Raw genomic sequence first — 72,089 nt, 5'->3', positions numbered from 1 at the left:
TCGTGTAGGGTGTAAGTTGATGGTCTAGTTTCATTTTTCTGCAAGTGACTGTCCATTTTTCCCAGCACCATTTATTAAAGAGGCTGTCTTTACTCCACTGTATGCTCTTGCCACCTTTGTCAAATATTAATTGAGCATATTGCCTTGGGTCCATTTCTTGGTTCTCTATTCTGTTCCACTGGTCTATATGCCTGTTCTTGTGCCAGTACCTGGCTGTTTTCATTACAGGGGCTTTGTAGTATAACCTGAAATCTGGTATTGAGATCCCTCCAAGTTTGTTCTTCTTTTTCAAGATTGCTGTGGCTAGTCGATGCCTTTTTTGGTTGCATATGAACTTTTGAAATAATTGTTCTAATTCTGTGAAGTATGCCATTGGTATTTTGATGGGGATTGCCTTGAATGTACAGATTGCTTTGGGTAGTATGGACATTTTAATGATGTTAATTCTCCCAATCCATGAACAGGGTATGTGCTTCCACTTTTTTATATTTTCCTCTATTTCTTTTTTCAGTGACCTGTAGTTTTCTGCGAATAAGTCCTTTATTTCTTTGGTTAAGTTTATTCCTAGGTATCTTAATTTTTTTTGCCACAATGGTAAATGGGATTGTTTTCTTACTTTCTCTTTCTGTGGGTTCATCATTGGTGTATAAGAATGCCATCGATTTCTTGACGTTAATTTTGTATCCTGCTACTTTGCCAAATTCATTTATTATATCTAGAAAAATTTTGATGGAGTCTTTGGGGTTTTCTATGTATAGTATCATGTCATTTGCAAATAATGACAATTTCACTTCCTCCTTTCCAATTTGGATCCCTTTTATTTTTTCTTCCTGTCTGATTGCTGTGGCTAAGACTTCCAGTACTATGTTAAATAACAGTGGTGAAAGTGGGCATCCTTGCCTTGTTACTGTTCTTAAGGAAAATGCTTTTAGTTTTTGTCCATTGAGTATGATGTTGGCTGTAGGTCTTTCATATATGGCCTTTGTTATGTCTAGATATGATCCCTCTATTCCCACACTGCTGAGCGTTTTTATCAGAAATGGATGCTGGATTTTGTCGAAGGCTTTTTCGGAATCTATTGATATGATCATGTGATTTTTATTCTTCATTTTATTTATGTGGTGTATCACATTTATTGATTTGCCAATATTTTACCAGCCTTGCATCCCTGGGATGAATTCCACTTGGTTATGATGGATAATTTTTTTGGTGTATTGCTGGATCCAATTTGCTTGTATTTTGATCAGGATTTTGGCATCTATGTTCATCAGGGATATTGTTTCTCCTTTGTTTCTATTTCCTTAGGTGATGTGTCAGTAAAAATTCTGCTGCAAATGATGTCTGAAATTTTGTTGCCTACAGTCTCTTCTTGGATTTCTATGGATTCATGAGTCACATTTAAGTCTTTTATCCATTTTGAGTTTTCTTTCTTTGTTGTGTCTTTTTCTGGTTTTGGAATTAGAATTATGCTGGCTTCATAAAACGAGTTTGAAAGTCTTCCTTCTTCTTGAATTTTTTGAATTAGTTTGAGGAGAATGGGTGTTAGTTCTTTTTTGAATGTTCGGTAAAACTCCCCCATTAAGCCATCTGGGCCTGGGCTTTTTTTTTGCTGGGAGAGTCTTTATTACAACTTCAATTTCGTCTGTTGTTATTGGTCTGTTCAAGTTTTCTATCTCTTCCTGATCCAGTTTTGGGAGACTATGTGTTTCTAGAAATTTGTCCATTTTGCTTAGATTGTCAAATTTGTTGCCATATAATTGTTCATAGTAGTTGTTAACGATCTTTTGTATTTCTGTGGTGTCAGTTGTTACCTCTCCTCTTTCATTTCTGATTTTGTGTATTTGGGTTCTCTCTCTTTGTTTCTTGGTGAGTCTAGCTAAGGGTCCTTCAATTTTGTTTATCGTTTCGAAAAACCAGGTCTTTGTTTTATTGATTCTTTGAATAGTTTTTTTGGTCTCTATGTCGTTTATTTTGCTCTGATCTTTACTGTTTCCGTTCTTCTACTTGCTCTGGGGTTTCCTTTTTGTTTGCTCTCTAGTTCTTTAAGTTGTGAGGTTAGTCTGTTAAAGATTTTTCTTGTTTCTTGAGGTAGGCTTGTAGTGCTATGAACTTCCCTCTCAGACTGCTTTCGCTGCATCCCATAGATTTTGTGTTGTTGTGTATTCATTTTCATGTGAAGCTCAGTGACCCATTCATTGTTTAATAACATGCTATTTAGCTTCCATGTATTCAAATGTCTTTGCATGTTGTTGTTGCAATTGATTTCTAGTTTCATGTCATTGTGATCTGAGAAGATGCTTGATATGATTTCAATCTTCTTGAACTTGTAGAGACTTAGTTTGTGCCCTAACACGTGGTCTATCTCTAGAATGTCCCATGTGCACTTGAGAAGAATGTGAATTCTGTAGTTTTGGGTTGTAATTCTCTGTAGATATCTTTTAAATCCATTTGGTCTAGTGCTTCATTTAGAGTTTCTGTTTCCTTGCTAATTTTTTGTCTAGAGGATCTATGAAGTGATGTCAGCGGGGTGTTGAAGTCCCCTGCTATGATTGTATGATTTCTCGTTTGAAATCCTCCAGAAGTTTTTAAATATATTTTGGTGCTCCTATCTTGGGTGCATATATGTTTATCAAGGTTATATCTTCCTGCTGGATAGATCCTTTCAATATTATGTAGTGGCCTTCTTTGTCTATAGTTATGGCCTTCATTCTGAAATCTATTTTAGCAGATATGAGTATTGCTACCGCAGCTTTTTTCTTTTCCATTCCCTAGAAGATTTTTTTCCATCCCTTCACTTTCAATCTATGTGAGCCTTTGTTGTGACGTGCGTCTCTTGTAAACAACATATAGATGAGTCATGCTCTCTTATCCAATCAGCTACTCTGTGTCTTTTAATGGGAGCATTCAATCCATTTACGTGTAAGGTGATTATTGATATGTACTTATTTATTGCCATTTTTATTTAGTGTGGTTCTATTTTTCTTCCCATTCTGCTGGATTACAGCAGTCCTTTTAACATTTCTTTTTCTTTTTTTTTTTTTTTTATCCTCACCCGAGGACACCCTTCCATTTTTTGTTCAGGTAGAGTGGGAAAGAGAGAGAGAGGAACAGAGAGAGAGAGAGAGAATCATCGACGTGAAAGGAACACATCGAGTGGATGCCACCTGCACAACCAACCAGGGCCAGGGACAAACTGCAACCGAGGTACGCGCCCGTAGCGGGAACCGAACCTGGGTCTCTCAGGACCGCAGGCCGACGCTATAACCGCTGAGCCAAACCGGCCAGGGCTTAACATTTCTTGTAGTGCTGGTTTGGTGCTAATGTATTCCCTTAGCCTTTTTTTTTTTTTTTTGTCTGGGAAGCTCTTTATTTGACCTTCTATTTTGAATGATAGCCTTGCTGGGTAGAGTAGTCTTGGATCAGATCCTTGTTTTTCATGGCCTTGATTACTTCATACCATTCCTTCTGGCCTGTAGTGTTTCTTGTGAGAAGTCAGCTGAGAGCCTTATAGGGTTTCCTTTGTAGGTAACCTGTTGCTTATTTCTTGCTTCTTATAGGATTTTCTCTTTCTCTTTAATTTTTGGCATTTTGATTACTATGTGTCTTGCTGTGAGCCTGTTTGGGTTCTTCTTACTTGGGGCTCTCTGTGCTTCTTGAACTTGAATGCCTTCTTCCTTCACCAAATTAGGGAAGTTTTCTGTCACTATTTCTTTAAGTATATTCTCTAACCCTTGCTCCTTTTCTTCTTCTTCAGGGACTCCTATGATGCGAATATAATTACGTTTCCGGATGTCCCACAGTTCACTTAACCTGTCTTCCTGTTTTTTATCATTTTTTCCTTTTGGTTTTCTGATTGGTTGATTTTTTCTACCCTGTCTTCTAATTCACTGATCCAGTCCTGAGCTTCCCCTACTCTGCTTTTTAGACCTCACAATGTATTTTTCATTTCTTAAATGTCATTCTTCATTTCTTCTTGTTGGTTTTTAATTTCCAACTGGTTGATTTTCGACATTTCTATGTCTTTACTCATGGTGCTCAATTCCTTACACATGCTGTTGAGCTTCCTCAACATTATAGCTCTAAATTCTAGTTTTCTTAACTTGCTTAACTGCACCTCATTTATGTCATCTTCCGTAGAGGTCTCTTGTACTTTCATTTGGCTTTTGTTTCTGTTTTTCACCATTTTAGCTATCACAGTGGGCTTTGGAGTCTGCCAAATTTTCCCTGTGAGTGTTGGTGTTCTGCTATTTGTGGCTCCCTCTTCTGGGTTTGGATGAGCCAGGGAGGATCTACTTTAAACACCACCGTGAAGTCTTAGCTTTTCTGGCTAGTGTTGCTAGCCCAGGGAATGGTAGTTATCCTCTGGCTTTTTTTGCCTGGAGGCTATTAGTAGAGGTCACCTGAAGACCCTTGGTTTCTGATTTGCCTGAAAAATTCCCTCAGGTGCTCAGTGTAAGAGGATTTCCTGAGGTTGGGGCAGCTGCTGGTTGTTAATGGGCCTCAATTAGCATTTCAATGGCCACCAGATGGGGTTGAATCTCTGAGGGAGGGGCCTCCGCCTCTCCCCAGGGCCCTGGGAAGGAGTCAAATAACCACAGTCCTGTGTGGCTGCACTCAGCAAAAGCTCTGAGCACCCTCCAAATCCCAAGTGTCCCCACAGAGTTCCAGTCCAGTCTGCCTTCCCTCTGCTGGAGCCCAAGATGAGTGGCTGCTGCAATTTAGTCTCTGTCTAGACTCTCGTTGGAGCTGCCTAAGACTTTTAACCCGAGAGTGCTGCTTCCAGCCAAGGGTGGCCGTGGCTGTGGCACCAGCTGAGGGTGTTGCACTCAGCAGAGGCCCCAGGACTAAGCCGCGGTAACGGGACACTGCTGAGGTGGCAGCACCTACCAGCAGAGTCCCCTGGTCCCAGCGAGTCCATGCGGCACCAGCCGAGGGCTTAGCAGCCAGGAGAGTTCGCAGGACTCATGCGGGGTTGCAGCGGAGGCGGCAGCAGCAGCTTCCCGCCGAGTCCCTTGGTTCCCTTCCAGGCCGTTGCGGACCGTGGGCTCCTGCCCCCCTCTCGCGTCCTTGCAAGCCTACCAGGATTGAGTCGGTGTCCCTGGTTATGTGGTCCTACTTCGGTTACCCCTTCCTGACGATTTGCCTTTATTTTCATTGTAAATCCAGTTTGGTCCTGGGAGATGGTCTGTGTAGCTCCATTCTCTCCACCGCCATTTTTCAGATCCCAGGAAAAATTTTCTTTTCAAGTGTAGTAAATTTTTGATGGAGTCTTTGGGGTTTTCTATGTATAGTATCATGTCATCTGCAAATAATGACAGTTTCACTTCCTCCTTTCCAATTTGGATCCCTTTTATTTTTTCTTCCTGTCTGATTCCTGTGGCTAAGACTTCCAGTACTATGTTAAATAAGAGTGGCAAAAGTGGGCATCCTTGCCTTGTTCCTGTTCTTATGGGAAATGCTTTTAGTTTTTGCCCATTGAGTATGATGTTGGCTGTAGGTCTCTCATATATGGACTTTATTATGTCAAGATATGATCCCTCTATTCCCACATTGCTGAGCGTTCTTATCAGAAATGGATGCTGGATTTTGTCGAAGGCTTTTTCGGCATCTATTGATATGATCATGTGGTTTTTATTCTTCATTTTGTTTATGTGGTGTATCACGTTCATTGATTCACGAATATTGTACCAACCTTGTATCCCTGGGATGAATCCCGCTTAGTCATGGTGAATAATTTTTTTGATTATTGCTGGATTCGATTTGCTAGTATTTTGTTCAGGGTTTTGGCCTCTATGTTCATCAGGGATATCGGCCTGTAATTTTCTTTCTTTGTAGTGTCTTTTTCTGGTTTTGGAATGAGAATTATGCTGGCTTCATAAAACGAGCTTGGAAGTCTTCCTTCTTCTTGAATTTTTTGAAATAGTTTGAGGAGAATGGGTGTTAGTTCTTCTTTGAATGTTCTGTAAAACTACCCCATGAAGCCATCCAGGCCTGGGCTTTTGTTTGTTGGGATAGTCTTGATTACATCTTCAACTTCTTCTGTTGTTATTGGTCTGTTCAAGTTTTCCCTCTTCCTGGTCCAGTTTTCAGAGACTATGTGTTTCTAGAAATTTGTCTATTTCGCTTAGATGGTTGAATTTGTTGCCATATAATTGTTCAAAATAGCTGTTAATGATCTTTTGTACTTTTGTGGTGTCTGTTGTTACTTGTCCTGTTTTATTTCTGATTTTGGGTATTTGGGTTCTCTCTCTCTGTTTCTTGGTGAGTCTAGCTAAGGGTTCATCAATCTTGTTTTGCTTTTCCAAAAACCAGCTCTTGGTTTCATTGATCCTTTGAATTGCTTTTTTGGACTCTATGTCATTTATTTCTGCTCTGATCTTTACTATTTCCTTCCTTTTACTTGCTCTGGAGTTTTTCTTTTGTTTGTTTGTTTGCTCTGTAGTGTTTTATGTTGTGAGGTTAGATAATCTATTATTGATTTTTCTTGTTTTTTGAGGTAGGCCTGTAGTGCTATGAACTTCCCTCTCAGAACTGCTTTCACTGCATCCCATAGAATTTGTGTTGTTGTGTGTTCATTTTCACTGGTTTCCAGGAAGTTTTTAATTTTATTCTTGATCTCCTCAGTATCCCATTCATTGTTTAATAACATGCTATTTAGTTTCCATGTGTTCACATATCTTTGCATGTTCTTGTTGCAATTGATTTCTAGTTTTATGCCATTGTGATCTGAGAAGATGCTTGATATGATTTCAAACTTCTTGAACTTGTAGAGACTTAGTTTGTGTCGTAACATGTGGTCTATCTTTGAGAATGTCCCATGTGCACTTGAGAAGAATGTGAATTCTGCAGTTTTGGGGTGTAGTTCTCTGTAGATATCTATTAAATCCATTTGGTCTAGTGCTTCATTGAGAGTCTCTGTTTCCTTGCTAAATTTTTTCTAGAGGATCTATTCAGTGATGTCAGCGGGGTATTGAAGTCCCCTGCTATGATTGTATTGCTGTTGATTTCTCCTTTGAAGTCCTCCAGAAGATTTTTAATACATTTTGCTGCTCCTATATGGGTGCATATATGTTTTTCAAGGTTATATCTTTCTGTTGGATAGATCTTTTCAATATTATGTAGTGGCCTTTTCGTCTCTAGTTATGGTCTTCACTTTGAAATCTATTTTATCAGATATGAGTATTGCTACCCCAGCTTTTTTTCCCTTTTCATTTGCTTGGAAGATATTTTTCCATTCCATCACTTTAAACCTATGTGAGTCTTTTGTTGTGAGGTGGGTCTCTTGGAAACAACATATAGATGAGTCATGCTTTCTTATCCAATCAGCTACTCTGTGTCTCTATTTGGCAGCATTAAATCCATTTACATTTAAGGTGATTATTGATATGTACTTATTTATTGCCATTTTTGTTTAGTGTGGTTCTATTTTTCTTCCTATTTCTCTTACTAATTACAGCAGTCCTTTGAACATTTCTTGCAGTGCCGGTTTGATGCTAATGTATTCCATTAGCCTTTTTTTTTATTTTTGTCTGGGAAGCTCTTTATCTCTTTATTTTGAATGATAGCCTTGCTAGGTAGAGTAGTCTTTGATTCATATCCTTGTTTCTCATGACCTTGATTACCTCATGCCATTCCTTTCTGTCCTGTAGGGTTTCTGTTGAGAAGTCAGCTGAGAGCCTTATGGGTTTTCCTTTGTAGGTAACCTGTTGCTTATTTCTTGCTTCTTATAGGATTTTCTCTTTCTCTTTAATTTTTGGCATTTTGATTACTATGTGTCTTGCTGTGAGCCTGTTTGGGTTCTTCTTACTTGGGGCTCTCTGTGCTTCTTGAACTTGAATGCCTTCATCTTTCACCAAATTAGCAACATTTTCTGCCACTGTTTCTTCAAATATATTCTCTAACCCTTGCTCATTTTCTTCTTGCTTGAGGACTCCTATGATGTGAATATTATTGCGTTTTCTGTTGTCCCACAGTTCTCTTAAGCTGTCTTACAGTTTTTTTTTTAAATTATTTTTTCCTTTTAGTTTTCTGACTGGTTTATTTTTTCTACCCCGTCTTCTAATTCACTGATCTGGTCCTCAGCTTCCTCTGCTCTGCTATTAGACTTTCCAATATGTTCTTTATTTCTGATATGTCATTCTTCTTTTCTTCTTGGTGGCTTTTAATTTCCAACTGGTTGATTTTCAACATTTCTATGTCTTTACTCATGGTGCTCATGTCCTTACACATGCTGTTGAGCTTCCTCAAGATCATGGATCTGAATTCTAGTTCTGTTAACTTGCTTAACTGCACCTTGTTTATCTCATCTTCGGTAGGGTTCTCTTGTTCTTTCATTTGTCTTTTGTTTTTGTGTTTCACCATTTTGGCTATCACTGTGGGCTTTGGAACCTGCCAAATTTTCCCTGTGGGTGTTGGTGTTCTGCTGTTTGTGACTCCTTCTCGTGGGTTTGGAGGAGCCAGGGAGGACCCACAATTAAACACCACTGTCACGTCTTACTTTCCTGGTTAGAGTTGCTAGCCCAGGGATGGTAGAGTTATTCTCTAGCTTTTTACCTGGAGGCTATCAGTTGTGTTTACCTGAAGAGCCTTGGCTTCTCAGTTGAATGAAAAACTCCCTCCGGTGCTCAGTCTAAGAGGATTTCGTGAGGGTGGGGCAGATGCTGTTTGTTAATGGGCCTCAATTTCAATGGTCACCAGGTGGGGTTGAATCTCAGAGGAAGGGGCTGCTGCCTCTCCCCAGATCCCTGTGAAGGAGTAAGATAACCATAGTCACTGGTGGCTGCAACTCACCAAAAGCTCTGAGCGCACTCCAAATTCTGAGTGTCTCCACACAGTTCCAGTTCAGTGTGTCCTCCCTCTGCTGGAGTCCAAGGTAAGTGGCTATGGCTATTTTAGCCTTTGTCCTGGCTCTGTGCTGTGGAGTCACTTCGGAGTTTAACCAGAGGACGCTGCTCACAGCTAAGGCCGCTGCCCACCATGGGTTCCCAGTTCTCCTCCCGTCCTACCACTTTGCCAAATTCATTTATTAGATCTAGTAGTTTTTTTTCTAGTGGAGTCTTTAGGATTTTTTTATACACAATATCATGTCATCTGTGAATAAATACAGTTTTACTTTTTCCTTTCCAATTTAGATGCGTTGTATTTCTTCTTCTTGTCTCATTGCTGTGCCCAGTACTTCGAATACTATGTTGAATAAGAGGGGTGAAAGCAGACATCTTTGTCTTGTTCCCAATTTTACAAGAAACATTTTTAATTTTTGTCCATTGAGTATAATTTTGGCTCTGGTTTGTCAAATATGGCCTTTATTATGTTTAGGTGTGATCCCTCTATTTTCCCTTTGCTGAGAGTTTTTTTATTTTTTTAAAATATAAGTCGGTACTGGGTTTTATTAGATGCTTTTTCTGCATGTATTGCTATGATCATGTGATTTTTATTGTTTATTTTGTTTATGTGATGTATCACATTTATTGATCTCTTTGCATCCTTGGAATAAACCCCCTGTGGTCATGGCGCATGATCTTTTTAATGTATTGCTGGATCTGGTTTGCTAATATTTTGTTAAAGACTTTAGCATCTATGTTCATCAGAAATATTGGCCTATAATTGTTTTCTTTGTAGTGTCATTATCTTGTTTTGGAATTAGGATAATTTTGGCCTTGTAAAAAGTGCTTGGAAGTCTTTCCTTCTCTTGAGTTTTTTTTGGAATAATTTGAGAAGGATAAGTATTAGCTCTTCTTTGAATATTTGATAAAATTTACCTGTGAAGCCATCCCATCCAGGACTTTTGTTTTCTGGGAGTTTTTTTTTTTTAATTATTATTATTATTGCTTTTATTTTATTATTTGTAATTGGTTTATTCAGGTTTTCTGTTTTTTTGTTGTTGTTGTTGTTTTTTTTGTGAATCAGTTTCAGAAGATTATGTTTCTTAGAATTTATTCATTTCTTCCAGACTGTCCAATTTGTTGACATATAGTATTCATATGTATTCATAGTATTTTCTTACATTCCTTTGTATTTCTGTGGTATCAGACATTACTTTTGCTCTTTCTTTTCTGATTTTATTTATTTGGGTTCTCTTTTTTTCTTACTAAGTCTAGTTAAAATTTTGTCTAGCTTGTTTATCTTTTCAAAGAACCAGCTCTTAGTTTCATTCATCTTTGGTATTATTTTTTAGTTTCTATGTCATTTTCACTCTATTCATTATTTCCTTCCTTATTTTTATTCAGGGCTTTGTTTGTTGTTATTTTTTAATTTTTTAGGTGTATGGTTAGATTGTCTATTTGAGATTGTTCTTGTTTCTTTAAGTAGGACTTAATGTATATAATGGTATAAACTTTCCTCTCAGGACTGCTTTCATTATGTCCAATAGATTTTGGATTGTTGTGTTTGTTAATTTTGTTTATTTCCAGGTAACTTTTTTTTTGGTATGTGCCCCTAGCGGAAACTGAACCCAGGACTCTCTGGTCCACAGGCCGATGCTCCAACTGCTGAGCCAAACCGGCCAGGGCATGTTTCCAGGTAACTTTTGATTTCTTCCTTATTCTCATTGTTAACCCATTCATTGTTTAATAACATGTTATTTAGCCTACATGTGTTTGAATGGTTTTTATTTTTTTATTGTAATTGATTTCTAGTTTTATACTATTGTGGTCAAGGTGCTTGATATGATTTCAATCTTTTTGAATTTATTAAGACTTATTTTGCATCTCAACATGTGGTCTATCTTTGAGAATGTTCTACGCACCCTTGAGAAGAATGTATATTCTGCTGCTTTGGGATGAAATGTTCTGTAAATATCAATTTAATCCGTCTATTCTAGTGACGTTTAAGTCACTGTTGCCTTGTTGATTTTTTCGTCTGGAAGATTTATTCATTGATGTCAGTGGGCTGTATTGCTGTTGATCTCTCCCTTAATTTCCACCAAGATTTTCATTATATGTTTAGGTGCTCCTATGTTGGATGAACTAAAGATTATGTCTTTCTTAAGCTCTGGGAAATGTTTACATATAGCTTCCTTTATTATATCCTCCAATTATAATTGTAATGCAGTCTCTGGATAAATGTTCTTTTTAATTTTGTTTTATTATGGCAGAACCATCTGAACATTATTCAGGACATTTCAGGTATTTTTTTAGGGTCAGTAAAACTGCCCTGCCCTGGCTAGGTGGCTTAGTTGGTTGGAGCATCATCCTGTACACCAAAAGTTTGCAGGTTCAGTCCTTGATCGGAGCATGTATGGGAGGCCACTGATCAATTGATGTTTCTCTCTCACACCAATGTTTCTATTTCTCTTTTGCTCTCCCTTCCTCTTTCTCTAGAATCCATAAACATTATCCTCAGCTGAGCATAAAAAATGCCCTAATGAATCTAGTTAAGTATCTCAAAATTAATTAATTTTATTTACTGTTTGATGTTCTGGAGAATAAGTAAACTTATAAAATTATAAAGTCCATGTCTGGCAGGAGAGATAGTACCTATTAAAATTTAGTTCATTCTCTGTACCACTTATGTTAAAATGTTCTATTTACAATAGCTAAGATCTGGAAACAACCCAAGTGTCTATCAGTAGATGAGTGGATTAAAAAGCTGTGGTACATGTGCACAATGGAATGCTATGTAGCTGTAAGAAAGAAAGATCTTTTATCCTTTGAGATGGCATGGAAGGACCTGGAGAGTATTATGCTAAGCAAAACAAGCCAAGCAGAGAAAGACAAATATTACATGATCTCACTTATTTGTGAACTATAATGAACTAAACAAACTGATGAACAAAATTGACCCAGAGACATAGAGGTGGGGTACAGACTAACCAGCCTCAGAGAATAGGGGTTTGGGGGGGAGAGATAGACTACAGAACTTATATGCATGTACGCATAACCAATGGACATAGACAAGAAAGCTGAGGATGGGGCGGGGGGGACGGGAGGAAGGTGTCAATGGGGGGAAAAGGAGAAACATCTGTAACAAAAACAAATTAATAAAATAAAACAGTAAAAAATTAAATAAAATAAAATTTATCTTAAATCTTCAAAATAAACGAATAAATAAATAAATACCTGCTGACTACAAAAATAAATAAATAAATAAGTAAATAAATAAATAAAATGTATCACTCTAGACCCATTCTCTGTTTTTTTACCTCTCTTCACCCATGAAAGTCTGACTTCTGTGACGTGCATTACGAGGGCTGCCTTTCCCTCTGATGTCACTAGGTTTGACCAATGAGGAAAATGGGTGGGAGACTGAAGGGTAAAGAAGAACAAATTTTGGATATTCTCCCACAGCTCCCTACTTGTCTGTTCATAAGTGGCAATGGCTATGAATGTTGTTGTTGTCATTTTTAACTGAAAGCTATAGTTCCTGTCTGGCAGCCCTTTCTTACAGCTATATATCTCACTGGTTTACAGAAACTAGATATTCTTCTACTACTTTCAAACCAAAGGGTTGATATGGGCTTTTGCTGTTGTTAATCTGAAAGTGCTTCACCAGCCCTTGTTCTTCCTTTTAGTCCTGCTAGCACCTCTGCAAATAGTCCTTTCATTAAACTCCTCTAACTACCCCTTTTGACTGGTGCATTGGTTTCAGGACCCTGGCTTGTGCATCATTTCTTAGTGTCCCTGCTCTCATTGTATGTTTCTGGTCCTAGAGTCCTCCAACTAGGGTTTGCCTTCTAGAAATGTCCTAGTCCAAAATCTCTTATTTCAAGCAAATTTAATTTATTGCATGTCTTATTTGGTGAATTCACTAGAACTAGTATCACTGTGTAAGCTATTCTGAGGATGCTGTGTTACCTGTCCTGGGCATTTGAATTTAAGGGTTCATTTCTTTATAATCTCAAGCAAAACATTTTTAGAGATGGAAATCAATATACAGGTGGTAAAGTTGATATTATTTTTGGTGTCCTTCAGTTAAAATCAGGTCCTTAATGTGGGAGGATGCCAGAAGGTTAGTTCAACAGAAAGATAAAGTTATGTGATCCAGTGTTCTGCAAAATGCTTTGAAAAAATAAAGGTATATTCCTTTTGTGCAATAATTTTTGGAAATATCACATAATACAACAAAAATTTCTCTTCCTGAGAAGAGAAATTGCATATTAGCTCATCAAAGCTATGAAAAGTCCTACAGAAAATATACTGATTTCAATTTGTTGAGTCAGTTGTGTGTCAAATAAAATTTCTCAGAATGTTTTGTCTTTGATAATAGCACACCCTCTAGAACATCACATAAAAATCTGTATAATGGGGCAAATCATTCTCTTCCAGAAGTTTTGGATACTTCAGCCTTTCCCATGTAGGAAAATAGACTATACCTGCTATTAGCCATTTCTCTCTCTTGTTTCTCAATTTTTATTACTCTACTGTTCTATACGGCTATAATAAGTGTAATAAAAAGATCTGAGAATCTTATACCAAATGTATGAATTTTTTTATTGCTTTTAAATTGTCCTTTTCTTTTCCATCTGAATAATTATTATATTTTCTGGATGATCTTATAGTGTAAACACAATGAAAATATGAGTAATCAATATAGTCTAATCAGATGCAATTATTAATTTTAATTTTGAATAATTTCACAGTTTAAAACAGCATAATTGGAAGCATAGGGGTTTTTCCCCTAAAATTGTTTGTTTATTTTTTACTAGCTTTAGTATTACTAAAAAATGATCAACTGGAATAAAGAAAAATCACACAGAGAAATAAATTCTGTTTCTATAAAACAATAGTATTCTAAAGAGTCTTTAAAATAAGTATCCTTTATTACAACTCTAAAAGTTGCGCATGTTATTTTGTTAATCCTCACCTGAGGATATTTTTTCCATTAATTTTTAGAGAGAGTATAAGTGAGAGAGGGGGACGAAGAGAGAGAGAGAGAGAGAGAGAGAAACATTGATGTGAGAGGGACATATCAATTGTTTGCTGCTTGTACGCAGGAACCTGCAACTCAGTACCTGATCTTGACCAGGAACCAAACCCACGACACTTTGGTGCATGGACCAATGCTCCAACCACTAGGCAACACTGGCCAGGGCTTATAAATAATGTAAACAATAGATAAATATATAAAGTCAAAGTCCCAGGTTATCCCCTGCTAAAAACTGCTCCTTGTAGTTTGAAACTTGCATCAAAAAAAATAAAGAAAAATATATATGAGTGTGTGTATAATAATATGTATATATATATATATGTTATGTATACTATCATGATAAAGATAAATTACAAAATATATATATATAATTATAAGAAAAAATTTGAAAACTGGCTTCTTTTTATATTCCATGACCCATTTTTTCTGAGTTTGGAAGCTCTGACTGGCAGCTGCCATTCTGATATGTTTTTATTTTATTTCTTTGGTAACTAAACCTCAGTTTTGTTGGCCTTAAAATTCTCATGTCTTGACAGGTGACCATCAAAACTACATCCCTTCTGCCAAAATCTCCTACAACATTTCTAACTGTTAGGACAGTTCTGCTTAGTCTGGCTATCTTATAAACTTCATTTTGATAACCCATCTCATTAAAAAGTACTACAGACGCCTCATGTTTATTTATCATTTGAACATGCTCATGAAGCTATTATTCAAATCTCTGAATGCACTCGCTACTGTATTTCATAACAAATATAGATCCACGGGCTCTTTTATATTCTGATCATGTCTCTATGTGCTCAGCCCTCTATATTTAATGAAAAACGATCATATATTTCCCTGACAAATTTCAAACATCTGTAGAGCTATCTAATGCACAAATACAAACTTTCTCTGTAAACTTGGATAATCTTGCTCTCTCTTGATTATATAAATCTAATGGGAGACATTATAATGTAGATCGCTTTTCAAAAATATTACCGTAATGGTAAATGGTGAAGTGGTTAGGATTTATCAGCCTAAGTTTTACTATTTTGGAAATACTGATCATGCATCGTGTTCATTAACTATTTTAAGTCATTGAAATGTGTACCACGGACTGCCTTACTGACCTGAAGAGGAAAAGTGTACCCCTTCTCTGTCTGTGCCCATCTCCTCTGCCCTTGCCTTCCCCAGATCTCACAGAGCAGAGGCAGGGAAGTCCTTAGGCAGCTTCAGGCACTGGTCCAACTGGTGGGTTTATTTAGGCTCTCTGCCCCCCTTTCTTTGAGCTCTCTTGAGAGGTACACGTACCTCCTGGGCTAACCAAAGAATTCCTGCCTTTTTCCTGAATCATTCCTGAGTCTACCTTCTCTACAGCCAAAACCAACTACTGAACACCCTGACTGCTTCTGGATTTGCGCTTTATGGAAGACCTAGGATGCGGGTATCCTTGTTCCTTCTTGTTTCACCCTCTGCACTGTTGTTCTAACAAGGGTATGCCTGCACCTAAATTTCCAGTCCTGAGACCGCTTCTCTCTCCCAGGTAAGTTCTCTGTATGTCCCAGTTGATGTAAATGGGCATCTACTTTGCCCATGTTCCAAGGTCTTGTTTAGGTTATCAGTGAAGTTCCCTTTTTGAGCCTGGGGCACCAATTCTCCTCTCCAGTTATCCTATTTGAGGACCAAAGCTCAACCCCTCCAGGTTGCCCCACAGCTGGGACCTTGACTCTTAAACAGATGTCTCAGGCATTCCAAACTACCTAAAATCCAGGATTCAGATTTTCAGCAGTCTCTCTTCCTGTGTGCTACCTAATTCTTGAATGGATCCTTCCGATTCTTTGTTGTCCTTTGGTCCCTACAGGAACCTGATTCTTCTGTTCCCTTGAGCTCTTGGTCTGTGGGCATCCAGGCCCAGTTCACACGGCCCGTCACCCTGCTAACGAATGGCAGTTGAACAAAAACTCTCTGACTGACCAAATAGGATTAGAAAAAGCTCTGTTAAAATGGTTATTCGGGTTTCTATTTTTGTAGGACTTACCAAGCCTCTAATATGCTTGTATTCACAAAGGTGAAAACATCCGTTTTTCCAAATATATTTGTTGAAGGAACATTAATTTTACAAAAGTTTCTTAAAGTCCTAGTGCTGTACAGAACATATTTTGAAAATGCTTTTCAAAATATCAGATTAGATGAAGAGTCTTCATGGTCTCTTTTAGTTTTACAGACTCTGATTCAATAATTCACAAGAAATGTTTTTGAAGAAAACGATTGAAGTAGAAAATTCCGTTAGTGTTTAGTTGACTCTGTTCCAAGAATAAGGAAGCCCATCACTTTGGTTACTAGGAAGTTGTTTTTTTTTAAATGAAGCAAGAAGAAAGCAGAAGACTAACATTCTTTTATTTGTTCAGTCATTGTGAACATATTTATTGAAAACTACAGTGTGCCAGGCATCATTCTGGAGGCTGGAATTTTAATGACAGATAAAAATCAATACTCTCCCTGCCCTTAAGGATATTAGAGAAATCAGCTGGAGTAAAATATCCTGCAAACCATCTATCGAATACCTTTGCTCTGAGTCTGTGCATCAGGTCTCATTTTTTAGTCTCCCTTAAAGTTTAAGTTCTAAAAGTTTAAGTATTTCTCCTTTTGTAATAAACTGGATTCAGGCCTGTCATTATTCCATAATTAAAGAAAATTGGTGGACTACGTTAAGCAAAGATGTACAGGCACACGACACACAACAGATACAAATACACAGAAACACACACAGACCACATGCATAGATCCCGCTGAGATAAAATGCTTCCACTGATGTACATATGAGTTTCTCAGAGCATTGTTCAGAACATCTGCATGAAAATAACCAGGGGGTGCTTGTGAAACTGCAGGTTCCCGGGCTCCACTCCAGATGTTCTGATTTAGAGGGTCTTAGGAATATGCATGTTAAATTGGTACCACATCACATACTGGTGCTCGCTAACATTTGAAAACTTCTGAACATGGAGACTCTGGGGTGGGAACTGAGAGCTGGAGCTTGTTGCCCAGTGGGCCCAGATTGATCGGAGGGACTCACGCTGGCTGAGGTGAGGGCTGGTGGAGAAAGCAGGCCCTCACTCTCCTGGTGGAATAATGTAGAGAAGGTACCTGACACACAGTCGTGTTCAAAAGGTATTCATTTCCGTTCTTCTACCATGTCTCAAAGAAAGCAAAGATAACAGCTTAGCGCACCTGGGGGCTTCTCATAATTTCCTCCCTAGTTCATGTACTTTATTTTATTTCCATGTAAACTCATTAGTGAGGAGACCCCTGCATTCTTCCTAGAAAGAGCAGAGACCCCTCTTGGTCTAATTCAGAACTTGATTTCATTGTTTAGTTTTGAATTAGGTTTAGGTATTGATGAAAATGTAAATGCCAGAGTACGTAGCATTGTGGTATTTTCTCACGTTACATAAAAACTTAAGAGCCTACCAGTTTCAGATCAGAAGTCTAGAAGCCTCCATCACCACATTTCCTGTTTGTAACTGAACAAAGTACACACGAAAGATTTTAAGAAACAGAAGAGAGAAAAACCTGAGGTGGAGATAACAAGTTTTATTGGCACACTTCTAACACAACAAAGCTAACGTTACTTAGAAGCAAAAGTTTCCAGGAGCATTTTGAATCCATGCGTTTGCCTTATGGCTACATAAGGATTTCTCTGAGAAAAGAAGCATGTCAGGTAAGTGGAGTTTTTAATTCTTTTGTTCCATTCCTATGCCTAAAATTTCACTTAATAATTTCCAAGTCTCCAGCAAAGACACGTAAGATTTGGAAAGTAAATTAGTTTACACATTATTTTTTAAATGTGGGATAACCTTCAGTATAATTAGAACATATTTTGAAATCTATTAATGAGCATACATGACTATGTGCTCTTAGAAAAAAACTTTGGAAGTGTTTTATAATATAAAGTGAGTTATAGCTGTTTAGTAAGTGTTTTTTTTTTTGTTTGTTTGTTTTTTTAAATAATTATGACACAGGCAGGACTTGTTATATTTAAAGAAACTCATTGACCATACACATTCTTCTTCATCTTAGTTTAGTTATAAAGTAGGTTAAGAGTAGCCACATTCTAATTCTTTAGAGTTTAGGAAATATATTAACTCCCCCCAGAATTCCATCATATGTGGAATGGATTGTGAGAGCTGAATCCACTTTGATTAGCTGTGTCTCTTCCATGTTGATAGTTCATCCGTCTTTAATTCTTTTAAGTAATTTTTCTTTAATAAACATTGTTTGTGGTAAGAGAAAACATGTATATTTATTAAGGGTGAGAATTGTTAAATATATATATACACACATATATATACACACACACATGTATATATGTGTGTGTGTGTGTATATACACACTTATATATATCATTTACATAGTTCCCATCTCCTTAAAAAAACCTCAATATAGTACATTGTATTTCCTTCCCATTTTTATTTCTGTACATTTGACATGGTTTGCTTTTAATAATTGAAATAATAATGTACATAAAATCATAATCCAGCTTTTTTCACAAACATTATAATGTAACTATTTCCCTTTTTTATAATAACTTCTGCCTATTTTACATGAACATACAAGATAACATCTATTGGGTTAATTATAATTTATGTTACTTGTTTATTGTTGGGCATTTATGTTGTATCCAGTTTTTTAAAAAAATATTTTAAATGACAGAAAGATGAGCATCTCTGTAGCTTTTTCTACATTTAGGATTATTTTCTTGGGAAAGTTTCTAGAACTGGAGTTACCAAGTAAGAGGTTATGAACATTTCAAGTCTCATTATTACCAAATTGCTTTTCCGACCAAAGCCAATTCACTCTCCTCCTAGCAGGGCTTCTCCTTAGCAGGCTGACCTAATTAAAGAAATGTTTCCTAATAAAAAGCACAACATGCTAAACCATTGTTTAATATGCATTACTTTGATTATAATGAGGTTGAACATTTTTGCATGGGTTTTTAAAACTGTTTATAATTCCATCATTGGTAAATAGCCTGAGTACATATTTTGCTTAATTGTTATGCTTATATACTTTTAACGTTAATTTGCATGAGCTATTTGTAAAGATATTATAACATAATTTCTGCGAATTTCCTTCCAGTGTTTGTTCTTTTGCTGGATTTCAAAACATTTGATTGGGTTAATCGCACAGGGGAGCGTAAGCTGACATACGTGGTTTTCATCTTTTCCAGGGTTCACAGGGTAGCAAAGGACACAAACAGTTGTTCTAGGTTTGCTAGTGACCTGCAAGAAATGAACACAGCAATACTAGGGACAGTTGCCGTGAACTGATGGTGTTGGGGAACAGGGAAGGCCAAAGTCAGTAACTATGACATTCAGCTATTTCCAATATTAATTAATGCTAATTTTATAAGGGATGTGATAAAATTTCCTCCATAGCACTTTGAAATTTAGATTTTCCCTTCAGGTGTAATATAGGAGCTCCTCCACTGTCAATTAAGACCTTCTACAATTCCACAGAAGAGACAAAAATATAAAGGATTCATTATGAAAGCCTCATTGATCTTAAAACTAAACAAAAACTTTGATGTGAAATAAGATAACAATCAGATGATAATATTTTTTTACATTGAAATAGGTAAAGTAAAATAGAAAATGTTTGAACCCAACAAAAAAGTGAAATTCCTAGTTAATTAAAACAATGCGTGGAAAGAAAAATCAAATCTTTCCTTTTCTCCTACCTATATGCCTTGTAGTCATTGCATCAATAAACGTGCGGCTATCGTAATTCCTACTATGTTTCTGCATTTATGCAAAATCATTTATTAGCTGAGTCAAGTGGTAAAAACAACTCCTTTGGTCTACTATTAATTTAAACAATGATTCACAGTGTAGTTACCCTGCTGTTTTTCTAATAAATAATTTTCATCGTCTTTGTTCAGGTTTCTTTTCCCTTGAGCCTCACCTTTTAAGAACCTTTCTTTTAGAAACTAGGTATGTAGGACTGATCTATGACTCATCTTTTAAATTCAGAAGTTCTTTAAAATAAAAGTAGGTTAAAAATGTTTCATCATTTAATTTAGATAATTTGGCAGTGATTTTAAGGAAAGTCAACCCAGGAAAAATTGTCACTTAAATATCACAGCTGAGAAATAAATGTCCATAAATTGCTAGTCAATAATAAATATTATCAATCACCTTTCCAGATATTTTTAATTTTATTTAATTTTCTCAGCATTCCTGAGTTTATTTATTTTTTACCCTTTTATTCCTCACCTGCGGATATTTTTCTACTTATTATCAGATAAAGTGGGAGGGAGGGAGAGAGAGAGAAACATTGACGTGATAGAGCCTCATTGACTGGTTGCCTCCCGTACAACCTGACCAGCCCAGGGATGAACTGCAACCAAGGTGTGTGCCCTTGACCCGAATCGGACCTGCAACTCTTTGGTCCATGGGCTGACACTCTAACTGCTGAGCCAAACCAGCCAGGGCGATTCCTGAATTTAAAAGAATAGAGAAAAAATTAACAGACATTAAAACACTAAAGACACATAGTAGTTAAAGTATTTTGTTGGATGACAGTTTCCACACACCCATGCTATCTTCAGAGGGTTTTACCATGGTGCATCTCCTATAGGAACAATACTCTCATAGCTATGCTTTCCTTGATTAAATTTAGCCAGTAATGGTTAAGAACACTATGATGTATTAAAAGAAGGGAATCTTTATGTCACAGATATGGGGATTTGAACTCACGTTTTACAAGTGGCTCAGAGAGTGAGGTTCAGTGATTTTCAGAAAGTCACATGGCTAATATGTGACTATACTCATTCACTGTCTCCACGCTGTTTGAAACAGACATTCCAATGTGCTATCTTGCTATTGTCCTCTCTTTCATGGGACTAGATTTGAGAACCCCTCCAAGCGCTCCTGTCTATCACTCTAATGCCTTCTAGTGATCGGGAGATGGGGATGGCTAGTGCGGGAAGTGGGGGGTTGTGTGGATAATGACAAGGTGCTACATTCAAAGAGTTAAGAATGTGCCTAGTTCATCACCAAACCATCAGCACAGTAAGAAAAATTCATGAGTAAATTTATGGAGACTGTTACATCAGAACTTTTTCTTCGAACTTTCTGGGATGCCTAAAATGAATATACACATTGATGGAATGTAAGGAAGAGATAGTCAGTACTCTGATAGAGTTTACAAGCCAAGGAGAGAAACCATCATGCTGGGGGCAGGGGGTGAGATAGGGAGGAGGGTGTCTGGGGAGAAAAAGGAGAAACATCTGTAACAAAAAATAAATTAATTAATGAAGAAAAAAATATATGTTTGAGGCTAAACAAAAAGAGAAGCCATATCCTAAATACTATACACTCATATACTTGTCTCAGTTATAACCCCTGAAGGAAACAATTAAGGCATTGTAATTATTGCTTTTCTATTGTTCTAACCTTTACTGTTTAAGTAAAGGTTTCTGTATGAATCAAACCAGAAACACATTACATTTGCTTAGATGAGTTTCCTTCCAGAGCACAAGTAATTGTGAATTTTAAATACACTGCCTGCCAAGTAATTCTGGCTTTAAAGGAGTCTGAGTTCTTATAATTAAATCTATGTCTATTAGCCTTTGGCAGTTGAAAGACAAATAGGAACTTAAATCATGGTTTCCTAGTTGTCATTGCCTCACTAATAACTTCTTGAGGCCTTTGGCTTTTTAACAGTGTAAATAGCTAAATTCAAATTATGTGGGAGTTCTTTTTAAATAGATAAAAGCTATACAAATTAAAGTAATTACAGTTAATGAATAACGATACTAGAGATTGCATTTGTTGGACAAGAATATTAGAGCACTTTATGCATTCAGTATTTCAAGGGGGACTGTTTTTACTGACTAGATACCTACATAGATCTGGGAATATTCATACTGTATATGGAAAATAACTGGGTAAGGGAGGGATCAAGTGGTGTGTGTGTGTGTGTGTGTGTGTGTGTGTGTGTGTGTGTGTGTGTTAACATTTATACAGATAAGCCATTCAAGTTGAAAATCTTCATTGTTTAGCTACTCAGTATCTTTTCATCTGTGTGTGTGTGTGTGTATGTTTAATTTTTTTTCAAAATGGGAGAATTTACTGTTGGCAATCAAACATTATGAAAGACATCAAGAATGTCATGAAATACAAAGCTTATAAATGAAAATCTTCCTATATAAGGATCAGATCATATTACAAAAGAAAAAAATAATGGAAAATAAAAGGGTTAACTAGGAATATAGACTCCTAACATCAGAGGAAAACTGGAGACCATGCTAAACCTTTACACATTAGAATGTAGCTGTGTTTTAAAAGGCCTCTAACAAGTTATGTGAAACAAATTTACTGTTACTGTAAATGATAAAACCTAGAGGAATGTACAGTGTGGTCCAAGTTCTTGCATTAGTGTTGGGGAAATTTCATCAAAAATATTAGGTCTTTCCTTAAAGATTTATATAAAATGTAGGCTTGTTATACTGATTTAGCTGTTTGTAGCTGAGAGGGAAATTACCTTCTTGTAGCAATTGTTGGACTAATGCAACTTTTGCAGTGCTTTCTTTAATTAAAAGGTGAAAGAGAAACTTTTAATTGAAATATAATTGTGTGCAAATGATAGGATAATTTATAGCTAAATTACTTGTATTATTTAAATAAGATTAGGGCTTTCTGCTTACTGCCTTGAAATTTGCTTTTTTATACTATGCTATATTTTATACTATGCCACCCAAACCACAACTATTTATTGAGTATACACTAAATACTAGATGTAAGAAATAGAGGAAAGAAATGCTAAGTAGGAAGAAATATGATTTGATTAGTTCTCTGAAGCATAAGTTCTAGAGATTTGTTATTATTTTCTATGTATTCATTTAGTCTCTTGCCCCTCCCCAAGAAAGAGAGGTATTAGAAATACAGAGAACAGTATAAACGATAACAAAATAAATCAAAACAAGAGGAAACTAAGGAGCAAGGGATACAATTACTTCACAAAAAATGAGTATCATATAATCCTACAGATTTAAGGTAGATTGTCAAATGATACACAAATACAAACACATGACCAATAATATTCACATGGACTACAAGAATAAAAATGTTTCAGTTAAATTTTTTTTTCTTTTTATTGATTTTAGAGAGAGCGGTAGGGAGAGAAAGAGAGAGAAACATTGACAAGAGAAAATATCAAGTGGCTGCCTCCTGCCTGTCCCCCATTGGGGATTTGGCCTGATGAGGAATCAAACTGGCGACCTCTTGGTGCATGGGTTATGCTCAACCACTGAGCCACACCGGCTGGACAAAATGTTCCTGTTTTTGAGGAGATCCCCAGCTTCTTATACCCAAGATACCCAATGATGTACTAAACAATATATTCCAGTTTATCACACCCATATAATTAATGAAAATAATAAGTTTCATATATTGGTTCTTTTTCTTAAAATGGGGTTTATTTTGCTCTGATGACAAAGACATAAAAATGTAGAAAATGAAAGAGTACAAAAAGCAGAGAGTTTTCATTTTTATTTTCGGACTACAACCTGAAGTTTGTTCTCTGTTGCCATCTGAGGGACCAAAGTCAGCTGAGATGAAAGCAGGTTTGATATTCTCTTAAGAAATTGAGTACATAGCTGGGATATGTCCCAGTACACAAAGTCAATGAAGTCCATTCTACCTCCCTTCAGAGGGAGATCCAGGGAGAAGCTTTCCTTTCAGCATGTGTATGAGCGAATGATCACAGTTCCAAAGCATATGTCACAGACATTTGATACAATCACTCTAAACCCAATTATTTCTAAAGCAAGGGTACCAGTCACCCAATTTGGCCAAAGGTAAACTATTAATGCATCCATTAACTATTTAATTTTAAGCAATGTAACTTTCTGGTTAACTCCATAGTGATAAATTAGCTGTGAAATATGTTCTTAGTTGTATTAAACTATGCTACGCTGTGCTATGCCGATACATAATTACTAGGCTGAAAGAAAATGGATATCTACCAAAAACAATAATTTGAGTTTTAAATAATTACTCTTCAGCCATTCTTTCCTTAATAATAGCTAGATAGAGCAACTATTTCAAGACTTGGTTTATGAAGGTAGAATCATATAATCAGCATATAAGAAGAATCCATTTTTCTGTTCTCACAGTTGGAGGGTGTACATTTAACAAGTAAAAATAAATATAGCAGGTCCTTAAGGTAAAAGTTCAAAAGAAGAGGATGAAAGCACATCCCATTTTATGCTTAAGATTATTATGTGGGCTGTAAGCAGATTATTTTTGTTCAACCTGACTCTATGTTATTAACATCCCAACTTTATGCAAGCATGTATATTCCTAGGATTGTGGTTGGGCTTAGACAGCTACCTCAACTAGTAGTATATCCTAAATGTCTCTCCCAGAGATTATACTGACTATAATCAAACTCCCCAATGATTTTTAAACCAGAAAGTAAAATCTTGTTTATTTATAGTGGTGACTACCCCCATAAATCTAATCATATAATTAGCTGTTAGGACCAACATTTTTGTATCATGCTTCCTGGGAAACAAATGAATTCTCTGTATGTTTTTGGTAAACACTGACTCGAGGCAGAGAATTAGGATTTGTTGATGAGAACTCTCACCAGAGTCACAGGGACCTATGAGCTACTCTTCTCTATTTCCCAGCTTCTGGAAGGAAGGTCCTTTCTCAATAGCACTGGAGACAAATGTAATAAAATCTTTCTTGGGTTGTAGCTATTTCTAGACCTCATACTTGTCTGTTGATCAGAACCTGTCTGTTGGTCCTGGTCATTACGTTAACCTTTTTTACTCCACTTTTCATTTATTTAGTCAGTTGTTACATGTTTACTGAGTACCTACTTTGTGCTGAATAAGTTGCAGAAATGATGATAGAGGTCTTACTAGTAGTATGATAATAATAAAAGAACAACAGCTAATGTTTATTGATTAAATATTAGTGAGAAAAACTACTCTCCAACTCTCATTATATGTTTTAGTTAATTTAATCCCTATAATAGTAGGTACAATGATAAAATGAGGCATGAAGATGAACATAAATATGATAGTCTTTCTATCATCTGGGAAGCTAAGAGTCTATTGGGGAGAGATTTTTATATATAAATGATCATTACATCAATATTTGTTGAAATCTAGAGGGATATTTGGAATGTCACTTGGTGGGGGACAGGAAGCATTGAATGAACACCTCAAAGAGAAAGGATGACTAGGAATTCATCAGATGGGTAAGGGAAAGGTATTTCAGGCAAAGGAACAAATACGCAGAGACATAAAGACACAAAATGGTATCTTGAAAATTGCAAGTGCTTCAGAATGATTGGAGCATAGTGTATTATTGGGTGGGTATAGCAGATAAACCCTAAAAGATATAAGAAACCTAAAATAACATTTTGTAGAACTAATTGGTGATAAGGGAAGAAAAGTGTGATGTCCTTTAAATTTAGGGAAGAAATAGGAACAAGCACCTTCTTTTGAAGGACCTACGTCATAGATTCCAGAAGGACAAAGAGACAACTTTCTCTAGGAATCATGGAGGAGGGGAATATATGAGGACAGTGTGTGGAAGGATAGAGCTAGATCCTGAGTGGCTGTTGTAGTGTGGATTAGCCAAACGAGCTATAAACATAACATCAGGGCCAACAGAACCAATAGGAAAGAGGGCAGACTGACTTGTGAATGCTTTACTTAGTACTGTGTTTTAAAATCTAGGACATCAAGTTATCAAAATTTGTATGTCTTTTTATGTGTATATCCTTTGATCTAGCAATTCATCATCAAGATCTTTTACCTAAAAAAAAAAAAAAGAAATAAGGTGGGTATACAGATTTAGCTAAAGATATTAATCATAACATTGCTTATATAACTAAAAATTAGAAGCAACTTACATTTCTTACAATAAAGGTTGTCTAAATAAATTATGGAAAACTTGTACAATGGAATATAGGCAGCTAAAAGAAATGAAAGCATATTTTGCTTCTAGGAAAAGAAGCACATTATGAAATTGTTGGGGGTAAAGTAGATGACAATATAGTCAATATAACTAAATCTTGTGTCTTCACCTGTAAAATTTTCTACACAGAAAATAAGTATATTAACCAAAGTGTTCACAGTGATTGTCTCTTGATAAGGTTATGGTTAATACTTATCTTTTTGTTTTTGCTCATCTGAGTTTACTGTTTTTAAATACTGAACATGGATGATGTGTATAACATTCCTGGCTTCTTTGTAACAATTAGAGTTTATTTATTTAAATGTCACCAAATATAGTGATTGTAGACAGTGAATGAATATAGTCTACTTTAACTGCCTGAATAATCTGAAATGATCATTGTGACATAGCTCAATAGAAAATATAGTGTGTGCCCTCAAATTGCTTTAAAATGTGAAAGAAGCCCAGCTGGTGTGGCTCAGTGATGGAGCATTGACCCATGCACCAAGAGGTCGCTGGTTCAATTTTGGGTCAGGGTACATGCCCAAGTTGTGGGCCAAATCCCCAATGGGGAGCATGCAGGAGGCAGCCAATCGATGTTCTCTCTTTGATGTTTCCATCTCTCTCTCCCTCTCCCTATCTCTCTCTCTAAACAATAAAAAATAAATTAAACAAATAAAAATAAATAAAATGTGAAAGAAATTAGAACTGTACTTAGACTGTGTGTCCTTAAGTGACAAATGCAAGAAGAAAAATAATAATAAACTCATTAATTTAATAACAGACATCAGAAATGAATATTTCTGTAAAATTCTGTCAATGTATTGTGACAGCAAAGAGGGAAACTGGTATCTATCTGGCAAGTGAGACAGCTTACTGGCCCCATTTTCCACAATTATGTTAAATCAACCACCTGAAAAGGATTAGCGTCAGTGGAAGGAGGGGATCAATCTCTCCCAGAAAGGATGCTTTACGAGTTCCCTTTGACACAGTAATTCTATTCTCAGGAACCTCTTCTACAAATAAGCCACATATATATGCACAATATGTCCAGTGGAGTTTCTTGCATTTTGGTTACAGGAAATAAAACATTTAAAACATCAGAATGTCCATCTTAGAGAAATGGCTAGATGAATTATATTACAGCAAATACTGTGTAATTCTATGCAGCCACTAAAATTAACATACTAGCATGGTAAAAATTCCCCAAACACACTGGTAAGTTTTTTTTTTAAAGGCCAATTAGTGTAATATTAGTGTCCCATTTATATTTTAATAGAGGACCTTACATGTTATTTTATATTTCAGTATTGTTGGAATTTTAAAAATTTACACTCAGAAGGTACTTGTGATTTTTTTTTTTAATCCTCACCCAAGGATATTTTTTCCATTAATTTGTAGATAGAGTGAGGGGGAGGAAAAGAGGGAGAGAGAGAGAGAGAGAGAGAGAGAGAGAGAGAGAGAGAGAGAGATATCAATGTGAGAGAGACACCGATTGGTTACCTCTCAAACAACCCCAATCAGGATTGGGGATCGAACCTGCAACCCAGGTACATGCCTTTGACTGGGATTTGAACCTGAGACTCTTTGGCCTGCTGGCTGATGCTCTGACCACTAAGCAAAACCAGCCAGGTCAGAAGGCATTTGTGATTTATTTTAAAATATATAATTAAATGTAAATATCAAATAATTATAGTGATATATGCAGTATCATAAAATACCTAGAATTATTAGTATATTTAAAATAGTTAATAAATGTTATATTGTAGAATTCTCATAAATATTTACAAGATTATGTTCTTGTGGAATAAATTAGTGTTTTTAACTAAATTAATTGGTAGGTCTATTGCAGAAGATAAAAAACGATTCCAGTCTTCACAATTTTTTTATATTTCTGAAATATAAAAATCCCCTTAAAGAAAAGAAAACCACACATTTTCCTACGATTATCAGTTAAGTTTTTCTATTTATTAACTCTTGAAAAATTCTTATAAATCATATACTCTATGTCTGGCACTGCAGAGCAGAAGGCAAAAACAGTCCTATTCTTTGTGGAACTGAAAATACTTTGAACATCTAAATACTATGGTGCAATATTAAAGAGGAGGTAGCAAACATTAGTAGACAGATTTGCTGGTGTTATAAGAGCCACAGACTGGTTCAAACAAAGCAATGTATGTAAAAATAAGTGATGTGTAAATCATGTGCATATATGTATTTGTATGTCTATAACATAAGTACATATATATACATTTTTTATATTTAATTATCTATAAACTTATGTTCATTTATAAATAAATGATGTCAATAAATAAATAAGCCAAGTAAAATGCACAGGACCACTGAGAGCAGTTCAAGAACCACAGCAATGTCAACAAGTATCCAAAGAAAACAATTAGAAATTCAAATGTCCAATTTGAGATGAAGAGTGTAAGTAAAACAGAGCAGCACAAAGAACATTTGGGCTTAGGTATTCTTTTTTTTTTTTTTTTTATCCTCACCTGGGGACATTTTTCCATTTTTTGTACAGATAGAATGGGAGGGAGAGAGAGAGAGAGAAACATCGACGTGAAAGGGACACATCGAGTGGCTGCCACCCGCACGACCAACCAGGGCCGGGGACAAACTGCAACCGAAGTACGTGCCCTTAGCGGGAACCGAACCCGGGTCTCTCCGGACCGCAGGCCGACGCTCTAACCGCTGAGCCAAACCGGCCAGGGCTGGGCTTAGGTATTCTTTACTGGATGATTTTAAAGACAGATTAGGGAAGCAAAACTAATTTCCCTCCTATTAAGGGCTTGCTTATTCTGTTTACCGTGTTTAACGTCAGTATTTGGACTTCTTTGAAAGGCCCTAAAATGATTTCTTATTCTGGGTAGTCACAGAGAGTTGGGACTGGAAGGAACACAGTCCCCGTTGTAGCTATTTACACATTGTCTTTCTTGCATTTCTAATTATGTTTACACATCTATGCCCCACCTCCTTATTATATAATTTGTATAATTTATGTATACTATATATTATATTATTATATTTATAAAATCAAGCTAATTATCTTAGTAGTCATTCATATTATGTGTAAAGATTGTCATAAATAATCAAGGGTGACTGTGCATATATGTATTTATATATCTATTACATAAATACATCCATATATATATATGCACAATAATACCCCACAGAACCCTGTTTATGGAATGAAATAAGCTTTCACAGATGGGAAAGGGACACATAGTCAACTCTCCATCATTTGTTCATGGGGATCTAGATGATATGAGTAAAGCTCTTATGGCCAGTCTTGACAAAATGGGGTTACTGTGATTCCAGAATTATTGTTTTATCCCAAAACACAGTATCCTATGCTACTGGGAATAATAGAAGGAAATAAGTAATTTTCAGTAAATATTGAAAGCAAGTATGATTATAGTCTGAGGATGAAAGAAAGAGCAAAAATATAGCAAATTATGATTCTGGGTAATTTGGGTATTCTTGGTTTTGAACCAAATTTTTTATAATTAGTCACCAGTTGTCAAATTTTAATAGCTAGACTAAAAATGTCTTCCATGTCATTAACACTAAGAATGTTTCTTTTTGCCCACACTGAATTCAGGGACCTTCACCAATACTCATATTGAAATCTGTAAGAAGCCTTTGACTTTCAATGTTAGCTTTTTAGCAGAGGGTTTGTCCTTTGTTGTGAATAAATAGAATAGTTTTAAAACACATAGGTAAGAAGCTACTATATATATTTATTGATTTGACAACACATTTTATTTATTTAATTTTTTGAATGATTTTACTCATTTTTTTAGAGAGAGAGGAAGGGAGAGAGAGATAGAAACATCAATGTGAGAGAGAAACATCTATGAGCTGCCTCCTGCATGCCCCTTACTGGGGATCAAGCCTGAAACATGGGCATGTGCCCTGTTCAGGAATCAAACTGGGATCTTTCAGTCCCTGGGGTGATGCTCAATCCACTGAGCCACACTGGCCGGGGTTATTTATTTATTTATTTATTACAATTGATATTCAATATTATTTTATATTAGTGTCAGATGTACAGCATAGCAGTTAGACATTTATATAATTTACGAAGTAACTCCCCCCATAAGTCCAGTACCTATATTAAGGGTATGTTTGCTTTGCTTTGCAGGAAACTCTGAATGCCAGTTTTATGTCTGGGCAATTATAGCCGCCTTAATTTTAGCTCTGGTTATATCGCTGATCTTCAATGTTTCCCACTATGTGGAAAAGCAGCAACAAGGTAAGACATTTTGAGAAACAGCCATATGGGACCTGCTTGAATCGAAACTGATTCACTGGAAAACCTGCAGAAGACGACAATTTTATAAAATGTTATCCACCAGGATAATTTTTATCTGTAGAAAATCTATTTGATACATTTTTCACCCTAAGGGTTCTCTTAAGAATGCAATCATATTAGAAATGTAAAAGATTCCCAATCCTAACTTTATCTCTGCCTTAAGGTATGGAGTAGGAAGAGATTGTCCTGATAAAATGTATTTTTCCTGCTTCAACTGAACAACCTATAAAATCAATCTACTCTGCAACAGTCATAAAGATTCTCTCTGATACATGATGAGAACATTTAAGACTAGCTCTTTAAGTTTCCGCGTGGACCTACTCAAACTTCTCAGCATCTGTCAGGGCCTCGAAAGTGCAGAAGGCTCTTTTGGGATCAGAAGGGAAGTGGACCTTGGGCTTGCTTTTAAACATTCCCAGGGTCTAGAGAGGCAGGTCAAGGGGACTTGCCACTGTCAGCTTTTCTTTTCAACAAGCTGGGCAGCAGTTTTAACCATATAAATTTCACCCTCACATGCATTACTGAAATAGTGTAATGCCCAGCAACAGGCACAATCTTCGCACAATATAGGCATTCAATATATGTACAATGAATGCATGAATGATTGATTGGGTGGATAGATGAATGGCTGGCTGGCTGGATGGGTGGATGATGGATGGATGATGGGTGGATGATGGATGGATGAAAAAATGAGTGTTCAACTATTTGGGGGAGGGGTCTTAATATTCTAAAACCAAAAACTGTTGGGGCACAGCATTTAAGTGGTAATAAACAAATAGAAAAGATAAATACATATTCTTTAAACAGATGAAAAGAAATAAAATGAAGTTAACTAACCTAAGTTAGACACATGTGACCAAAAAGAATTGCATAAGGCTCATTTAGAACAATGGTCAGATTCTGGGGCAAGTCCTTGATTCTCTTAGATGTGTCTTCTTTAGTGCTGATAACACTAACGTAAAATATGGAGAGGAAGGTATCATTGTCCTGTAGGTTTGAAGAAAAATGAGAGGCACTAGAAAATGAAGTGCATAGCTGAGGTCACACATCTATTTAATAGCAAAATCAAGGATAAGTGCTCAGTTTTTCTAATTCTCTGTCCAAAATGGTTTCAACCAGAACATGCTGCCTTTGCATTGTTCACCAAACGTCCTCAGCCAGAAACCCTACACTCTGTTAGGATCTCTATTATGTCATTTCTATGCCTACAATGGAATTTCAGGCAAGCAACACTTTTTCATTAGCAACGATTTCAGTAATTACTTTTAAAATTAATTTCCTTTTTTGGTACATGCCCCTAGTGAGAACCGAACCCAGGACTCTCTGGTCTGCAGGCCGATGCTCCAACCACTGAATCAAACCGGCCAGGGCTAAAATTAAATACTTTTGAAAGTTTATATCAGATGCACAAGTAACCCATTATCAGCCATCGACTTTAAAAAGTTTCCTTCCTTTATAGAAAAAAAAGAGAAAAAAGTAGCACTTTCCTTAAGACAATAGCTTAAAATGAATATATTTTAAATTTTATTAAAGTGTTTTATGGTTGCAGATAATATTTCCACCTGAATTAGAAAAGGTTAATTGAGAACGATAGAGGTGAAATACTTTAAGGTGGAAACTGGGACAACAATACGCATCTGGACCAGTAATTCACTCTTTCACTCATTCTAGTGATAATCGTTTGGAGATTTGTGTAGGGCCAGGGAACAGGTGGGTTTTCCAATTCTCATTTTTGATAGTTTGTACTTTGAAATTTATTTATCCATATCCATACCTTTTTGCCACCATATAAACTCCTTTGGGGAATTGTTTGCTTATAATGGTTAAGTGATCACTGCTAAAGGACCGTAGCAGGTTTTAATTTTATTTTTTAAGACTGATTTATTTTTATTTCTTTTCAATTGTACATACCCTTACAGCCACTGGCATACCATAAATAAATCTACTGTCTAAAAGCAGTGGGAAATAACATTTTTTAAGAACAGGAAATAATAAATTACACTTACTAATGTATGCTGATGGGAGTGTAGACTGGTGCAGCCACTATGGAAAACAGTATGGAATTTCCTCAAAAAATTAAAAGTGGAACTGCCATTTGACCCAGTGATCCCACTTCTAGGAATATATCCTAAGAGGCATGAAACACCAATCAGAAAGAATATTTGCACCACTATGTTCATAGAGTGCTATTTACAATGACTAAGATCTGGAAACAGCCCAAGTGTCTGTCAGTACATGAGTGGATAAAAAATATGTGGTACATTTACACAATGGAATACTATGCAGGTGTTAAAAAGAAGGCTCTCTTACCGTTTGAGATGACATAGAGGGACCTGTGTAGTATTATCCTAAGTGAAATAAGCCACTCAGAAAAAGACAAGTATCACATGATCTTACTTATATGTGGAATCTAATAAACAAGATAAACTGACAAACAAAACAGATCCAGAGACACGGAAGTAGAGAACAGACTGACGCATCTCAGAGGGAAGGGTGGGGCAGGGAGCAGGAAGAGATTAACCAAAGAATTTATATGCATATATAAGCATAACCAATGGACACAGACAATAATGCGGTGAAGCATTGGGTGGGAGGTGGGAGCAAGGTGGATGGGATCAGTGAGGGGAGGGGATGGGATATCTATCATACTCTCAACCATAAAGGTAATTTTTAAAAAATCATTTTCAGTTCCCTCAATTGTTTTTAACATCATTGCTTTTAAGTCAACCTGACATTGAATTTAGAACTCTGCTTTTAATATTTTCCTGGGAGACCTTACACAAGTAGTATAAGTTCTCTGAGTTTCAGTCTCCTTATCTACAAAATGTAAATATCATCTAGACCATAGGGTTCTTGTGAGAATTATATAGATACAGTAGTCCCCCTTATCCAGGGGGGATGCATTCTAAGACCCCCAGTGGATTACTGAAACTGTAGAGAATACTAAATTCTATATATGCTATGTTTTTTTCTTACATGTATTATGATAAAGTTTAATTTTATATTAAGCACAGTAAGGGATTAGCAACAATAATAATTGAAGTAGAAAAGTTACAATAAAATGAGGGTCATTTGAACACAAGCACTGTGATACCATGACAGTGGATCTGATAACTGAGAGGGCTATTATGTGACTGATGGGCAGGGAGAGGATCCAGTGTGAACAGGCTGGACAGAGGGACGATTCGTGTCCCAGGTGAGACAGCAGGATGAGATGTAATCATACTCCTTAGAAGAGCACACAATTTAAAACGTATGTATTGTTTATTTCTGGAGTTTTCTATTTAATATTTTTGAACCATGGTTGACCATGGGTAACTGAAACCACAGATAAGGGGGGAATTCCTGTACCTCAGCACAGTGGTAGGAACTTAGTAGGTCGGTCCTGGATAGTGTATAGCCCACATCACCATTCTTGGTGCCCTGGTGCTTCCTTCCTTTACACAAATATTTGTTAAGGAGTTACTATGACTACGTTAGACCATTTAGTTTTAATGTCTGTTATTTTAGCGAACATGAGTTCCCTGGCTTCTTTTCTGTTCCCACCATTCCTACACTCTCTAGGCCTTTAGTTCCCAGCTCACTTCCTGTCCCCATCTCTATTTGACACGTCTGTACAAATCGCCTGAGTTTTAGCAATAACTGTTGTGTTCACTTAAGTCACACTCTGGTTCATTTCAGAGAGTTTTCTGTAGGCTTTCATGGAATTGGTTTTAAACATCAGCCTATTGCAAATTATTTAATTTGAGATGCAATGCGTCCTCCTTAGGTGGTGCACACAACCCTGAGGTGTGCTCTTTATTAGTGTGCAAATCTAAAATGAGATTTGGAGCAATTTATGCTGAAAGAATGCCCTTCATTCTCATCCCCTCTCCTTTTTCTGTCTGCTGTCCCTTCCCAACCTCCTCAGCTTCTCCCCACATCTTTCCCCAAGTATTACTAATAACCAGCTTCCTTTCTATTACATGAGTAAATAGCACTATTTTTCTTTCCACCCAGAGTTTGCAGGTAGATGTGGGATTAGCTCTGCAAACCAACTCCTTTCCAGTCCTTTTGAAGATTCCTCCCTGCTTTGGTTCTGCTACACAGACAAACTAGAAGAAATTCCACCCCATGAACCAGTTATTCTGCCCATTGGTCTGGAAATGCAATACCCCTATATCTGGCCTGATGTAACTTTTATTTTTTTAATCCTCACCCAAGGACATTTTTTTTTTTTTTTTTTTTTTTTACATTTATCTTCAGATAGAGCAAGAGGGAGAGAGGGGGAAAGAGAAAGAAAGAAACATCAATGTGAGAGAGACACATTGACTGGTCGCCACCTACATGAACCCAACAGGGGCTGGGGACAGACTGCAACTAAGGTACATGGCCTTAGCTGCAACCGAACCTGGGACTCTCTTGTTTGCGGGCCGATGCTCTCATTGCTGAGCCAAACAGGCCAAGACTGTTAACTTTTTTTAATTCAATTTTTTTATTGTTAACACTGTTGCAGATGCCCCCCAATTTCCACCCTTTGCCCATCTCTACCCAGCCCATCTCCCCTCCTCTCGCCCCCCTACACTAAAGTCGGTGTCCATGGGCTATGTGTATGTGTTCTTCAGCTAATCCCTTCACCTTGTTTTTGCATCTTTGTGTTATTCTTTGTGGTTAAGAAACTTGCAAGATGTGACTCCACCTTGGCAAACAGTCAGTGAGTAAGTTCTGCTGGTGTATTAAATAGTTTATAAAAGACAATCTCTATCCCAGCAACAATATAATATCTACACATTCAATCAGATAGACAAGATAAGCCTCTCCTTGATGTTTTCTGTAGCATTGCTAGGTAGAAGCTTTGAAATGGAGTTCTTCCTTCCCCACAAAAATAAATCTTTCATTTTTATGTGATTCTTTGTCCAAATCTGTTCTGTAGGAGGATTATGTTTCTTTCTTTTCTTTTTTTCTGATAGGATTGCATTCATTTTTTCCCTTCTTTAAAAGCAAAATAATCATCATCATCATCATCATCATCATCATCATCTTTATCTAGCCTTTCTTCTCTGTGTAAGGAGGATAAATGTGTATGATTTGCTCATACATCAAAGTCTTATCAGTATATCTTTTATTCACTACAAAATTATGGCACATTTTTCACATTAAAAAATGTATCAACAGTTTTTTTACTATGGAGTTTCAGCCATGTACTGTTGTTTCTTGTTGTTATGCCTTGGACATGGAAGGGTGAACACTATGAAGGGGAAAACATAAAAGCAAATGTTAGCTCACGCCCTCGCAACCCTGAACCCAAAACAAACAAGTGTTTGTATCTGAATCATTGGGGAGGATTATGAAAACAGCCAGCTCTTCTCAAACAGAGTCTTGTCAATGTAACTGCTTTATAGCACAATTAAAACGGCTGTTGTTTTGTTTTGTTTTACTGATTATCCTTGAAATGATTAGGTGGCTTTTAAATCATTCCAGTTATTTGTAGATAAACTTCTAGGCCCTCTCGAGAGAAGCAGCCCAGGAGCCTAGGTTTGCTGACCTTTCTCTTTAGCCGTAACCTCTCGACTTTTGATTAATACCCCCTTTTTAAGGAGATCACCTTCTATCTCACTTCTTAGAGTTAAGTATTGTAAAACTAAAACCACACAAATCCCGAGTGTCCAGCTCCAGATTGCATGTTTAAATCTAAGAGTAGCGTGGAATGTGGTGATGTCCTTGAACTTTTTTGAGTCCCCTCCTTCATGGTATTTCTTCAATAAAGTTGGTCTTGCCATATATATATATGTTTTTACCTATTACTTATTTTTTTTCTTCACATTGTTTAAGTTCTATTTTCTTTTAGCTAAGCATCACATTATTATATTGTATCCTTTACATAATTGCTTCTACTTCCTTTTCCCCCACAAAGCTTTTTGTTCTGAAACTCTTTCTTGCTTTTCTCTGGTGATAATGCATCCAACTGTTTTCTTTCTATAGGGCTGTTCTTTTACATATTACATTAGTGTACTGTCCAGGCATCAACATTTATACTCTAACTATCTTCACAGGAAAATACACATTATCTTTAGATTGTTTGGGGAAACATTTTTACTCCATACCTATTTTTTCTTATTCTGTTTAAGTAATGTCACTGTTTATTTTATTTATTTTTTTATGTCTTTTTTTTTCTTTTAAATCTTTATTGTGGAATGTAGAATGTATTACAGATGTTACACATTTTCCCCCCATTGACCCCCTCCTCCCCACTCTCGCCCCCCTCCCACCTTTTCCCACACTATTGTCTGTGTCCATTGGTTATGCATATAAGTTCTTTGGTTTATTTCTTCCCACCCCCCTCAACTCCTTTCCCTTTGAGGATTGTCACTCTAGGAATGAATTTGTACTTCTTAATCCCTTCACCTTTTTCACCCATTCCCCCAACCCCCGTCCCATCTGGCAACCAACAAAATGTTCTCTGTATGTATGAGAATGTTTCTGTTCTACCTGTTCATTTTGTTTGTTGATTCCATTGTTGATAGATATGTATTCATTGCCATTTTGTTTGTTCACATATTTTATCTTTTTCTTCAAAAAGACCCTTCATCATTTCATATAATAACGGTTTGGTGGTGATGAACTCCTTTAACTTTTTCTTCTCTGGGAAAGTCTTTTTATATGTCCATCGATTCTAAATGACAGCTTTGCAGGATAGAGTAATCTTGGTTGTAGGTTCTTGCTTTTCATCACTCTGAATATTTCTTGCCACTTCCTTCTGGCCTGCAAAATGTCTTTTGAGAAATCAGCTGACAGCCTAATGGGAACTCCCTTGTAGGTAACTAGCTGCCTTTCTCTTGCTGCTTTTAAGATTCTCTCTTTGTCTTGAACCTTTTGCATTTCGATGATGATGTGTCTTGGTGTGGGCCTCTTGGAGTTCATCTTGTTTGGGACTTTCTGTGCTTCCTGGACTTGTATATCTGTTTCCTTCACCAAGTTAGGAAAGTTTTCTGCCATTATTGTTTCAAACAGGTTTTCGATTTCTTGTTCTCGCTCTTTTCCTTCTGCATCCCCAAGATGCGAATGTTGGCACGCTTGAAGTTGTCCCAGAGGCTCCTTACACTATCCTCATTTTTTTGGATTCTTTTTTCTTTTTGCTGTTCTGATTGGGCGTTTTTGCTTCCTTATATTCCAAATCAATGGTTTGCTTCTTAGATTTACGTACTCTACTATTGAAGCTGTGTAAATTATTCTTTATTTCATTTAATGACTCCTTCAATTCTGACTGTGCTTCCATCATTTCTGACTGGTCCTTTATTATGCTCTTGAGGCCCTCACTAAGTTCACTGAGGTTCTCACTAAGTTCATTGAGCATCCTTATAAGCAGTATTTTGAACTCAGCATCTGTTAGGTTGCTTATCTCCATTTCGCTTAGTTCCTTTTTGGGAGTTTTGTTCTGTGCTTTCATTTGGGACCTGTTTCTTTGTCTCCTCATTTTGGCTGCCTCCCTGTGTTTGTTTCTGTGTATTACTTAATGAGAGGGATGGGGCTAGCTTAGACCAGATGCTGCTCGTTTGAAAGAATTTAGGAAAAAACCTGAAGCAGGATCCAAGACAGGCCAATCCTATGGTTAAGCAAGTGGCAACAACTTGGGTGGGCTTGAAAGTTGTGTGGGGTGGGGCGGGGCCTCAGGGAGTTACCAGGGCGGGGCTACCAGTGTGAGCCAGGTTGCTGGAGTCCCAGATATGGCGGCTGTCTGCCGCCCCAGGGAAGGGCTCACCAAAGGAACAAAGGCCTCTGACAGCACGTTTGTCCCTGAGAAAGCCCCCTCTCCAGCCCTCGCTCCAGTGCCAAACAGCTCAGTTCTTCCCTGTGTGTCTCTGGTGCCCCTCGAGCTGCCTCCCCTCCAAGCTTAGAGGGAGAGAATCTGATAAGTCCGTGCGGGGGCCCTTTAGGGAGCTGCCTGGGGCTCCAGCTGCTTCAGCTTCCCTGAGCCTCAGTTCCTGCTGGTTTTTCCAGCCAGAAGTTATGGGGATTCTCTTCCTGACACTGGAACCCTGAGCGGGGCACCTGGTGTGGGACGGGGACCCCTCAGTCCTCAGGAAGGACCTTCCCAGCCGAGGTGTCCTTCTGATTTTTATCTGCCACACGTGGGTGTGGGACCAGCCCGTCTTGCCACCGGCCCTCACGCCGCCGCCCCTCCTACCAGTCTGGATGTGGCTGCTGAATTAATTTCGTAGTTGTAGGGCTTCCATTCAGCTTGATTTCAGGCGGTTTTGCATAATGGTTGTTCTGTAGTTTAGTTGTAACTTTGATGTGGTTGTAGGAGGAGGTGATACCTTTTTTTCCTACGCCGCCATCTTGACCGGAAGTCCACTGTTTATTTTTGTTTTCACATTAATTTTTATCTTTCCTTTCCATTTAACACTCAGATGGTGACAATCTCTCTGCTGACGATGAGATTTGGTTATTTCATTCTAAAGCTTTACTTATAAATATTTTATCATTAAAGTAGCATTCTAATTATATCAATTGTTTTCAGTTAATACATTTAATAAAGAGACTTCCCAGTTCAATTCAGCACAATTAAATTATGGCTTGTTATATGATAGGGATTTAGAATATATAATATAAAAATCAACTGTCATTTTCTATGATGTTTTTACAAAAAACATTTTTTTATAAAATTTATCTTATACATATACTTGACTGACATAGGCATTATTATCCTTACTTACAAGGAAGCTGAGAATCAATTTTAAAGTGATTTGCATGTTGCTACATAGCACATGCCTTGAACTGCTGCTACCTAAATCCTATGTCTTCTGACTTCTCACCCTAAATTTGTTCCACAATACATCAGACTGTTCTTGTATATATACTTTAATTCTAGACAAATCTGAATAATTATTGATAACTTGAGGATAAACATTTATCTTATCAAAAAAAAAAAGCACATACTTTATATTTACCAGTTTACAATTTTCTTCTCTATATTAACTGATTTTTTATTCTTATGCTCATTGGTATTGTTTGTTTCTCAAGCTTTCTGATTTTGTTGGTCTTCCATTAACTGTGGTTTTGTGCAACAGCAGATGCTTCTCCCTACATCTACGTGCTTTCATACTGACAAGACTAATCTGACGGTGGTTGAAAACAGCTGCCTCTTTTATATGCAGCTCATGGTAGGGCATTTCCTGGAGGCTAGAAGAAGAGTCTTTTGCATAGATCCCCAGTGGATTACATTAATCATGTTTGCACCCATAGCTGCTTGGTTTTGCAAAATCTTTCCCATTTGTTCCTTCACAGAATTATTCCAAACACACTGACAGGTGACATGTCCATTTCATCCTCCAATGTAATGATTTTAATATGCTGTTCTGATAATGTTTCTCTTAGTTAATGACCTCTCTGGAGAATACCTTAACTTTGTTGCATATAAATCTACCTAAAAATAATTTTTGTAATTATTTGGTGAATCATTCAATTATTTGGAAATAATAGCTCCTTACCCATACACAGTGTTTTTTCATATGTTAAAGTTGAAAGATTATTTGATCACTATAGTGTCTGAGTCATTGTCAGAGACTTAGATAATACTGGGCTTCATGTTTATAGGAATAACTTCTGCAAGATTTTGGCTTTTATTTAATGCCAAGTTAACTAATATATAATCAAAACATAATAAATATATGTATTCACTCAGTCCAACTTCAAAGAAAACTTACTGATGAGCAGATAATATATACTTCTTCATAATGTTGATCATTCCTTTAAATCCTCACCTGAAGATAGGCTTATTGATTTTAGAGAGAGGAGATGGGAGACAGAGAGAAAGAGAGAGAAACATCAATGTGAGAGAGAAACATCTATTGGTTGCCTCCCATACGCACCCTGACCGGGATCAAATCTGCAACCTTTTGGTGTATGATATTTGCTCCAACCAACTGAGCCACCCGGCCAGGACTGTAATATCACTGTATTGATCTTAATTATTAAAACTATACTTTGAATTTGCCTCAGTGTCCCTCAATAATTCATTATAAATGCCTTTCACTAAAAAAGAAATTCTTGAAACTATTTTTCAATTTTGAATACATATATTTAATTTTAAATAAAAATAGTTCCTTTTATTTGTCTTTGAGCCAGCACCTTCAAGGCTCAACAGTGAGTTACTTTCTGAGAATTGGCACAAAAATTTTTCATGGTTTTACAACACTACATCAGATCTCTGGTCAGTATTATACTGCAGACCAGATTACTGTTTCTTCTAAAAGCCATTTTACTCTTGTTTTGTATTAAATCTATTGGAGTGACATTGCCCAGCCAGTGTTGTTGAGCATTGACCTATGCACCAAGAGGTCACCGGTTTGATTCCTGGTCAGGGCACATGCCCAGGTTGTGGGCCAGATCCCCAGTATGGGGCGTGCAGGAGGTGGCCAATCGATGTTCTCTCTCATCGGTTTCTATCTCTCTCCCTCTCCCTTCCTCTCTCTAAAATCAATAAAGAAAAAAAAATGTATTGGGGTGACATTGGTTAATAAGATCATATAGGTATCAAGTATACATTTCCATGATGCGTGATCTGTATATTGCATTGTGTGCCCACTACCCAAAGTCAAATAATCACCATATATTTGCCCCCCCTTTACTCTCTATTACCCCCCTCAGCCCCTTCCCTCTTGTAACCACCATATCATTGTCTATGTCTATGAGTTTCAGTTTTATATCCCACTTATGAGTGAAATCATATGGTTCTTAACTTTTTCTTACTGACCTATTTCACTTAGTGTAATATTTTCTAGGTTCATCCATGTTGTCACAAAAGACAGTATTTCATCTTTTCTTATGGCTGAGTAGTATTCCATAGTATGTATATACCACATCTCTTTATTGGATCCTCCATCAAAGGACACTTTATTTGTCTCCATGGCTGGCCATCACTAATAATGCTGCAATGAACATAGGGATGCATGTATCTTTGCAAATATACATTTTCAAGATTTTTGGGTAGATACCCAGAAGAGGGATTGCTGGGTCATCTGATAGCTTTATTCTTAATTTTTTGAGGAACTGCCACAATGTTTTCCGTCGTGGCTGTACCAGTTCACAATCCCACCAGCAATGAGTAAGAGTTCCTTTTTCTCCACAACCAATCCAACACTTATTATTACCTGTCTTATTGATAGTAGTCATGCTAACAGGTGTAAAGTGGTATTTCAATGTAGTTTTTTAAAAAAAATTATTTTTATTAATTTGTTTTTGTTACAGATGTTTCTCCTTTTTCCCCCAATGACACCCTCTTCCCCATCCCCCTCGCCCCATCCCCAGTTTTGTTGTCTATTCCATTGGTTATGCATACATGCATATAAGTTCTGTGGTTTATCTCTCCCCCCCAACACCCCCTCTTTTGAGATTTGTCAGTCTGTACCCTACCTCTATGTCTCTGGGTCAATTTTGTTTATCAGTTTGTTTAGTTCATTATATTCCACAAATAAGTGCGATCATGTGATATTTGTCTTTCTCTGCTTGGCTTGTTCTACTTAGCATAATACTCTCCAGATACCTCCATGTCATCTCAAAGGATAAGAGATCCTTCTTTCTTATAGCTGCATAGTATTCCATTGTGTACATGTACCACAGCTTTTTTATCCATTCATCTACTGATGGACACTTGGGTTGTTTCCACATCTTAGCTATTGTAAATCAATGTAGTTTTGATTTGCATTTTCCTAATAGTGAAGTTGAGTATCTTTTCATGTATCTTTTGGCCATTTCTATGTCTTCATGGGAGAGGTCCTTGTTTGTTTGAGTTCTTTTTTTTTTTTAATCCTCACCCGAGAACATTTTTTGCATTTATTTTCAGATAGAGCAGTAGGGAGAGAGGGAGGAAGAGAGAGAGAAACATCAATGTGAGAGAGACACATTGAGTGATTGCCACCCACATGACCCCATGCGGTCAGAGACAAACTGAAACCAAGGTACGTGCCCCTATTGAGAACCAAACCTGGGACTCTCTGGTCTGCAGGTTGACACTGTAATCGCTGAGCCAAACCTGCCAGGGCTGTATGAATCTTTATATATTTTGGATATTAATCCCTTGTCAAAGCTATTGTTTGCAAATATCATCTCCTATTTGGTTGGTAGCCCTTTTGTTTTGTTGGTGGTTTCTTTTGCTGTGCAGAAGCTTTTTAGTTTGATTTAGTCTCATTTATTTATTTTTGCCTTTATTTTCTTTGTCTTTGGGGTCAAATTCACAACATGTTCTCTATGACTAAGGTCCCTACGTTTAGTACCTATGTGTTCTTCTATGTAATTTACTGTTTTAGATGTTATATTTAGGTCTTTGATCTATTTTGAATTAATTTTTGTGCATGGGGACAAACTGTAATCTAGTTTTATTTTTTTGCACGTGGCTTTCCATTTTTCCTAGCACCATTTATTGAAGAGGCTTTCTTTCCTTTATTGTATATTTTTGACTCCTTTGTCAAAAATCATTTGCCCATGTATATGTGGTTTTATTTTTGAGCTCTCAATTCTGTTCCTTGGTCTATGTGTCTGTTTTTCTGCTAATACCATGCTGGTTCGATTACCATAGCTCTGTAGTTTAATTTTAAGTTAGTTAGTATGATACCTCCTGCTTTGTTCTTTTTTCTCAGGAGCGTCTTGGCTATTTGGGTTTTTTTGTGATTCCATACAAATCTGATGATTTTTATTGTATTTCTTTAAAATATGACATTGGGATTTTGATGAGGATTGCATTAAATCTGAATAGTATTGCTTTGGCCATTTTAATTATGCTGATTCTTCCAATTTGTGGCACTGAATATCTTACTATTTCATTGTGTTTTTTTTCAATCTCTAATAATGCTTTGCAGTTTTCAGTGTATAGGTCCTTCATATCCTTTGTTAAGTTTATTCCTAGGTATTTTATTCTTTCTGTTGCAATTGCAAAAGGAATTTTTTTCATTTCTTTTTATGATGTTTCTTTTTTAGTATATAGGAAAGTGGTGAATTTTTGTACATTGATTTTGTATCCTGCAATTTTACTGTATTTGTTTACTGTTTCTATTAGTTTTTCAGTTGTCTATATACAGAATCATGTCATAATCAAAACAGTGACACTTTTACTTCTTTCTTCCTTATTTGGATGCCTTTTATTTATTTCTCTTGTCTGATTACTCTGGCTAGGACTTTCAGAACTATGTTGAATAAGAGTGGTGAGAGCAAGTATCCTTATCTTGTTCTGATTTCAGAGGAAAAGCTTTCAGTTTTTCACCACTGAATATGATTTTAGCTGAGGGTTTGTCATACGTGGCCTAAATTATGTTGAGATAATTTTCTTCTATACCCATTTTATTGAGTGCTTTAATCAGAAATGGATGTTGTATCTTATCATATGATTTTTATCCTTTGTTTTGTTACATTGATCAATTTGTGTATGTTGAGTCATCCCTATTCACCTGGAATGAACCCTACTTGATTGTGATGATTTTTATTTTTTTAAATGTATTGTTGCATTCAATTTGTTAGTATTTTGTTTAGGATTTTTCATCTGTATTCATCAGAGATATTGATCTATAGTTTTCTTTTTTAGTGTTATCTTTGCCAGGTTTTTGTATCAGGGTTATGTTGGCCTCATAAACAGTGTTAGGAAATATTGCCTCTTCTTCAGGATTTTTACACGAGTTTAAGGAGGATAGATATCAAATATTCTTCAAATGTTTAGTACAATTCACTAGTGAAGACATCTGGTCCTGGACTTTTATTTTTTTTGGGAGTTTTTGATGGTTGTTTCAATTTCCTCAGTGTTGATCAGTCTATTTAGATTGTCCAATTCTTTGATTTAGTCTAGAAAGATTGGTTATATATTTCTAGGAACCTATCCATTTTTTCTAGATTATTGAATTTAGTGGCATATAGTCTTTCACAGTATTCTCGTATGATACTTTGTATATCTGTGATGTCCATGGTAACGTCTCTTTTTTCACTTCTGATTTTGTTTATATTAGTATTTTCTCTTTTTTCCTTAGTGAGCCTGGCTAGGGGTTTGTCAATTTTTTAAATCTCTTCAAAGAACCAGCTCTTTGTGTATTAATGTTTTATATAGTCTTTTTGTTCTTTATTTCATTTAATTCTGCTCTAATTTTTATTATTCCTTTTTTTCTGCTGCATCGTGTTTCTACCAAGATTACCAAGAGAGAATGTAGACAATGACTGATCCAAATCAGACACAATCTTTATTTCAAACAGTGATGGCTTAGTGGCTTGATTAAAGATGTTAACTGACATTGAGGCTAAGCTCCCCTCACAACTCTCTTTAGAAGATTTAACAAATGTATGTCAAAATTTCTTTTAATTTGTCTATTTTTAATATCTTTCAGGTAAAATACACAGCTACTTTGATGACTTCAGTCCCAGGTATGTAGAAAATGAGTTATACATTGTGATTCCAAATTAATTAGGGAAAGTAATAAATGCTATATTGCTTAAAAGTTTGGCTCAGGGATATTGTATTTGGGTTAAAAATAAAATTAAAAGTGAGTTTTAATTACTTTTACTCCCATCTGAAAATTAAAAGCTATAGCATTATTTATTATCTGCCCTAGTTACTTACACATCCTGAGTCAATGAGAGAGTTGAGTAAAGAACAGAATGGGACTCTACCCTGTTATTTACAAAATGATCATCAATTTCAAGGGAAAATATCCTGGGTTATAATTCAGATCAGATGGTAAAAATGTAATCTAATTATATATAAAATGACGTGGCCCTTAAGAATCCAGGGTAAAAAGAAATCTGACAATACTTAATACAATTTAAGGTATGTTTACACACATAAATTGACTAGGATGTTTTGTGGTATGCTGTTTTTTTGTTACAGATGTTTCTCTCCCTCCGCCCCGCCAATTGAGACCCTCCTCCCACTTTACACTCCTCCCTCCACCAGCATTATTGTTTATGTCCTTGTTTACACATACATGCGTACAAGTTCTGTGGTTATCTCTTCCCTCCCTTACAATCTACCTCTTCTGAGGTTTGTCAGTCTGCACCCCACTTCCATGACTCTGGGTCTATTTTGTTCTTCAGTTTGTTTTGTTCATTATATTCCACAAATAAGTGAGATCATGTGATATTTGTCTTTCTCTGATTGGCTTGTTTCACTTAGGATAATACTTTCTAGGTCCCTCCATGTCGTCTCAAAGGATAAGAGATCTTTCTTTATTATAGCTGCATAATATTCCATTATGTATATGTATCACCGCTTTTTTATCCACTCATCTACTGATGGATACTTGGGCTGTTTCCAGATTTTAGTGACTGTAAACAGTGCTGCTATGAACATAGGGGTACATATATTCTTTCTGATTGGTGTTTCAGGCTTCTTAGGATATATTCCTAGAAGTGGGATCACTGGATCAAATGGCAGTTCAATTTTTAATTTTTTGAGGAAACACCATATTATTTTCCACAGTGGCTGCACCAGTCTGCATTCCCACCAGCAGTGTACTAGACTCCCCTTTTCTCCACACCCTGCCCAGCGCTTGTTTGATGATTTCTTTTTCTTTTTTTTTTTTTATCCTCACCCAAGGACATTTTTCCATTTTTTGTTCAGGTAGAGTGGGAGGGAGAGAGAGGAACAGAGAGAGAGAGAGAAACATCGATGTGAAAGGAACACATCGAGTGGCTGCCACCCGCACAACCGACCAGGGCCGGGGACAAACTGCAACCGAGGCACGCGCCCTTAGTGGGAACTGAACCCGGGTCTCTCAGGACCACAGGCCGACGCTCTAACCGCTGAACCAAACCGGCCGGGGCTGATGATTTCTTGATGGCAGCCATTCTGGCAGGTGTGAGGTGATACCTCATGGTTATTTTAATTTGCATTTCTCTGATGCTTAGTGACATTAAGCATTTTTTCATATGTCTCTTGGCCATTTGTATGTCCTTTTTGGAGACTTGTCTCTTTAGGTCCTCTGCCCATTTTTAGTTGGGTTCTTTGTCTTCTTTTTATTGAGTGTATGAGTACTCTATATATTTTGGAAATTAACCCCTTATCTAATGTATTGTTGGCAGTTTGGTCTCCCATATAGTGGTCCCCTTTCCATTTTGATGGTTGTATCTTTTGCTGTGCAGAAGCTTTTTAGTTTGATGTAGTCCCATGTGTTCATTTTTTCCTTTGTTTCTATTGCCTTAGGTGATGTATCAGTGAAAATTCTGCTGCGTGTGATGTCTGAAATTTTGTTGCCTGTCTTTTCTTCTAGGATTTTTATGGATTCATTGGTCACATTTAAGTCTTTTATCCATTTTGAGTTTATTCTTGTGTATGGTATAAGTTGGTGGTCTAGTTTCATTTTTTTTTTTTGCATGTAGCTGTCCAATTTTCGCAGCACCATTTATTAAAGAGGCTGTCTTTACTCCACTGTATGTTCTTGCCACCTTTGTCAAATATTAATTGTGCATAATTACTTGGGTCAATTTCTGGGTTCTCTGTTCTGTTCCATTGATCTATGTGCCTGTTCTTGTGCCAGTACCAGGCTGTTTTAAAGGGTAATGTCAATCACTAGAGAAATGGATCAGTCAACTCTAAAATAATATGCATTTATAACTTACTCTCTTTAATACTTATTGAGCTAGTTACAGAGAAATTGTATAACATGATACTTTTTTATAAAATATTTACGGTGTGAGTTATAGTAAAGAAGTTTCATTTTTTTAGACAGTATATTCTGACCCAAATATATCATTATATTGGAGATTCTCCTTGGGGTTTTAAAAAAATCTAAATATAGAGAATTTCCTTGAGGACTCTTTAAGACTTTTCTGAAATGGTAGACTGAAAGGCTGAAAGGTCTTTCAAAAACACAGAGCTTTCTCACTAGGTAGGATAAGATTATAAACTTTTTGTCGACCTCTAAAAGGTCTTTTTTCCCCCTTCTTCTTTATCTCTGGCAGATTCAGGATCTATGCTGCAGGCAGATTCACACACACACACACACGCACACACGCACACACATTCATTTTTATGAGTACGTACTGTTAACCTTGGATTCTATCATGAGATAATTTTCAAGTCATTAGCTCAAATCAGGAGCAATTTGCTGACTTGGTTACAACAATGTAACAAAGAAAATCCTATGTAGCTTGTATAAATTAATCTGATGATTGATTTGATACTTGGCATTTGAGGGCAATTAAGATGCAATATGATAGAAAGTCTTGTGATTTTATCATTTTGCTAAAGACGAGGTTGGTAGTTTGGAGATGAGGATGGTAAGAATCAGAAGGGAAAATTGGTAAAACACCTATCGTAAAGCAAGCAGGCTCTTAGCTGTAGGACAAATGCAGAAAAGAGGCTGGTCCTTTTATAACATTCATCCATTTAATAACATTCATTCATTCAATAACATTCAACAAATAAGAACTTTGCTAGACAATGGACATACAAAGATAAAAAGATGAAGATTCCCTCAAGGATTAATACTCAATCTATTGTAATGAATTTCCATTTTGGCAAAATTTGATTATAAAGTGTAGCTTTTATCTATAAAAATCGGTTGGCATGTTTATTCACACATTTATGTATATACTGTACAAATTGTCTATTTCTGACTATGTACTCTAGGAACCAAAATTACTCATGGCTTCAAATAGCACTTACACACTCATGGAGCCCCGAACATATATCTGCCTATTCAAATATCTATTAAGCAAATCAGGTTAACACTTACCCCTAAGCTTGCTGTTTCCTCAATCTGAGAACTTTCTAGCCCCTTAAAATAGCTTTATTTAGTTTTGTAGAAATATCCTTCATTTTCAGTTGGATATTGGAACCCTACATTTATATCATAGAATTTGGAAACTGAAAAAAAAATAGGGATTGAATAATTTAATATCCTTGATTTATAAATAAGAAAATACAACTCAGAGAATTTATGCCCAAGGTCACCCAGGCAGAAGTAATTATAGCTTTAAAAATTAAATTGAATTGAATTGAATTATTGAATCTACTTAGATAATAATATACTGAGACATTGTAATAAGGACTTAACAGTAAAATAATAATAAAATATAAATAACAACTTTAAAATATAAACTAGAGAAAATATAAGTGAAAGTAGAAAATTTGGACCCTAGTACAAGACAATGTTATTTTACGATTTGAAGTGTCATTAAATGTGCTTATTGGTTACAGCATTATTTCAGACATGTTCTGAGCAATGGAGAATCTGATCTGACCCAAAACTCAGAGGTGCACTGGCCTCTAAGATATCATGCATTTATTTTTAATAGTAATTAATTTTCCATATAAACACTACCAAACATTTGTGCTTGAAGTTTATTAGATATCTGCAATAGGCTGAAGCTATTTGGCATCGATAAATAAAATACATAGGTATATATATTTTTAATTTGTTAGGCAACTGCTTCTGAATAATGTCTTATTTGAGATGATTAATCATTTGAGACGTGCCTGTAGACACAGGGCAATACATTATAAATCACATCTTATTTTCATTCATAATAAATGAAATGATGTTCATTTTTCGGACATGATTTATCATTTGAAGATTGTATCAGCTATATGTGTGGGCTAGGAAAATAGATGGATTGTCTTATTAAAAATTCTTCAACTTTTGGTATTATATTCTCTGCATAGCCAGAGAAAATCCATTAGTAGTGTGTCCTCTGTGTCCCAGTATTAAGCTATATTGAATTACTGATGGAAAGAAAGGTTATGAATGAGTTGCTTTTATAAGATAAACAAAATACATCCCAGCATCTGGACTTTTCAAACCATTTAATCCAGGTATCATTTGATCTGTAATTTTTTAAAAGGACATCTATTTGCTATTTACATATACTGTGTCTTCTTTCAGAAGCATGGTGAGTAATATAGGCGTTATCCCTTGAGATAAGAGTTCTTTTTTCTTTTGATGCAGTTCCCTCCAGCTCTCGGTGATATGTAATCTCAAAGTTAAAGCAGTTGCTACTATTTTATGAAATGTCACTCTCACTGCCTGATAGATCTCTGTTCCCAGACCGCTATTGTGAAAGCTGGTCAGCAGGGCCATCTTTGCTGTCTGGTGACAACAGTGGGATGTCTGCCGCAATCCTAATGGGATTACTCAGATGAGGCTGTAAGGAAACTTAATCAAACATGAAGAGCAGATAGGATTCAGGCCTTTAGGATCAGACTCACATTATAATCCGAGCACTGCCAGCTACTGTCTGTGTGTCTTTGGACAATTTATTTCTTTGAGCTGCAAACCCCTTACGCACACGGTGGGGATAAAACAAAATGCATCTGAGGGTTCAGTGAAAGAAAGACTTTCATAATTAGTAGTTACTGCTGATACTACACATAAGGTTAGGGAAAATACATTAATCTTTTTGAATCAGACTTCCTACCTGTAGAGTGGGGAATGATAACAGCATTTGGGAGAATTTCCCTGAGTCAGTGATATAATGTATGTAACACAGCACAGCATCTGGATGTAATAGGCAATCAATCATTTTATTGCATCTGCCAATATTTCTTTGGCCTTTTATTTATTTTTTAAACAACACTGTCAATGAATATTTATTTAGTAAACATAGCTTTATATGAAACTCAGAGTGAACATCTGGGAAAGTAAACAGGTAGTAGTACAATGTATAGTTAAGAACACAGATAACCTAGGTTCTAATCCCATCTCTGCCACTTACTACTCATGACCTTCAGCAAATATATGGCCTCTCTGTGCCTTAGATTCCATACCTTTAAAATAGGGATGCTATCATGACTATTTTGTCCGATTGTTATAAGGATTAAATAAATGAATATATAAAATACGCTTCAAGTAGCATCTGACAAACAGTAAGTGCTAAATAAGTACTTGCTATCATTATTCCCTGAGAGAAGATCCAAAAAGTAACTTTTCAAATGTATACACACACACAGATGCAGGCATGCTTGCACACTTGTATTCACTAACTCGGACATAACCACATCTACCTTGGTTGGCCAAGGCAGAACAAGAACAATAGTTTACCAAATATCAAATTTAACTGAGAAATTAGTTAAGAACTGTGTGTAAAATGGATTCTAATTAAATAAATTATTTTTTCTTATTATAGGGAGAATGAGTATTATGTTGAAGACATACCAATTTATGGTAACTTAGATAATGTGGTCCCAGGTAAGTTTTCTTTTTCCAGAAATTAATTTACCTATAAATTAATACACCCCTCCCCACTTAATTCGGCAAAGAATCTGATGTGGCTTATTTTTGGTCACAATCACATTTAAGTATCCCAATGATAACCATAAATTCAAGTATGTTTAGCATATTATTTCATATGTGTTTACAAAGCCACACTCTAAATTGCATTGCAATGCTCGGTGTAAATTAACATCCTGTTTTCTGTATGTTCTCCATTTCACTCTGGTAGTAGTGAGAATACAGGAAGACTCTGTTACCATGATTTTTGACAGACAGAATTCTAGGAAATGCTATTCCTAGAACAGAAAATGGCCCACCCAGGGAAACAGTACTTTATGCACCATATACAAAAGCAAATTTACATACAGTGAAATATCTGAAATAATAAATATGTTTTCTGGTTTCCCTTGTTTTAACTCATTCTTTGCAAGTAAAGAACCTGGGGCTATTTTGACTGCAAGTGGGGCTAGAGAAGAGCTGACTCGTCACTGAGTGGGTTGTCTGTTTTTGTTACGTAAACACTCATCAGATCCCAGCATCCTTTATTACTGGAAACATCCCAACCACTCCAAAACAAAGCACCTCAAATTCCTCAAAACAGACAACTGTGATCTGACCCCAGAGCTCCGAAAAGAGAAGCCAAGAGGGTGATGCTGGCGTTTAAACCCATCCTTGTCCAGCAAGCACTTCACTAATCCAGACAGGAGAACTGGGGCTTCACTCCTGTGGATCTCTGAGCAGCAAACACAGAGATTTCCAGGAATGGATTCCATTGATCTGAATTTCTGTATATCAAAACACAAATTCTCATAAAGCTAGGAATGTGAGATTTACAGGATTTGGGGATTTATATAGTTGTTGTCTCTCCTCCATTATAAAGTGCCCTCTCTCTAATCTCTGTGCTCTTGGGAATCAGAACTGTTTTTCAGTAATGAACTATTAAAATGAATTTGCCCTCTTGTTTCACTTTGCAGAACCATGGTGCTCCCCTATACTAGTTGAGGACTTCATTTCTTATGTATTCTGGTTGCTTGAAGCCACCGTATCTATGATTTCCTTATTGAAGTGAGCACAGGGTCAACCCATGGGTTCTGATTTAGGAGGTCCAGTATAGGGCCCAGGACTCTGCTATTTAATAAAACTCCCAGGTGATTCTAATGCATGTTTTTTAAGAACTATGCTTTGAGAAGTATCACTCTGTGGACCCTTTCTTTGTGTTGCTTTCAGAAAGGGCTGAATAATTGTGAGGTACCTTGTATTACAGTAAATATATATTTTTTCTGTGGGGTCAAATTTGGGCAGTCCACATTTCTGCCACATTACTGGCCATCCTAGCAGTCACTAACTTTCTTTCCTCTCCTTTTAAAATAGGTGTGTCTGGGGTAAGACAGGCATGAATGATTCACTAAGCGTGTGCCCGCAGGGTGAAAGGAATGCAGGTCTGCTGGCTGGTGGATACCGCGCAGACACTCCCAGTCTTAGAGCCAGCATTAGACAGCCCACCTCCAGAACAGCCTGGCTGAACTGGCCCATCAATGACTTATGGAACAAAAATCGTAATCTAAATCCTATTTTTCGAAAATAGGATGAATGCCTCTGAGTAAAACTTCTTACTCATGGAAAACTACAAATTGTAATAATCAACACAGGTGTGCTGTGCATTTGCCACCGTACATCATTGCAATCATACTTAAATAGAAGAGAACACAGGCCAAAATTTAACATGGGATCTCTGTAACATCTAAATGGTAGTTGGAGACTGTCAAGGCCTATAATGGTATTTTAAAAAATGACTAGGATCTAGTCCTTATCCCAAGTGACCTCCTTTTGTCTTATTGTTAATGCTGTGGGGTAAAAGATGTCACTATCTGACCTACAGAGAACAGTTAGTGCTTTCTTACCTCTTTGCATCTTCCTCAAAAAGACAAGTTAAATGATTCTTGGGGATTTCACATTTACAGCTAAATGTCATTTGGGTCATGTATTTTCACTTGTGCCAGCATATTTTTTTTCCATTGTCAATCATAATCTTTTCAACTCCCAAGAACCAATGGATGAAAACTGCTATGAACAAATGAAAGCTCGACCAGAGAGGTCTGGGAATGAACTGCAAGGAGCTACCCTAACTGCACAGGTAAGTTGTTTTCTGTATCAAGGGTCAAGTTTAGTCTAGACCACAGCACAGCTGCAGGTCTCAAGAGCGGAAAAGGAGCATATTCTGATGCACAACTAAAGCAGCTGTTAGAAATTTTGCAGTTTGAATGTGTCAAGTTCTGGGACCTGAGCTCTAAAGGGAAACTCAATGGCAAGTAAACACTACTCAGACCCACAATCAAAGAGTCAAAATTATGTACAATTACAAAGGCAATAGATTTGAATGGAAAAGTAGATTTTCTTCCTAAAAAGTCAATTAAACTTTTTCTTTCAGATTAAAAAAAAATTTTGTGTGTCACAAAGATAAATATAATAGTTGACACATGTATAAGGCTCACAAGACCTAGATGTTGGGAATTTATGGGGCGGAAAAAGAGACAGAAGAGACTTTCAGGTAAAAGGTAAATTATCTGGATATAAAAGACCATAGTTTTGTCCTGACTGGTGTGGCTCAGTTGGTTGGGCATTATCCAGTGCACCAAAAGTTGCCAGTTCGATTCCGGGTCAGGGCACATGCCCAGGTTGTGGCTCCATCCCCAGCAGGGGGCATGCAGGAGGCGGCCAATTGATGTTCTACTCTCACAATGATGTTTCCCTCTCTGCCCCTCTCAAAAATATTAAAAACAAATAAATAAAAAAAACCATATTCTATTCCATAAGGCAAATGAGTGTAAATTTTAATACAAGTCCTACCTATGGCTGTGGTCTTATGGCAAGAAATTTATTTACAAAAGCTTAATTGGGGATACGCAGGGCAACAGCTTAAGCAAAAACATAAAGAAACCGTAGAAAAAATGGATAGTTTCTCTTTTCCTACCACAATCAGTTCAACCTCCTCAGACAGAGTCCTGAGTTCATCCAAAGTCTTTCACAGTTGTCAGCCTACATGCTGCTGAAGTATAAATTTGTTAAGAGTCCTTATTCCTTCTCCTGGATCCTGTTTCTTCAATGGTGTGCAGTCTTGTGACTGCCTAGAAACAGCCATCAGGCCAGTATGTCCTGCAGCTGGGATGCCAGGCCTTGTCTTAGGTGTTCGAGGCGTTTCTTCTTCGATTTCTGTGAGGGAGGCAGCACTATTATTCGCAGTTGGCAGTCTTGAAAAGGATGAAAAGCCTGCCCAGAGCACTCAGGTGCTAGGTGGGGAGATGGAATCTAAACTCAGTCCTGTCTAACAGAACATATTCTCCTTTCAAAGATGGGTCACATCTTGGAAACGTCCCAGCGAGGTAGAATCTTTTTCTTTTTCTTTTGTTAATGTGAATTCCCTACACAATCCAAATTCTTGAAATTTAAGAAACCAAGATGTGGTAAAGTTTAAGCAAATGAAAGTCGCCCTCTGATGGGCAAATCTGTCATTTGATGTTGAATTAACTGTAAAATGTATTTCTAGATAGATGTGAAAAACTGCATGTTATACTATGACCTGAACAAAAAGAAAACCTCTAAAAGGTTAAAATATAACCACACCATCTGAAGTGTAGAGATTCACAGCGCCTCACCTGTGAAAGGACTGAGAATTGGGATAGAGGTTGCTATTTAATACATATAAATCGAACAAGCCTCCTTTATTTGAGCTGCATCTGTTTTTACTAAAGTGGAAATTGTGCAAAGCCTTAAAATGTCTTAAAAAGTCTGCTATTTTATAAATCATAGAATTAAATTAGATATTCTAAGGAGATTAGTCTTTATTCTATTACACCCTTCTTACAAATTTAGTTTCACAAATTAGAAGTGATTTATATTTGCTCAATTCCATTTCATTAGAATAATTATTATAATAAAAAACACTGCCCAGTCAGTTTGTTACGACAATACTTACTTTGTTACTATTGTCAATTACAAAAGCGTAAGGAATCTACAATATTATGCATAAAGCTTGATGGATGAAGGGTTTGTTGGAAAAATAGAAATAAGTTCCTTGCCTTTTGAAAATCATGTGTACACTTCAGAACTTGTAATTTCAGTATCTCAATTTCCTATTAACTAGGAAGAGTTACCAGGAAACCTAACAAGAAAATGAGTCCACAGGAATTCTCTTATCCTAAAATAATTTGAGGGACACAAGTGTGAGCTTGCTCCTCTCTCTTACCTTCATGTCAAAATCTGTCGTCAATCTCTGCTTCCCCCCCATGTCAGAAGCACCCTTCTCCATTCCAAAGTCAATACTACTACTTATGCTCTTGACCATTTCTCCTTTTTTTTTTTTTCAAGATCTTGCACATTAAACTACTTGTCTCCATTTTTCACTTTTTAAAAATATTTTTTCTTTATTGGTTTTAGAGAAAGAGGAAGGGAGAGGGAGAGACAGAAACATCAATGAGAAAGAAACATCGATTGGCTCCCTCCTACATGACCCCCACTGGGGATTTGGCTCACAACCTGGGCATGTGCCCTGACTGGGACTCAAACTGGCAACTTCTTGGCACATGGGTCAATGCTCAATCACTGAGCCACAACAGTCAGGCCATTTTTCACTTTTTAAAAATGAAGTATTACTACTTACTTACCAATACATACAAATCACCCCAATATTTAAAAACAAAACAACAAAACTTGACTTCAACTTATCTCTCTGACTCCTAAATTGATTCTTACTTTCCTCTCCTGTTTCCATTTCTTTCCATAGATACCATTCTTTTACCTCCGGCTATGTATCTTCCACCCATGCACTCAACTGAAATAGCATTCTGGAAATCACAAGTAACTGTGCCATGTACAATTTGTGGTTCTGTCTCAGGATCACAGTTTTTGAACTCTGCAGCACTTGATCAAGTTGACCGGTTGTTGACCAGACATACATTATTGGTAATGCTTTAAACTATCAACACAGAAGCCCAATTCAAACCACTTTAGCATAAGAGAAAAATCACTGGCTCACATGATAGGGAGCTGTAAGGGGATATTTTGTTTCTGAGATGACTGAATATGAGGGTTCTCTTTGTTTCTCCTTCCTCCCTGCTCCTCACAGACTCTTCCACTGGGGCTGGGCAAGCCACTGAGAAACCAAAATTTTCTTCCTCCCAACTCCAGGAAACAACACGTTTTATATTCCTGCATCTGTACATCAATCCCAAACATACCATATAATTGGCTCTGCTGAAACCACATGTCATCTATTCTTGGGACAACTTCTGTTGCCAGGGGGGTAGATGGTGTGATTGGTCCCAGTCTAGGTCACATGCTTAGTCCCGTGCTGGGCTTGGAGTACAGCACTACAATCCAGGACCAGGTAAGGGGGAGGAATTTTCCAAAGGAAAATGAAGAACTGTCCACTTTGCCTGCAACACAGAGTTTATGCAGGAGAGTAGTAGAAATAAAAATTTAAAAAGTGGTATAGTATCAAGCATGGAAAACATTGTCATGATGGAATGCCACAATACAAAGTTCAGAACCCAGGCTATAGGCTAGAATTTTGGAGACAGGATGGTAAAAATATAAAAGCTGTGTCTTAGGAAGATAATTTGAATGTAGTACATGAGCTAACCAGCAGAGGGAAGAGACTAGAGCAAGGATCCTGGTTAGGCAGCTATTGCAATTTTCTATACATGATTATTTTAGGAATAAAAAGTCAGACAAAAATACCAGAGAAATTGCAAATAGAACCATCTCTTCTGCCTGGTAGCAAACACAATGCATGTAACTCTTAGCATGAAAATAAGTGCAATAGGGAGATGCTTACTGATTCATTAGGGTTTGTTTTTTTTGTTTTTTTTTTTAATTTATTTTTTCTTTATTGATTTTAGAGAGAGAGGAGGGGAGGGGGAAAGAGAGAGAGAAACATCGATGAGAGAGAACATCTATTAGTTGCCCCCTGCACACCCACTGCTGGGGATCAGGCCCACAGCCTGGGCATATGCCCTGACTTAGAATTGAACTGGCAACCTCTTGGTGCATGGGTTGACACTCAACCACTGAGCCAACCAGCTGGGCATTAGGGGTTTATTTAATCCAATGTCACTTCCTTCCCCTTGTCCTCACGAGCTGATATAATTTGAGCCTACTTGTAAAGTTAAATCCTTAATACAGAAATTTTTGGGTTTTTTTTCAATGCCTATCCTAAAGGTTTGGCCTATAAATTCTAATAAGTATAATCCCATACACTTTACTTTTGGACAATGGTTATAGATTCTATGTATATTATTTCTATACTCATAACACTGTGATTTGGATACTTTCTGTTTATAAGAAAGAAATTGAAACTCAATAGTTTTTAAAATCAGCCCAAGGTCCTGTGATTAGTACATTACAGAGCTAGAATTCAATCCTCAGCTTTCCAACACCAAATTCAAGGTCTTGCCTTTAAGCCTATTGCTTCTCCAAATTTCCCTAATCTCTAGTTCTTACTATTCTATTATTGACTCAGCTCTAGGCCAGAGAGGACTACCTGGCCCTCTTAGATGCAAATAAATATCTCTAATACCAACCTAAAATGAGCTGAAAGAGGATCTAGGGATAGGCAGACAAGAAGAAAATAATAGAGAATGGTGGGAATGTAATTCTTGCCAAATACCAGTCATAAAAGTGGACACTGTTATTTTTATGCTTGTGAATCTCAAAAATGTAGAAAAGTTGGAGACTTTTGTGGATACCATTAAATACCTAATTATTAAACATGTAAAGTAGACCTTGTGATTTGTTAAATTCCTTCCTATCACGTTCAAACTGGGGTATTGTTCCTTGGTAAGAGCAGCATAAGGCAAGCACTCCCTAAGGTAAAGGAAGGGGAAAAGCAGGTAAGAGTCCATCTAAAATATACACATATATTTTGACCATAAGGAAGAAAAAAAACTACACACACAAAAAGTTTATGTAGACACTGTTTTTCACTAAAATATCTTGCATTGACTATTGCTTTTTTTTTTTTTTTTAATTATCATTGTGACAAATCTGGCAAAACCAGGTAGCTAAAGCCCGGAAAACAAGCTTGCTTGTCACAGGACTCAAAACTTCCTAGAAGTTATCAAAGTGAAAAAATTGGCTAACAGTGAAAAATTAACATGTCTTTCTTTCTTTTTAGGCAACTGAGATGTGTTATGCCTCGCTGAATCACAACTGTAAGGGGAAGCGTGGAAAGCCCAGGAAACAAAACGCTTATTTGTCAGACAAGAGTGAAGATGAGCCCTCATGTGGAATGAACACCAGCTTTTCTACGACTTCTCTGGTAGACAGCTTCCCACCTGAGAACCAGGCAATGGAGGAAAACATTCATGATGATCCCATAAGACTGTTTGGATTGATTCGTGCTAAGACAGAACCTATAAGCTAGCGTGACTATGATTTGGCTCTTGTTGAAGAAGATTGTGAAAGAAAGCAAGATCCCTCTATGACACAGTGTGATATGGCAGGGTGGCCATCCCATCCTTTGTTGGTAGGACAGTGGTTTACCTCTTATTCAGAACTTACGTTCCTGCACACTGAATGCAACGTCAAGAAAATTAGTTGTTTGAATTAGTTATTTGAATTCACTTTAAAAATGTCTAACAGTAAAGTGTAAAGCAGAATCAGGTTTGCAAATTGAGCTTGATGACATCACAACTTCACCAACAATGCTTAATACTCCATGAAATAAAACCAAAAAAAAATATTTTAAGCATTACTTGTGCTCTGGAATACACTGGAAGAATAAAAGTCAATTTTAAAAAATTTCCCTTTTCTAACCAAGGGGAAACACTCATAACTGGAAGAAATTAATTTAAAACAAATGTTTATTGAATCTATTGGGGTGACATTGGTTAATAAAATTACATAGGTTTCAGGTGTATAATTTTATAATACATGATCTGTATATTGTATTGTGTGCTCACCACCCAAGTCAAGTCTCCATCCATCACCATTTATCCTCCCTTTACCCTCTTCTACCTCTCCCAAACCCTTTCCCTCAGGTAATCAACATATTGTTGTCTGTGTTTATGAGGGGCTTTTTGTTTGGTTAATTCTTTCACTGTTTTCTCCCAAGCCCACCAACACCCCCATCCCCTCTAACAGCTCTCAGTCTGTTTTCTGTATCAATAGGTCTGTTTCTATTTTGTTCATAAGATTCCACATATAAATGAAATCATGTGGTATTTGTCTCTCTCTGACTGGCTTATTTTGCTTGGCATAATAGTCTCCAGGTCTACCCATGCTGTCACAAAAGGAAAGAATTTCTTCTTTATGATAGCCAAGTAGTATTCCGTTGTATAATGTACCACAGCTTTTTTTATCTACTCATCTATTGATGGGCAATTGGGCTCCTTCCAAATTTTGGCTATTGTAAATAATGCTGAAATGAACATAAGGATGCATATATTCTTTCGAATTAGTGTTTCAGGTTTCTTTGGATATATTCCCAGAAGTAAAATTGCTGGGTCATAGGTGGAAGAAATTTCTGATTCAAAGGTGTGGGAGACATTTAAATATATTCCTAAGAGAAGTGGGGTACTCTTCTTAAGATACATTTTTTTTCCAAATAGAAATATATTTATTAGTTTTAAAAATTATTATAAAATTAATGCATGCTTTTTGTAAACAAATATCGAAAATAATTTGGAAATTCCACTAGCCAGAAATAATCACTAATAGCAACTTCCTAAATAACCTTCTAAATTTTTTTCTGGGCATATCCATGTGCATATATTAATTGTTGTTTTTTTTAATCAAAAAGAGACGTGATTACCATATACATGTTATTTAAACTTTTTTCACTTAACAATATATTGTACATTTATTTTCACTGATTTTTAACTATAACTAAACAGCTGTATACAGGGTGGGCAAAAGTAAGCTTACAGTTGTGAGTATGTGAAGTACAGAGTTTATTCTTATATTATTATTAATTATTGTATTATTTTTCATAAAAACAATTGTAAACCTACTTTTGCCCCACCCGTATAAAAATTTTAACATTTGCATAGCATCTTATTGATGACTACATCAGGATTTTTAAAAATAGTTTTGAGGTACATTTAGCTAATTTCTAACACCTATCATTTGCTTTTACAAATAAATTTAAATGAGAATGCATCTCCACACATCTGAGTACTTGTCTGACTTCTTGTAGTAGGAAAGGAGCTGCTGCTTTAAAAGGCGTGTATATTGTGAGTCTCTATCAAATATATTACTGAAAGGTTCACAGTTTGGTCAAAGTATGTTTTCAATTTAAAGTCTGATAAATGCTCCTAAATATTCCTCTGAAAAGTTATTAAAAAACAATTTTGTTATCTTTCTCCATTTGGAATAGTTTGAGTCTCAAATCATCACTGACCAAGAAGACTACAGAGACAGTGGTCAGTCCTGACCTCTGACCAGAGCTTAGAGGCTATTCATTCTTTCTTCAGTTCTTTATTGAGCTCCCACTGTGGTTTAGGCATGAAGTTAGATACTGGTATACAATGATGAGGGAAACAGACAGACCCTGTTCCCATGGAGCTTACAGGCCAGTAGAAAAGATGAGTATCAGGTTAACAACAACAACAAAAATGTAGCTACTAGTACTGAAAAATAGTATTAAGAAAACAGAAGAATGAGGAATAATAATAGGAAAAAGGCACATCTGAAGAGGAAATTTAATTGGAGAACTGAGGAATGAGAAGGAGTCACCCATGTAAAAAAAGAGAAAGGAAGAATAAGTTGCTGTGCAAGAATTTTTTCCATATTTGGAAGTACCTACTTCTGTCAATGATTCTTTTTCATTATGAATCTGTGTAAAATTAAATGCCAGTAATTTAAAGTTAAATATTTGAAGTTGTCCACAATGCCATACAAAACACAAAATATAGTAACATCTAAGGGTAGAAGGAAAGGAATCAGGTTTCTGATTCCAGAGAACAGGCAAAACACCACAAAAAATAAAATTAATAATTACATGTGGACTTTAAGTTTTACTTTCAAATTAAAATTTTGTTATCACATGTTTATATTATGTCACATTTCTATATATACCATGGTTCAGTGAAAATAAAGTCCGATTGTATTTTTGGCAGTTATTTTTCCTATAATTATGTTACATCCTTCACTTATAGTATTACCTGGCCCCGAAAGATATTTACATGTTTTGCTTCTGGTTTATACCATTTGAATTTCACTCAACAATTTTTTTTTTATCCTCACCCGAGGACATTTTTGCATTTATCTTCAGATAGAGCTGGGGGAAGAAAGGGGGAAAGAGAGAGAGAGAAACATCCATGTGAGAGAGACACATTGAGTGGTCACCACCCACACGACCCCAACTGGGGCCAGGAACAAACTGCTACCAAGATACTTGGTAGCCCTTAGTGGGAACCGAACCTGGCACTTTCTGGTCACCACCCACATGACCCCAACTGGGGCCAGGAACAAACTGCTACCAAGATACTCGGTGCCCTTAGTGGGAACCGAACCTGGCACTTTCTGGTCCGCAGGCCAATGCTCTAACCACTGAGCAAAAACAGCCAGGGCTGAATTTCACTCAACATTTTAAGTTTTATGCATCAAATATATCTGATAACTGATCATTGGGAAGGCTTTTAACTACAAATTCAAATTCTATTCTAGGTACAAGGCTATTAAAGTTATCTATTTCCTGTAGAGTGCACTTTAGTAGTTTGAGTCTTTCAAAGGATTTGTTCCTCTGATCTAAATTGTTAAGTTTATTGGCATAAAGTTGTTCAAAATATTTTCATATTATCCTTTTAATATCTGTAGAATCTGCAATTGTTTCAACTCTCTTTGATACTAGCAATTTGCTTCTATTTTTCTTCATTTATCCCCTTTTATCATTTGTATTGATTTCCTCAAAGAACCAGTTATAGTCCACAAGATTTTTCTATTGATTTTATATTTTGTTTCACTGATTTTTTCCTCTGATCAATATTATATATTTTTCTTCTGTTTACTGTGTGTTTCATTTGTTCTACTTTTTTTTTTTTAGCTTCTTAAGGTGGAAGCAGACATCATTAATATGAGAGTTTTCTTCTTGTCTAAAATAGTAATTTAGTTTTATAAATTTCCTTTTAAAATATTGCTTTGCTTTAGCTGCATCCCACAACTGATATATTGTGTTTTCATTTTTATTCATTTCTATACTTTCAGTTTCACTTTGATTTCTTCTTTGACCTATGGGTTATTTAGAAGTGTATTACTTAATTCTCAAATATTTGAGGATTTTTGGGGGGCTCTCTTTGTTTATTGATTTCTAATTTAATTCCACTATAGTCAGAAAACATGACTTAAATCCTTTTACATTTATTGAGCCTTCCTTTATTGCCCAGAATATAGTTTATCTTGGTGGATGATGGTGTGCACTTGAAAATAACGCATATTTTATTGTTGTTGGGCAGAGTGTTCTATAAATTTCAATTAGGTCAATTTGGTTGCTAGAGCTTTTCAAATCTTCTATTAAGTCAGTTTTTCCTTCATGTATTTGGATGGCCTATTATTGGGGGCATAAATGTTTGGAAGCATTATGGGTTTTTGATGAATTAATCCTTCATTATTAGGAAGTTACCCTTTATCCTTGGTAGTATTATTTTCTATGAAATCTACTTTGTCTAATATTAATGTCGTCACTCCCACTTTCTTTTGATTAATGTTAACATTGTAGATTCTTCTCTGTCTTTTTAAAACTTATTTACATCTTTAAATTTAAAATGCATGTTTTTGTTGTTGGCAGCGTACAGTTGGACATAATTTACTCTGTTAGAGTCTTGCTTTCAAACTTTGTTAGAAAAGACCAGAGAAGGCTCTTGCCTCAGTAGTAGGCCAACTTTCATTTAGATTAAAAGCTGCTCTGGCCGTCATGAATTATAAGGTTTTCCACTATGGCTGTTGAAAACAAGCAGAATTCCTGGTTTTGTGTGGGTCACAGGCACTGTTTTCTCCAGTCTTTGCAGATGGGTCCTTCTGTAAGTTTTGTAGTTTTGTCTCACACACACGCACTGACCAGTGTTCAGCTAAATAGTCAAGGCGAACTCTTGGCAGAGTCCCAGAGTTCCTGTACTTGCAGCTCTCTCCTCTCTAGTGCTCTGCCTTCTTGGCGTCTCATAACCTGCATATATGTCCAATTCTGTAAGCTAACAAGTACTCTTGGAATGTTAATTAATAAGCTATTAGTTACTGATCATCATGCACCTATTAAGGGAATATATATACTTTACCTGTGGCAATTTTCAGGGGTGTGTCCCAGAAGGGGTATCATTATAAGCTTTCACATTTCAACTGAAAAACAATGTAAAGGAGGAAATAATGAGAACTTTTTGACTAGAGAACAAATAAATTTCAAAGTCTTGAGATTTTCACTGGGAATGTCTTAAGATCCCCAAAAGTTGAAATCAAATCTCAAAAATAGGAGCAATACCTCATTTCCCCCTGCTATTAAAGACCTCATTTCTGGCACAGTAAAGGCAGGAAGAATAATTTGAAATATACTTCAAATCTCTCTTTGAAGTTTTTCCTTTACTTGATGAACAGAACAGAAAACTTATATCAAGATACTGAAAACAGGAAACAAAAATTCAGGAAAGGGAACAAGAAAGAACACAAATTCAGCAGAAGTGCACTCCTAATGCTGTTTGCCATTCTTTTAACCTATTCTGAGAGAAAACACCCTACCCACTTGCAGCTCCAACCACCTGCTACCTTCTGGCTGGATCAGAAGTGAGTACCTGAATCCGGACAGTCACTTCATCTTCTGAACCAAACTATGTAAAGGAGATTGAGCAGTGGCCAGTGAGGATAGAGCCAAAAGGATGCCCTAGACAGAATCAAGGCCTTGGGAAGCAAGGCACAATTACAAGGGGCAGAAACTGAGAGTAAGTACAAAACATAGTTGGTATAGAGTGGAGTCCAAGACTTCATAACTAATCAGAATAATCAGATAACTATCATAACAATGACAAATGGAGGTCAGTTAATAAATTCAAGTCAGCTTTACAGAATGAATATTTGGAATCCTGGAAGTGTATCCATACCACAAAATCTTTACTACACAAGCACCGGTAGTACCTGAGATTCTACACATAGAAAGAGTAATTTTTGAATTAAACTTCCTTACTAGAGAATCTTGATTTTTTTAATGGGTGACCTCGGGGTCTTAATGCTCTCAGTTTGACAAACGTTAGACAGTTTTCTTTTTAACTATAGGCCTCTGACCTTTCTTTACCTAGAGAATTTATTTAAAATATATGTATTTGCAAATTATTTGTTTACCCTCCCTCCCTTTGAAATGTGTACACATTTCTTTGAAAGCCTCTTTGGAGTTTCCTGACTCAGGAATATCTTTCAATGGCCTGGACCATCTCTTTAAAATGTAAACATCAGCCTGGCCAGTGTAGCTCAGTGGTTGAGCATCATACCATGCACCAAGAGGTAACTGGTTCAATTCCTGGCCAGGGCATATGCCCAGGTTGTGGGCTAAATCCCCAGAGGGGGGCATGCAGGAGGTGGCCAGTCGAGTTCTCTTTCATTGATGTTTCTGTCTCTCTCTCCCTCTCCCTTCCTCTCTCTAAAATCAATAAAGAAAAAAATTGTTTTCTCTATGTAAACATCAAAGGAAGATAGTGACACTATTTCCCAGTCTCCTTGGGAAGTTAGAAGCCTAATGTCAGTGGGTACCTTGCTCCAAGATGTAAAACTATCTCCTGTCCAGGTGATAGGAGAAAGTCTGTTTTTCCTTTGGGTAAGGTCAACTAGCAAATACAGGTGGCTTAAGATTGCCCAACCCCAGCTCTTAAAAGCTCTTTAGTCCTGTATTTCCATGGTGTTAATTAAGCTCCATCTCTTTCCTCTATTGCAATAGTCTTGAATAAAGTCTTCCTGCCTGTTTAAATTTGTCCAGTGCAATTGACACTAATGCATAGCTGTTGGACCAATGTTCTGCTGAGGCCTGGTGTGGCTTTCTTTGGTCTCACTTCCTCCAGCTGGAATAAAGGTGTGTGAATTTGAGCAGCAATATTAGATTACAAGATGGAAGCCACAGGCTGAGGATAACATAAAAACAAGTTAATGTGTACCGGAAAAATGCCACATACTAAATCTGACAAGATCAGGGGAGGTCTGCATGGTGGCCTTACAAAATCAGAGGACGAAGTAACCACATAGGATGGTCTGTTATTAAAACTTTCTAATTAAAAGAGAGCCATGGTGGGTTGTCATGTCCTAGGCAGGTATCTTCCTTGACAAAGGTTAATTTTTTTAAATTAATTAATTTATTTTTGTTACAGATGTTTCTCCTCCCCCCCCCACTGAATCCTCCCCTTCCTCCCCACCCTGTCCCCACCTTTGTTATCCATATTCATTGTTCATACATACATGCATATAAGTTCTGTGGTTTATCTCTTCTCCCCCACCCCCTTTTCTGGGGTTGTCAGTCTGTACCCCACTTCCACATCTCTGGGACTACCCCGTTCCTCAGACTGTTATGTTCATTATATTCCACAAATAAGTGAGATTACATGCTATTTGTCTTTCTCTGCTTGGCTTGTTTCGCTTAGGATGACACTTTCCAGGTCCCTCCATGTCGTCTCAAAGGATAAGAGATCTTTTTTTTCTTATAGCTGTATAGTACTCCATTGTGTATATGTACCACTGCTTTTTTATCCATTCGTCTACTGATGGATACTTGGGCTGTTTCCAGATCTTAGCTATTGCAAATAGTGCTGCTATGAACATGGGGGTACATATATTCTTTCTGATTGGTGTTTCAGGCTTCTTAGGGTGTATTCCTAGAAGTGGGATCACTTGGTCAAATGGAAGTTCAATTTTTAATTTTTTCAGGTAACACCATAGCGGCTGGACCAGTCTGCATTCCCACCAGCAGTGTACTAGAGTCCCCTTTTCTCCACACCCTCGCCAACACTTGTTGTTTAATGATTTGTTGATGGCGGCCATTCTGAAAGGTGTGAGGTGATACCTCATTGTTGTTTTAATTTGCATCTGTCTGATGATTAGTGATGTTGAGTATTTCTTCATATATCTCTTAGCCATTTGTATGTCCTATTTGGAGAGGTGTGTATTTAGTTCCTCTGCCCATTTTTTAATTGGGTTCGATAAAGGTCAATCTTTACCTTAACTGAGCCTGTCTATTGCCTTTTCTCATCTACAATAACATACTATAGAAATGTTTCTAGACCCCTCAGGGCATGATCTTCCACCAGAAGAGGAGAACACAGGACCCTTCATTGTTATTCTCCCACACACCACCTCTAGGTGCTATCAATGTTAATTGTTATATATCCTATACCCACCAATGTAAAAGAAGTATATGTCTATCCATTTTACTTTTATCCAATCCCAGAGAGGTACCAGCTTCCCTTTTTCCACCTCTCTAATCTATCACCAGTGGGTTTTGGGGAACTCCCTACTACCTTCTCCTTTGATTCTGATTTAAACTTGCCATTATACAGAGCATTTTCTCAATCTGCTGTGATTTTGCTTCCTGCAATTGTCAGTTTGACTCAAATAAACTCATAAAAATTATGTACAGGTTTGGACACTTCTTACACTGATAATTCCATGTAGCAGCTTAAACTGAAAATCCTAGTCTATTTCTTGTCACTAATGATGCCCAGTCATATTGTCCAAAATAGCTCACCACTCCATATCAAATGAATACAAAGACCGATCAATAACAAAAAAGTCCCAAATATGAACAACATGAAAGAAATTCTTATTGTTCAACTTCCCCAGAAACTAAATGCCCTTGAAAATAAAAACCCACAGAAATTCAAATGCCCCCATTCCCAATTCTGTACAACTGGCTCAGTCTCAGCTACAGGGCTGGCTCAGGTGCCTGGGTTCCCGCAGAGGCAGTGTGTCCTGGGTTGTCATTCACAGGAATGGATGTAGCTTCTTCAGATTCTTCAAAGTTCTTTCCTATCTCTGATTCTACTCTCCAAGGGGTCACTGATCACAAAAGACATTGAAGGTCCACTGCTGACATGTTCAAAAACAACATGAATTGTTCAGTGAAATAAACTATAAGAGACAGTCGCTGTTATTCTATTTAGAGCTCTTTCATGAAAGTTTAAGGAATGCAATAGTATTTGGGGAGAAATTAAGCTCTGGCTGTTACATATAAAAGTAGCTCTAATCCATGACTAAGGACAGCTTCCTTGAAGTTCCTAAAACATGGTTTTCTCTCGTTTGCTTTATTACAAGAGGAAGATGGTATCAGAACACTGCTTGCATCCCAAAGGATACCTAAAAGCCAGTCACTCACGATCCTGGCTGCATATAGTAATCACTCACACAGCTTTTTAGAAATATAGGTTTTCCCACATAGTCAGGAAATTTCTTGCATTCCTCTTAGCAATTTTTTTTGGATATATATCACTGGGCAAGGGAAACAAAAAACATAAACAAATGAAACTATATCAAACTGAACACTTTTGCACAACAAAGGAAACCATAAACAAAACCAAAAGACCACCTACTAAATGAGAGAACATATTTGCCAATGATACATCAGACAAGCGGTTAATATCCAAAATTTATAAAGACCTCATACAACTCCACAATAAAAAAATAAACACTCAAATTTAAAAATGGAGAGAGAGACTGGCCGGTGTGGCTCAGTGGTTGAGCAGCAACCCATGCACCAAGAGATCGCTGGTTCGATTCCCGGTCAGGGCACTTGCCCAGGTTGTGGACCAAATCCCCAGTGTGGGGCATGCAGGAGGTGGCCAGTTGATGTTCTCTCTCATCGATTTTTATGTCTCTCCCTCTCTTCCTCTGTCTCTAAAATTTAATTAAAGAAAAAAATTTAAAAAATAAAAAATCGAGAGAGGACCTGAATAGGCACTTCTCTAAAGAGGACATATGAGTGGCCAATAGACATAGTGCGCCAAGTCACTAATTTTCAGAGAAATGCATGTAAAACCACAATAAGATATGACCTCTCACCTGTCAGAATGGCTATCATCAATAAATGTACAAATTACAAGTGTTGGCAAGGATGTGGAGGAAAGGGAACCCTCGTGTACTGTGGGTGGGAATTCAGACTGGTGCGGCCACTATAAAAAAACATTTTGAAGTTTCTTTACAAAATCGAAAATGGAACTGCCTATGACCCAGCAACTGCACTTCTGGGGATTTATGCAGAGAAACTCAAAACACTAATTCAAAAGATCATATGTACTCCTGTGTTCACTGCAACGTTATTTACATCAGCCAAGATATGAAAGCAACCCAAATGCCCATCAATAGATGAGTGGATAAAAAAGCAGTGATACATATATGCAACCAAATATTTCCTCACCATAAAAGGGAATAAAATCTTAACTTTTTCTACAGTATAAATGAACCTGGAGAGTATTGTACTAAGTGAGAAGAGTCAGTCAGAGAAAGACAAGTACCATATGATTTTACTTATATGTGGAATCTAATGAAAAAAATAAATGAAAAAACAAAACTGAAACTGACTCAGAGACATAAACAGCAGACTGGTGGTTGTCAGAGGGGAGGGTGTTTAGGGGACTGGGAAAAAGAAGTAAAAAGATTAAGAAGTACAAATTGGTAGTTATAAAATAGTCACAAGGTTGTAAAGTAAAGCATAGGGAATACAATAAATAATATTGTGATCACTATGTATGGTGCTGGTTGGGTACTGGAAATATCGAGGGAAACACTATACACAGTATATGGTTGTGTAACCACTAATCTGTATACCTGAAACCAATACAAAATAATATTGAAAGTAAACTGTAACTGGAAAATTAAAGAGATAAAAATAAAGGAAATACATGTTTTTCCAGACTTGATGAATTAGAACCTTGGGGAGGGGAGCCTGAAAAGTCCCCCAAGTTATTGTGATGCATATCAAAATTGACGACCAGCCTCTGGCTTCTAGAAGGAGAAAAGTTGTCCTGCTTCTAACTTCTCTGAAAGAGGCAGAGAATGGAAGCTAATCTGAGAACTGGGGAAGGTCCAGAGACAAGTCATCCTGTATGTCTTTCCTTATCTAGATACTGGCAGATGTTTGATGGAGGTCAGAACGTGTTGCCCACTAAGTCTCGAGGGTTCTAAATACAAACACACATGGCCAGTCTAACATTATCCATAATAAGGGGTCACAAGTCCTGGAGGCCACTGGCTATAGGCTGCTTCTATGTTAATTTGGTTTTAAGAGAAGAACCCTTAACCAGGTGTAAAAGGACTGAAAGGACCTGTGCTCTGGACTCTTTCTGCCTTTCCGGGCTATTTCAAGCTCTCTGCTTTCCAATAGTGTCTCCAACCCAGCAAACTCTTCATGTCTCTGAAATCCATATATTCAAATTCTATCTCTTCACAAGAAAACGAAACATCCCTTCCAACACACACTATCCTATCTATCCACCTACGTATCTATATATATATGTATCTATCTTCCATCTATTATCCATCTATCTACATACATAACTGTAATCTATTCATCATTAATCTATCATTTACCTATTTGTGTATGTTCATATGTATCTATAATCTATCATCTGCCTATCTATCATCTATTTATGTAGCTATCATATCTAGTATTATCTACTTATCTATCTACCTACCTACCTACCTACTGTCTGTCCATCTATGTATGTAAGCATCTATCTATCTATCTATCTATCTATCTATCTATCTATCTATCTATCATCAATCTGTCTATCTCTCTATTTATCTACCTCTATCTCATCTATCCATCCACCTATCTCCAAAGCATCCTTTAAAGCTCATTTCAAGTGAGATTTACAAGAAGCCTTCCTTTCACAAGGAGTAAGAGGTCAGGTCCTTCTTTTATTGCTCATCGCACTCTCTTCCTCCACAGATCTTGCCAGATTCTTCTCTGACATAGTTATTGGTGGGACTCTTGGTTTAATTTCTGTCTCCCCCATTTAAATCTAGGTTTTCTGAGAGTTGGGCTTGGGTCATTCAATAAAATATTTTAAATTCCTCTAACATTTAATGAGAATTAAATGATAAATCAGGTATGGACTCTTTCATTAAGTTCCTTAGAGTCTAGTGGGGAATAAAAGATATGTATACAAGAAAGTATGTACAGGAGCCTACAAGGGAAATGGCACACTGTTAGTGACATCAAGTTTCAGCCCTCCCTAGTGGTCAAGGGGAGAGGTCCCTGAGAGAAGGGCTGTGACTCCTGAGGCAGCGGGATGGGAACCTTCCTGTCACATCGTGGCTGCTGGGCCCCTCACCTCTGTGCAGCCTCCTCATCCGCAGAATGGTCCGATGTCTGGTGGGAAGGGAACTCTCTTCACATGAAATGTGTTTAGCAGAGTGCCATAGGTCCACTAACACTGAAGATGATGGACACATGCAAATAAGCTCATGAAAAGACATCAGTAACATTAATATCAGGAAAATACAAATTAAATCCACAGTGAGGACTCACCACACAGCTATCAGAATGGATAAAATAAGACTGGCAACACTGAATGCCGGTGTAGATGTGAGAAAACCAAATCACTTATGCAGTGCTGGTGAGATCATGAAATGGTACAGCTGCTCTGGAAAATAGTATGACGGTTTCTTAAAAAAAAAAAAAAAAAATTAGAACTACCACATGACTCAGCCACTTCACGTGTGGGTGTTGAAACCCATGGAAAGGAAGACGTACATTGACACAAAACCCTGTACACAGATGTTCATAGCACTCTGATCCCTAATAACCCCAGACTATGCACAACCCAGAAGTCCCTCTACAGCTGGGTAAACAAACTGTGATACATCCCCTCACGGGCCTCCCATGTGATACAGAGTAAGGAACTATTCACACCTGCACCAGTGCAGATGCATGTCCCGTTATGCTAAATGGAAAATGTCAATTAAAAAGGCTACAAATTGTTTGATCCCATTTATACGACATTCGTGAAAGGGAACTATTATAGACAGAAAGAACAGATGAGTAGTTGTCAGGGGTGAGGGAGGTGGTTGATGGGGGAGGGACATGTGTGTGGCAGTAGGGGGGACACAAAGGGCCCTGTGGGGATGGTAGTGACTCGACCAACATTAATATCACAGTTATGACGTGGCCTACAGCTGAGATGATGTTACCATTGGGAAAACTAGGTAAAGTGTGGATGGAATCTCTGTTTTATCTTTTACAACTGTGAATAAATCTAGAGTTTCCTCAGAATCACGCAGTTATTCAAATGTCAAGATGGAGGACAAAGCAGGGAAACTGTCCATCCACTGGTCAGTATGGTGTGAGCCTTAGAACCTTGACATCATAATGGCCGGTGGTCCAGACGACTGCGGAATCCTCGAGCTTCCTGGCATTCTTGACAGTTTTCTGCCAAGTGCTGGAGACACACTTGTTTTTCTGTGCCAAAATTTGGAGAAAGAAGGATGTTGGCATCAATTAGAAAGCATTTTGGGTTCCTAGATGGCATTTCAAGGCTTTGCTGTATAAGGTAGTCTTTGAATATCCTACTTGTGATCATAGAAATGGTCTGGGATTCATGGGAAGTGTTCTGTTTTGTTTCCTCTAAAACAAATTGGCTAATTCTTAACTGCAGCACTGGTTTCAGGAAAAGCTGCTTTATCCAGAGCTGCTGAGCACAAGAGAGCAGGCTTTTCATTGTCAGGGAATGAAGCTCAGAGGAAGGAGCTAAGTGACTTGCCCATGACCACCCAGAACAATGAAGGGCAAGTAATGTGTTATGGAGGGGTTTTCTTTAACTGTTTTTACCATCACTTCAAAGTCTGTGAGTCACCACTCTGCTGTTTCTGTGTCTTATGTGAGCATTGCCTATCAAAGAGCACCACCCCCTCCCTGCCTGGTGACATTAGCAAACCTATGTGCATGGTACATGTTCTTGCTTCCATATTGTCCTATTTTAAAACATCTTTTGGAATTCAGATAGTTTGGTAGATATCATCTCAGAATCCTATATATACATGTTTTAGGAAATTTCTATAAATCGTCTTCCTATTTTTTTATTGTTGTTAATCCTCACTCGAGGATATTTTTTCAATTGATTTTTAGAGAGAATGATGGAAAAGGGGTCGGGAGAGAGAGAGATATTGATGTGAGACATGGATCAGTTGCCTCCCTGATGTGCCTGACTGTGGCCTAGGATCAAACCTTCAATGCAGGTATGTGCCCTTGACTGAATCAAACCCATGACTCTTGGGTTCTTGGGCTGACACTCTAATCATTGACCAGCCAGGGCAACTGTCTTCCTATTTTTATGGAGCAGTTCCTCAGGGTGAGTTGTGGTAGAGAGATATTATAAATACCCCATTTACTGGCCATCTTGGAAATGGAACTTGAAATTTCTAAAATTTTCAGTCTTGTGGCCTATTCTCTTTGGCTTTATTTGTCTCAACAGAATCCAATAGTGAAAGTCTTAGTAACCATAAGGCCTGACACAGAGAAAATACTCACTAAATAGCAGTTTTAAAATGTCTTTTATAGCCTGGCCCTTATGGCTCAGTGGTTGAGCATCAACCCATGCACCAAGAGGTCGCGGGTTTGATTCCCAGTCAGTGTCCCCAGTGTGGGGCATGCAGGAGCCGGCTAATTGATGTTCTCTGTTATCAACGTTTCTATCTCTCTCTCCCTCTCCCTTCCTCCCTTTTTAAAAAGAAAAAAAATTTTTTTTCCATTTTTTTCCCCAATTTTACTAATTTATTTTTGTTACAGATGTTTCTCCTTTTTCTCCCCTAAACCCCCTCCTCCCATCC

General features: G+C 36.9%; 1 protein-coding gene across 1 annotated transcript; it reads left to right on the top strand.

Moving 5' to 3' along the window:
- Positions 1–17,345: 17,345 nt before the first annotated feature.
- LOC118617872 (T-cell receptor-associated transmembrane adapter 1) lies at positions 17,346–58,209 on the top strand. Its single transcript, XM_036243906.1, has 6 exons — positions 17,346–17,563; positions 29,977–30,087; positions 44,490–44,526; positions 50,227–50,288; positions 52,358–52,446; positions 57,484–58,209. Exons 1-6 carry the CDS (start codon positions 17,557–17,559, stop codon positions 57,730–57,732), a joined length of 555 nt encoding a protein of 184 aa, XP_036099799.1. The 5' UTR covers positions 17,346–17,556; the 3' UTR covers positions 57,733–58,209.
- Positions 58,210–72,089: the final 13,880 nt, after the last annotated feature.

The sequence above is a fragment of the Molossus molossus genome, unplaced genomic scaffold (genome assembly GCF_014108415.1).
Source record: "Molossus molossus isolate mMolMol1 unplaced genomic scaffold, mMolMol1.p scaffold_m16_p_5, whole genome shotgun sequence".
NCBI lineage: Eukaryota > Metazoa > Chordata > Mammalia > Chiroptera > Molossidae > Molossus > Molossus molossus.
Note: the sequence above shows the minus strand (reverse complement) of the source record. Positions and strands in the feature narration are given on the sequence as shown.

Coding starts and splice junctions, on each gene's coding strand:
- LOC118617872 (XM_036243906.1), top strand. Junction 44,527..50,226: donor TTTGATGACTTCAGTCCCAG/GTATGTAGAAAA, acceptor TTCTTATTATAG/GGAGAATGAGTATTATGTTG. Junction 52,447..57,483: donor GAGCTACCCTAACTGCACAG/GTAAGTTGTTTT, acceptor CTTTCTTTTTAG/GCAACTGAGATGTGTTATGC.